Raw genomic sequence first — 71,559 nt, 5'->3', positions numbered from 1 at the left:
CTCGACCGCACCCACCCCTCACCAGACACCCTCATCGGCAACAGTTTGCCTTTCTCCCAGTCTCCGGTATTTCGTCTATGCATCCCGTTTCCCAGCCTAGAAGAAGTGTGCTAGGGACAGCACAAGTCCATTCATCGAGGCATGTCAAGTTGCCTACGCTTGGTCAACGTTGTCCTAGCAATCAATTCTTTGACTGACTTTGGTCAAGCAACCGAAACATTTCTTGAATGGCAACTCCAGTTTTCTTTTTCTTTTTTTTTCCTTTTTTTTACCAAAGGAAAATCCCCTCATGGAAACCGTATCCATCCAATTCACAAAAAGGAGGCCGAGAACATGTTCCAGGACTAAATAATGTTTAGATTGCAACTTCGGCTCACAAGCACTACGGGAAACAGTAATTTTGCCGAGTGTTAAAGCCAAAACACTCGGAAAAGCACCTCTTTGCCAAGTGTTACACTCGGCAAAGTTGACAGTGTTGGAGGTATGCCCTAGAGGCAATCATAGAGATGATGATATTTCATTTATATCCATGATTTGTATGTTGTGTTCATTGAATATCTATTGAAGGCTACTTGAATTGATTTGCAATTATGTGAATTGTATGTGAAACTCTTTACTTGTATGGTTATTCTAAAGTTGTCCCTAGTTGGAGTTCATGTGAGGACACACATGAATATTAGACTAGCACATGTATTAGTTGATGACTATGTTTCACAAGTCATGGACATGGAGATGTTGAACTAATAATGTGGACACATGTGGAGACATGTGCTAGGACTGACCCAACACGAGAAGTAGTTCTCTCTTTAAACAACATATACGCTTTGTCCTTAGACCTGAGATTGTCGCATGTATTCTAGATGTGGATCGACCTACTTAGGGGCTATCAAACGCTACGCCGTAACAGGGTAGTTATAAAGGTAGTTTTCGGGTTTGTCAAGAAGCATGCTATGAGACATGGTCAATCAAGATGGGATTTGCCCCTCTCTGATTGAGAGTGATATCTCTGGGTCCCTCGAGTGATCGGATCCGAAAATGCATGGCCATGCTACGTACGGTTAAGAGTTAACCTACAAAGGGATTCCGAATCACAGGATCGAGAAAGAGCGGTCAGCTTGAAGCTAGACCAAATATCGTGAGGCAAAGGGAATAGCATGTATATTATGTTGTGATGGTTCGTCTGATATGATCTTCGTGTGCGTATAGGAGTTGGCACGTCTTGCTAGAGGCCGCTACCGACTATTGGGCCGAGTAGGAGTACTCGGGCCATGTCTATACGTATCTGAACCCATAGGGTCACACACTTAAGGGGCTGGAAGCCCAATTCGGATCTGATCTGAGTTGGATTAGGTTTAGAAGTACTAATGGGCCTCGGATCCAGAGGCCCGTCAGGAACCTCTATAAATAGAGGGGTGGGGGCGCCCTAGGGTTTACACCTTTTTGGCGAAACATACCTGCCGCACCTCCCACGCCCTCGCCTGTTGCAACTCGCGGATCTAGCAGTCCGGCTTGCGACGCTTCCTCCCTGCACATGTGGATACCTTGGAGGTGTTGCGCCTACAGAACTTGGACGAGCCGCCGATGAGCCGCCGACGAGCCATGACGAGCCGACGACGAGCCTCCGTACCGGAGGCGATCTTGCTGCACGTGGACGAGCTGCTGACGAGCTGCTGGACGTGATCGACTACGTACGACTACGTTGATCGACTACGTACGACTACGTGATCGTCTTCACTGCATCGACGCATATCTACATCTTCCGCACCAGTAGTGCGTCGAGTGGTAATCCCGTGATCCTTATACGGCAGTTCTTCCTGGTTATACGCGGTAGAATTTTTGAATTGCGCTAGTGTAGCCTACCTCGTATCCCAACAGTGGTATCAAGAGCCGTAGCTGCTTAGTTTTGGATTCGGGATGTGTGCATATGGAGATATGCGAGTTTTCCATTTGATCTATGTCCTGGTTTCGTGCCCTTGCTGCAATGGTAGTGTAACGACATACTCCTACCGGTCGGTTTCCGCCATTGGAGTTAAGTGATACACGTAAATCCAGTTGCAGTGAGCGAAGATCAATATGATTGGTCGAATCGAAATCCAGGGTCATACGCCAGGCGCATTAGATGTGCAACAGGAGATGAGATCTACTGCCGGGGTCGGGATTTTTGTCGTTTGCGTATGCTTCAGAAAATCAGCCGTAACTTTTCGGTACGATCTCGGATTGGGGCGAATTTTATATGAAAATTGATCTACAGAAAAAGTTACACATGAAATTCAACCGCTTTGCCGTTTTCGGCGAAATTAGATTTCCCAAATTCGGCTTGGAAGATGGAGTTTCGGGCATCCGAAGTTTGGAACGTTAGGACGCCTAACTCTGTTTTGCAGGATGTATGTTTGTTTCTTGTGATCAGTATGGCCCCCTTGTGTATGTGATGCATGTGTGTAACTCATTCGTGACCTGCGTGTCGCGCGTACGGCAACACGGCAGGAGCCATATGTGTTGTCACTTTATTGTATTTAATGGTCTGCGTACCAATCTGTGATGATCCAAGCAACTATGTAATCTTCATTACTAGATTCTTTACTAGCTATTAGGTGTAATAGCATGTTCTAGTTCTTGGAGGACTCATCACCAGGAGGATGGCGCACATGGAACATGGAGATGGAGATCACCAAGGTGAACAGGTTCTATGGAGATGGAGATCACCATATGAAAACGGGTCATACTGTGTCACAACTGTGTGAATGCTATTCTTTTTATGTTTTACTTTCTGCATGTTGTGATGTTAGAAGTAGAACGATCCCTCACAAAGTTTAAGTTAGTATGCCCTCCCAACTAAAACTTGCACCGTCCCATGTCTTGTACAATTAGTGGTGGGTCTATGAAATTAGGGTACCACTAGTTTGCCTTGACTAGACGGGTTTGTGTCGGACACTTACACGCATAAGGGTTGGTTTGCTTAACAAGGTTATCTTAACAGTTAAGGACCTTGGGGCATAAAGGTTGGGCGCCGAGACATAGAGATGTCACCCAACAACAGGAGTCATATGTGATATGATTAGCAAAAGTTGCTTACCGATCTACCTCGTTTGCTAGCGGTGATGCTAAAGCTCACTAGTAGACTTGTTAGTTGTGGATCCTGAATCACTAAGTTTCAATAGAGGGATATTGATTTTAGTGGGAGTAGATTCTGTTAAAATAGTTTAATGTAATTTGCTCTATCATGGATACGTTTGTCTTAGTGTATTTTGCATTACTTTTGTTGTAGATTAAATGGCACCTAGCAACACCACCACATCGTTTGCTTTGCGTTCGGTCCTTTAGAAGGACAAGTTGAATGGAACAAACTACTCGGATTGGATCCGTAACCTGAGAATTGTTCTCAGGGCTGATAAAAAGGAAGATGTTCTAGACACCCCACTACCACCAGTACCTGCTGATGATGCATCTGCTGCCGTTAAGGCTGCTTACAAGAAGGCATTTGATGCTAATCTTGAGGTAAGCTGCCTTATGCTTGCTTGCATGGAACCCGAGCTGCAGATGCAGTTCGAAACAAATCATGAGGCACACGATATGATCGTGGCGCTCAAGGACATGTTCCAGACACAGGCTAGGACCGAAAGGTTCAATGTGTCCAAAGCCTTTCTGGAGTGCAAGTTAGCAGAAGGCGCAGCAGTAGGACCACATGTAATCAAGATGGTTGGTTACACTCAGCGATTGGAGAAGCTGGACTTCCCAATGGGCAAAGAGTTGGCCACTGACTTCATTCTTTCATCTCTTCCGCCTAGCTATGGGAACTTCATCTCAAACTACCATATGCATGGGACGGAGAAGGGTTTGAATGAACTGTGTGGTATGCTCAAGACAGCAGAGGTAGACATAAGGAAAAGCGCTAGTACCAGCCATGTGATGGCTATACAGAACAAGCCTAGCTTTAAGAAGAAGGGCAATTCTTGGAAGAAGAAGGGCAAGGCTGGAACGTCCAAGCCAAACCCACCGCCCAAGGTTAAAGCTGGACCTGGACCTGCTCCAGACAAAGAGTGCTTTTACTGTCATGAACTTGGTCACTGGAAGAGAAACTGCAAGCAGTACCTAGCTTCGTTGAAGAATGGCGGAAGTAAGAGTACTTCTACCTCAGGTACGCTTGTTGTTAATGTTATAGACAACATATTTCTCGCTGATACAATTATTAATTCTTGGGTATTTGATATCGGATCGGTTGCTCATATTTGCAATTCGATGCAGGGAATGATAAGAAGTAGAAGCGTGGAAAGAGGAGAAGTTGATTTCCGCGTGGGCAATAATGCAAGAGTTGCTGCGTTGACCGTCGGGACGATGCAACTCCACCTCCCGTCAGGATTTATTATGGAGTTGAATAATTGTTATTTTGTTCCTAGTTTAAGTCGAAACATTTTGTCTCCTTCATGTTTGATGAAGGATGGTTATTCATTTGCGAGTGAAAACAATGGTTGTGTGATCTCTAAGAATAATATGTTTATGGCTTTTGCACCCATTGTGAATGGATTATTTGTTTTAAATCTTGATGGTTCACCTATCTGTAATGTAAGTGCTAAAAGGCCTCGGCCTAATGATTTGAGTCCTACCTACTTGTGGCATTGTCGTTTGGGTCATATAAGTGAAAAGCGCATGAAGAAGCTCCATTCTGATGGACTTCTAACTTCGTTTAATTTTGAATCATACGAGACATGCGAGACTTGCTTACTAAGCAAGATGACCAAGACGCCTTTCACAGGATTTCTTGAGAGAGCAGTAGACTTGTTGGAACTCGTACATAGTGATGTATGCGGACCAATGAGCACAACGGCTAGAGGAGGATTCCAATACTTCATAACTTTCACTGATGATTTTAGTAGATATGGCTATGTCTACTTGATGAGGCACAAGTCTGAAACCTTTGAAAAGTTCAAGGAATTTCAGAATGAAGTTGAAAATCAGCGTGGCAAGAAAATTAAGGCCTTACGATCTGATCGTGGAGGCGAGTATTTGAGCCACGAGTTTAGCAATCATCTAAAGAGTTGCGGAATTGTTCCACAACTTACGCCACCTGGAACACCTCAGAGAAACGGTGTGTCCGAGCGACGTAATCGAACTTTGTTAGACATGGTTCGATCAATGATGAGCCAGTCGGACCTACCGTTGTCATTTTGGGGATACGCTCTAGAAACAGCAGCTTTCACACTTAATAGGGTACCATCTAAATCCGTAGTTAAGACACCATATGAGATATGGACTGGAAAGGTTCCCAGTTTGTCTTTTCTAAAGATTTGGGGATGTGAAGTGTTTGTTAAGCGACTTCAGTCGGACAAGATCACACCCAAGTCGGATAAGTGCATTTTCGTGGGATATCCAAAGGAAACCTTGGGATATTATTTCTACAACCGATCAGAAGGCAAAGTGTTTGTCGCTCGGAACGGGGTTTTCCTAGAGAAAGATTTTCTCAAAGGAGAAAAGAGTGGAAAGATAGTGCATCTTGAAGAAGTTCAAGATGAGCCGATCGGGTAAGAATCAATAAGTGATGCTAACGTAGCAGAACAAGTTGAGATACCCATGGCAAGAGAAGCACCACCACAACCACGAAGGTCGGCAAGGCTCCGCGAAATGTGGGAAATATTATTGTTAGACAATGATGAGCCTGCGACATATGCAGAAGCAATGATGGACCCAGACTTCGAAAAATGGCAGAGTGCCATGCAATCCGAAATAGAGTCCATGGGAGACAATCAAGTTTGGAACTTGGTTGACCCGCCTGATGGTGTTAAAGCCATAGAGTGCAAGTGGATCTATAAGAAGAAAAAGGACATGGATGGAAATGTTCACATCTATAAAGCACGACTTGTCGCAAAAGGTTTTCGACAAGTTCAAGGAGTTGACTACGACGAGACCTTCTCGCCCGTAGTGATGCTTAAGTCCATTCGGATTATTCTAGCTATAGCTGCATATTTCGATTATGAGATATGGCAGATGGATGTCAAGACAGCTTTCCTGAATGGAAACCTAACTAAGGACGTGTATATGATACAGCCCGAGGGTTTTGTCGATCCGAAAAATGCTGGAAAGGTATGCAAGCTTCAGAGATCCATTTATGGATTGAAACAAGCATCTAGGAGTTGGAACATTCGTTTTGATGAAGTGGTCAAAGGGTTTGACTTCACCAAGAACGAAGAAGAGTCTTGTGTTTACAAGAAGGTTAGTAGGAGCTCTGTAGTATTTCTAATCTTATATGTGGATGACATATTACTGATTGGAAATAACATTCCTATGCTTGAGTCCATAAAGACTTCACTGAAAAATAGTTTTTCGATGAAGGACTTAGGAGAAGCGGCATATATTCTGGGCATTAAGATCTATAGAGATAGATCGAGAAGGCTTATAGGTTTAAGCCAATATACTTACATTGACAAAGTGTTGAAGCGGTTCAGCATGGAAGAGGCAAAGAAAGGGTTCTTGCCTATGCCACATGGCATACATCTCAGCAAGACTCAGTGTCCTTCGACTGCTGATGAGCGGGATCGCATGAGTAGAGTGCCATATGCCTCGGCTATTGGATCTATCATGTATGCAATGATAAGTACTCGCACAGATGTTTCATATGCGCTAAGTATGACAAGCAGACACCAATCTGATCCAGGTGAGAGTCACTGGACAGCGGTGAAAAACATTCTTAAGTACTTGAGAAGGACTAAAGATATGTTCCTCGTCTATGGAGGTGAGGAGGAGCTCGTTGTAACAGGTTACACCGATGCTAGTTTCCAAATCGACAGAGATGATTCAAAGTCACAATCAGGATTTGTGTTCACGCTAAATGGTGGTGCTGTTAGTTGGAAGAGTTCCAAGCAGGAGACGGTGGCCGATTCTACGACAGAAGCCGAGTACATCGCGGCTTCGGAAGCCGCGAAGGAAGGTGTTTGGATAAGGAATTTCCTCATTGAGCTTGGTGTGTTCTCGAATGCGTCCAGCCCATTGAATCTCTACTGTGATAACAATGGGGCAATTGCGCAAGCAAAGGAGCCAAGGAACCACAAGAAGAACAAACACGTAATGCGGCGATTTCATCTCATTCGAGACTTCGTTAACCGGGGTGAGATCAAGATATGCAAAATACACATGGATCTGAACATTTCTGATCCGTTGACAAAACCACTCCCGCAGGCTAAGCATGATGCGCATGCAAGAGCTATGGGTATTAGGTACCTTCTAGATTGACTCTAGTGCAAGTGGGAGACTGTTGGAGGTATGCCCTAGAGGCAATCATAGAGATGATGATATTCCATTTGTATCCATGATTTGTATGTTGTGTTCATTGAATATCCATTGAAGGCTACTTGAATTGATTTGCAATTATGTGAATTGTATGTGAAACTCTTTACTTGTATGGTTATTCTAAAGTTGTCCCTAGTCGGAGTTCATGTGAGGACACACATGAATATTAGACTAGCGCATGTATTAGTTGATGACTATGTTTCACAAGTCATGGACATGGAGATGTTGAACTAATAATGTGGACACATGTGGAGACATGTGCTAGGACTGACCCAACACGAGAAGTAGTTCTCTCTTTAAACAACATATACGCTTTGTCCTTAGACCTGAGATTGTCGCATGTATTCTAGATGTGGATCGACCTACTTAGGGGCTATCAAACGCTACGCCGTAACAGGGTAGTTATATATAGGTAGTTTTCGGGTTTGTCAAGAAGCATGCTATGAGACATGGTCAATCAAGATGGGATTTGCCCCTCTCTGATTGAGAGTGATATCTCTGGGTCCCTCGAGTGATCGGATCCGAAAATGCATGGCCATGCTACGTACGGTTAAGAGTTAACCTACAAAGGGATTCCGAATCACAGGATTGAGAAAGAGCGGTCGGCTTGAAGCTAGACCAAATATCGTGAGGCAAAGGGAATAGCATGTATATTATGTTGTGATGGTTCGTCTGATATGATCTTCGTGTGCGTATAGGAGTTGGCACGTCTTGCTAGAGGCCGCTACCGACTATTGGGCCGAGTAGGAGTACTCGGGCCATGTCTATACGTATCCGAACCCATAGGGTCACACACTTAAGGGGCTGGAAGTCCAATTCGGATCTGATCCGAGTTGGATTAGGTTTAGAAGTACCAATGGGCCTCGGATCCAGAGGCCCGTCAGGAACCTCTATAAATAGAGGGGTGGGAGCGCCCTAGGGTTTACACCTTTTTGGCGAAACATACCTGCCGCGCCTCCCACGCCCTCACCTGTTGCAACTCGCGGATCTAGCAGTCCGGCTTGCGACGCTTCCTCCCTGCACGTGTGGATACCTTGGAGGTGTTGCGCCTGCAGCACTTGGACGAGCCGCCGACGAGCCGCCGACGAGCCACGACGAGCCGACGACGAGCCGCGGTACCGGAGGCGATCTTGCTGCACGTGGACGAGCTGCTGACGAGCTGCTGGACGTGATCGACTACGTACGACTACGTTGATCGACTACGACTACGTGATCGTCTTCACTGCATCGACGCATATCTACATCTTCCGCACCAGTAGTGCGTCGAGTGGTAATCCCATGATCCTTATACGGCAGCTCTTCCTGGTTATACGCGGTAGAATTTTTGAATTGCGCTAGTGTAGCCTACCTCGTATCCCAACAGACAGTGCACCCCTTTTTACCTATTCTACCACGTAATGATCGACTACGTACGACTACGTGATCGTCTTCACTGCATCGACGCATATCTACATCTTCCGCACCAGTAGTGCGTCGAGTGGTAATCCCATGATCCTTATACGGCAGTTCTTCCTGGTTATACGCGGTAGAATTTTTGAATTGCGCTAGTGTAGCCTACCTCGTATCCCAACAGACAGTGCCCCCCTTTTTACCTATTCTACCACGTAAAACGGACCCTCTCAATTCACAACACACATCATCACATACATTTATAATAAACAATCACAGGCATAATTCACAACCACCATTACAAACATTATTCATAAACATCACAAACATAATCCAAAGTAAGCATGAAACAAGCTATAAATCCAAGTTGAACTCACAACTAAGTTTCATCCAAGTTCAAGTAACAAATGCAAAGTCTAAAACCGCGGAGGTCAAGGAGACCACTGCGACAAATCTTGGTCTTCATTATTCGAAGCCGCCGATTGATTCTGCACATAGGATAGGACATTCTAAGCTAACATCTAAAGTTGTCAAAATTAAAGTATTCAACCTTAAGCACAATGTGTCAAGTGACTCACAGGAGTAGTTGTGGGTGGCTGAGGTGGAGGGAACAGCATCGATGGCTGTGGCAAAGATTGATCCATGCTTGAAGCAAAATTCTACATGTACTGGAACATCTGGTCCATCCTCATCCGATTTTCCTCCTCCATCAAGAGAGGTGTAGGATGCCTCACCTTGCTATCTTGCAAAGTGACGAGTCATGGAGGGTAACATAGCCTTTCCTGCAAGAAAAGAAATATAGAACTGTCAAGTTGTAATTTTGGCAGCACCTCCCCTGCACGGGGACGTTTGTAAAACCTGCATCAAATCAAACGGCACGATGGCCGATAACCACATCCACTTCAATTTAACAGCATGATGGCCGACAACCACACACAGCTTAAAAGGTTTTAAATAATTCATACATCATTCATCCTCTTCTATTTTCCAAAAAAAGTCCTATCATTTTATAATTTCTATTCTATAAGTCGTTTTCTAATTCATCCTATCATTTTTATTTTCTAATTTATTTTCTAATTAATTTGAACAGCAAATATTGAAGAATTACCGGTTGAGAGCGGCGAGGGGGCAGGCGGGGCACGTCGGGGACCGGGGGCGCGCCGCTGGGGGCCGGGGCGCCGCCGGTGGGGCGGGCGGAGCACGCTGGGGGCCGGGGGCACACGAGGCACGCCAGGGCCGGGGGCGCACCGCTGGCAGCCGGGGCGCCACCGGTGGGGTGGGCGGAGCGCACCGGGGGCCGGTGGCCGGGGGCGGCGCGGGGCGGGGGGCTTGCGGCCGGGGGCAGCGCGGGGCGGGCGGCCAGGGGCCGGGGGAGCGCGGGGATGGCGGCATGCGTGAGGCATGTGGGTGTGTGCATGTGTGCGTGAGTTAGGGTGGGTGGTGGGCTAGGGATTAATTTCCAGGATTTGCCGAGTGCTAGATCGCCGGCACTCGGCAAAGGCCTTTTTTATTTTTCTCGGAGTTTCAAACGGTACCTTCACCTGGGGAGTGGGCCCGCAGAAATGTTTGCCGAGTGTTGAATTCAGCTTTGCCGAGTGTTTTGATCTGACACTCGGCAAACAGCTACTTTGCCGAGTGTTTCGATATGACATCGACAAAGTACATTTATATCTCATGTGTAAAATTTCAATAACGTGTTTTACTAATTTTTTCCCCATAAACTTTGAAAAAACCTAGTCAAAATTACTCAACAATGCATACTTCATTTTTCTACTAATATTATTCCATTATTTCATGGAGTTATAGCTCAAATTGAATTTATATCTATTAACTTTACATAATTGCAGTTAATAAATAAAAATTATCGAACAGGTCCGAAAATTTTCCAAAATTTGACATGAACCAATCTATGTTGTCTATGCCAGTACAAAAAGTTTTGAAGTCAAACCCAAATTTAAGTGTCAATTGGACTTAAAATCTTACCGGATCCTTCCAACTTCTACGAATCCTCTCCGGAGATGTTTCGATTTGTGAGCATCATACGTCAAAAATCATGGTATCTTGACAAATCTCCTGATTTTCAGCCTTCGTTTGATTTTTTGAGAATTTAAAAATCATTCGGCCACACGTTCGTGATCGTGTTTTCTGAACAAAATGTTCAAAATTTCTTTTCATTTCCCAGATAAGACCTCAATTCAGACTCATTAACATGAATATGATTTTTCCACTCATTTTATTCCATTATTCCAATCAATTGCAGTTCAAATTTAACTTGAATGAACAAATTACTCTAAATGAAATTAATTCATTAAATATAGCAAACAGACCAAGAAATAGACCACCTTCTAACATGCAGTTCCAAATGTCATACGTGGGGAGTAGAAAAAGTGTGAGGGTGGAGGAGGGAAAAATAGTTTTGGTTTTGCCGAGTGCCAGTGGAAAACACTCGGCAAACCCTTGGCTTTGCCGAGTGTCGAGAAAAGCACTCGACGAAATTGGAACTTTGCCGAGTGTCTGTGACGGACACTCGGCAAAGGACTAACATTCAGCACGCCCCTCTAACAGCCGTCGCACGTGCCAGTCACGTGATCATGATTTGCCGAGTGTCATTTGTTTGCCGAGTGTCGGTTGTGACTTTGCCGACTGTTTTTAATTTGACACTCGGTAAAGAGAATTTATGCCGAGTGTACAATGTTTGCCGAGTATTTTCACGGAGACACTCGGCAATCAGCGCCTTTGCCGAGTGCCCGAAATAAAGCCCTCGGCAATTAAAAAACACTCGGCATTTTAACTATTTCCCGTAGTGAAGGATGCAAAATGACCCAATTACTGAAAAGTTCTTAACAAAAGTAGCTACACACTCGAAAGTCACATAGAAAGTAAGAACAAGTGATGATCCTACACTTATAAGTCTACGCTTACAAATGCACTGCATTCTGATCTCCCATATAATTGAGTAATTCCCAGCGTGTACTCAACTGGTGAGAACCAAACAGCATACATACAAGACACACAAATTGAAACCAAGAACAAGTGATGTGCTACAGTTGCATAGGTTCCTAATGTAGATCATAGCACTTCTAGATCCCAGAGCTGTTGTGGTTTTGTTTTTCTTTAACCTTTTCATCTTTAATTAATGAAATGATTTAGAATTTCAGGTATAACTGTGGTGCTGCTATCAAAAGTTTTTTTTCTTTCCGAATCTAATTCCTGAGCGACCTTTGCAATCGGACAAGCACATGTGTAAACCATGAGTCAATCCAGTGACAGAGACGTATCCGACCCCTAATGAGCTCCTCACCATCTCCTTGAAACAGCTTTCTTTTCCTAGCTCCCCCAAAAGTGCTCCGTCTTCTCATGTTGATCTCCATGCGCTCATGCATGGCTTCTCAACCTGAATAAGTGCAAAGCCATGTTTAGACTTCCAAAGCATTTGGTTAACCATTGCTTCGGCATTCTGGCAGAAGTAATCTATTGCCTTTGGCAGCATAATGTCTTCCAGCTGTTCCAGGGTAATGTCTGTATGCAAGAAATGTTGCTCCTTGCGGACTATCGCTGCTATCTCAGAACACCTATTCGCTGGCAGCATGTCCTCTAAAGAGCCATGGGGCGAAAAGGCGATCCCAGCTTTCAGATACGGATAATCTTATATAGAAATTAGGTCTTCAGATAGTGAGGTCTTCTATTTTCTGTACATAGGTAGTGAGACGTGGCAATGCAAACTAAATGTAAATACTGGTTCTAGCAAACCATCTGATAATCCTGCCATGTCCATGTTGCTAAAACGTCGAACCTCATGCCGTCCATGCTCCTTGCAACAAAATGGGTTTGGCCGAGTGAACTCAGAGAACAAGCTATTGAATTTGTTCCAATTTTCTTTATGGTCCGAGTAAAAAGGGGGCCCCCATGAGAAGTCTTCATTGGGCAGTTGAGTAAGTTCATTTCTAATATTTTCAAATTTACACTTAAAATGAGGGGCAAATAACTGGAGGCACTTAACTGCGATCCCAACTATGTCTATACTCTCCGAGAGCTGTACAGCCAAACTAAAGCAGATATTACCCTCTGGTGTAGCATCATACTGGGTAAATGTTAGGCTAACATCTATTCCATTCACTGGATTACGGATGGGAGTCAACCACAATTGAAACAAAGGATACTCATTTCCCTGAACAATTTTATGATGTAGTTCCTTGCATGCAAAAAGGTTTTTGACAAGCTCTATGAATCTCAGAAACTCACTAGCACCATTTGCATACCACTCAAATCTTTGAGCAATGGATCTTCTCAAGTCATTGTCGTTGCGTTTAAATATGGAGAGAGCGAATGACTTGGTAGCATGCACAATACGGTTAGGGAGGGAGGAATTTCTTTACCTCCTGTTCCATTTGTTCCTCTTCTAGGATTCTCTGCTTGCATTTGTGCAGTGTGTCATCACACTCTTAAGCAGCACGCTTCAGCTTCCTATGCCAACGCAATAAGGATGCATCAGTGATCTGCCACTTATTAGATGTCTCAAGAGCAGCCTCCAGCCTGATGTGTGCCATCTCTATTTTTTAACCAGACCAGATAGGATTTGGCCAACTGTCTCCTAGACAATCACAGCACTGACTAATTCTGCCATTAGAGTTCAAGCATCGTCCCCTGGTCAGAAAAAGTAAGATATAACAGTATGCATGAGAGTTAGATGATGAACTTTGGATCATGAGCTAAGATTTAGCTTAGCGGTTGTAAGAACATAACGTCAACCGGATTGGGTGAAAATTATGGACAGCTAACCTGTGTGTAGAGAGATACTATTATGGGTGTTAAAATTGAACGAGAATGTGGCCCAAGAGGCAAAGACGTTGAAAGAGAAAAGAGGTTGATGGGCCATTATTATAGATAGGTCTGATGGTGAGTGGTGGAGCAGTTGGTCTCTACAATGGAAAAATGCTGACAAGGAAGGACTGTTTTTTATTTTAAGTTTTGCCTAAAAGAACTGTTTCTTTGACTTGACCGAAACATGCGAGTCTGTTACGTTGGCCAGAAGAATTGCCCAACAGGCATATATAGTAGTGAACAACCGTGGTAAAAACGAAATGGTGGGTGGTTGTGGTGATACACTAACATTTGACCAAGAAAGCTAAGGACAACAAAGCAAATACAACTTGAACACCCACAAACAAGGAATTCAGCAAAGCCTTAGACTATGAAACACTAGTAGAGAATTGACTTTCCATGCGCCCCCTTTTGTCCCGGTTTAAACTTGGCCCAGGACAAAAGGTTCACCAACCGGGACTAAAACTCGGTCACTGGTGGGGGGCTCACCAACTGGGACCTTTTATCCCGGTTGCAAAGGCTAGTGGGAAAAAAAGACTCTGAGAGGCCTTTTATCCCGGTTTGTAATACCAACCTGGATAAAAGGGGGTCTTTTATCCCGGTTGGTGTTTCCATCCGGGATAAAAGGGTCCCCCACAAGTTAATACAAAAGGATAGCATCCCCTACATACTCAGATGTGGTGTGTAGGTGGGATGGCAAAGAAGCTACGCGCGAGACTGGAGGTTGTGGGTTCGAATCCCACGAACCGCGCACGCGCATATTTTGCGTGAAAAATCGCGTGACTTGTGACCCGTGGGGGCCTCCTGGGAGCTCGGGATTTTTTTTTTTTTGCAGCGGGGGGTTTTTTGTCCCGGTTGAGTGACCCGGGATAAAAGACCCCCCCTTTTGTCCCGGTTGGTTTATCCCGGATGGATTTTCGGGATATTTGCACCCTACCAACCGGGACTAAAGCCCAATTCTCTACTAGTGAAAGTCAACTGCTTGTGGATGAAGCAAACAGATATTCCACATTTGTAACATGCATGAACATTTTGTATGCCATGCTTGTTTTGACGGATCACATGGACAGTTGTAGTTCCTCTGTTTAATTTGTTGCTGCGCCAAGTGCCATCCTTCTAGGTTCTAGCCATTTTTGCATCTGTCATCTGTGTTACTGTTACCCTAACTATCGCACTACATCCGCTGTATATGACAAATTGCAAATACACTGCTAGGTTGTACTGCCATTAAAAAAAAAGAAATGATTGATCTCACATCTACAAGAGTAAGATTGTAGCGTTATACTGGCAACCATTTCTGCTAGATTCAAGCGTCCTAGTATAAATCCATCGCAGATTCTCCTGTGAATCATCTCTCTCAGCGCAGAAACATGGAAGCCGGATGTAATGGGGACTAGGGAGTGCCATGTTAGGTGGGGAAGCAAATCGATCATACCTCGACTCCACCTGCGTGTTGCTGGAATAGGCGGTGCCTCGGACCCCGTCTCCGGCCGCTCGTCATCCTCCGCCGTGCCTTTCCCTCTCCTCCCATGAGCCCCCGGCCCCATCATCGCCGTACTCTGCACCACCCCCGGCAGCGGAGGATGGCGGGCCATGTGGGCTCGGAGTCACCTTGCCAGGCAGTGTGACGATGGGCCGGGTCCAGTGGCAGACTTAGGATTTTACCACGGGGTATGCCGAAAAAAAAATCTTATGCAATTCGATAAAACCATTTACAATTTGGTAAAACCATATTCTAATTCGGTAAACCACATGCACTAAATAACATGATAAGTCTTAAGTTCAAAGATTAAGCTAGAAACAATAACAAATTACAATATAAATAGTTCAAATGAAATACAAATAGTTTGAAATATAGCATAAAAGAAACTTACAATATCACTTGTCTGCTTTGTTTACCCGCCACTTTTTGAATGATATGAATGTCTTGATTATATCTTCATCATTCACTTGGAAGAAAATATCCTGCTCAATGAATGTGACTAGACAATCATCCAAAACACTATCACCTAGCTTATTCCTTAACTTTGTTTTCACTTTAACCATTGCAGAAAATACCCTTTCAACACTCGCTGTTGCTACTGGTAAATGCAATATCAATTTGAGAAGAGAGTGAACCATATCATACACTTTGTGCCTCCATGTTTGAACAAGCTTAACTGAGAGATCAACAATGTTATCTAGACCCTGGAGGCTATCATCTCATCGTATGTCAGCAATATAATTATCAAGTTGCAATTCAAGTTTTAGCAAATCATTGTTGGAGAAGTCCTTAGGATAAAATTCAGCCGATCTATGTACCTTCTGTGCATCAAACGGAACAAATGAATTGGAAGGACTGAATGCTAGCATACAAGAAAGTAGCTCCATATTGATCTCATCAAACCGATTATCAAGCTCTTGACTAATTTGATCAATGATACCGATATATACTTCTCTTCTAAAATGGTCATCATTTGTTTGGTTTCAGGCATGGTTATACCTTGCTAATTTTCCATACGGCACATAATCACCATCCATAGCAAGAACTTCAACATCATGTTTAATGCAAAAAGAAGTGACCCTCTCAAGGAAGTGGTCCTAACCATCAGACCTCAATTGTTGCATTTTGTTATTTGCCACATTAACAAGGAAGATTGCATTAAGAATATCTTGATCCCTTCTCTGCAAACACTCGGATAACTCTTTTGTGTATCCAAGAATAACATACATTAAGTGCACAAAAAAAATGAACTCAAAGGTTTCAAATGCTCCAAGCACAAAATGTATCTTTGTCCAATCATCCTTATATGAAATATCATCACCAAGATCAATGAGCACATCATGGATTGAGGAATACATAGTAATGATGTTGCATATAGTTTTGTAATAAGAGCCCCATCAAGTTTCGCCAAGCCTAGGCAAACTCATCTCTTGATTTAATCCACTCCCTGATTCAAGCTCACCACACTCAAGTGCTTTCTTGATATTCTCAACCCTAGCATTTCAAAGCATACCATGACACTTGCAAGAAACTCCAATAATATTCAATAAGATAGATACTTGATCAAAAAAGCTCTTGAAATCAGTATTTTTCTTGGCAACAACAACAAGAACTAGTTGGAGTTCATGTGCAAAGCAATGAATATAATACACAGAAGGTGATTCTTGCATGATCAATGTTTTTAGCCCTTTAATATCTCCTTTCATATTGTTGGCCCCATCATAACCTTGACCTCTAATTTGAGTCATAGTTAATCCATGACTAACAAGTAAACCCTCAATAGCTTCCTTAAGTGACAAAGAGATAGTATCATCTACATGAACAACTTCAATAAAGTGTTCACAAGGCCTTCCATTTTTATCAACATAACGCAAGCAAAGAGCTAATTGTTCTTTATGTGATATGTCACTGGACTCATCAGCTAAAATTGCATAGGGCTTATCACCAAGTTCTTCAATTATCTTCTTTCTAGTTTCAATGGCACAACAATGAATAATTTGCTTTTGTATCTTTGGGCTAGTTAAGGTGCAATTAACTAGAGCATTATTCAAGACATAATTGTTCACTAACTTCAAAAGTTCAATGAAATTTTCTCTGTTGCTAGACTCTTCATTTTCATCATGTCCACAAAATGCGAATCCTTGATGCAAAAGAAACTTGATACATCTAAGTGAATATGTCCACCTTTTGTTATAAAGATGAAGATCCTCATTAGTCCACTTCTCAATGTGATAATCAATTGCTACATTGGGATTCATAAAACCAATGTATCTCTCATGAGCTGCATTGTGTGCCATAGAACCACTATGTTTGAGAAATGCTTTGTTTCCTATATTCCAATTATTCCATCCACCAACAATAAATGTATTTGACCTAGTACCCTTCTTGAACAAGTAGCATATAAAGCAAAACGCAGAATCCTTCTTAATACTATATTCAAGCCACTCATGATTATACATCCATACAAAATTGAATTGGTGATCCCTAACTCCAATTTTTCTTGACGGAAAATCATGGTTAAAAGGTTTGAATGGGCCTTTAATAATATATGCTCTTCGAATTGCATCTTGATCATTAACATGATAACTTTCAATGGGCTACCTTTCACCTGGATCATGTGGAAGGCGATTGATATCATAAACCGGCAGCTGTGATGCGGGTGGTTGCAGTGGTAGAGGCGAGGGCACATGATCCGTGATTTCTTCAATTACCACTCCATCCTGCTCTTGATTTTGTTCTTCCACAAAAGTTTCAACTGGAGATGGGATAGTGTTTGAAGCAGTAGCAATTGCTGCCTTCTTTGTTGTGTGTTTCTGAAAATCTCTGCCTCTCTTCATAATCCAACCGCTCTAACAAAACAATATCTATGTAATGTAAGTACGACAACTAACTAAACACTATAGCAAAATAAAAATGTAATGATAGAATCATGTTTTAAACTTTCGGGTAGAAAACTTACAAATCACAGCCTCAGAAGATAATTTTTTAAGAATGTTGATGGATTGATGGTCTGTTCAATAAACTCACGAACTGAAATAAAAAAACACTCATACATAAATAAATAAAAATATTTAAGAACATAAGTTTTTTCAAATAAGAAAAAAATAGAAGATAGATTAATCTTAAACCTCCTTGTGGATGATCAGAAGTTCTCGCACAAAGTCCTGCGACAGGCAGGCGGTGGCGGAGCTCCAGCGTGAGCTTCTAGTCCCCGTAGAAGAAGACTCCCACGTGCAGACGCGCTGGCCCTGGTGCGGCGGCGGAGGAGTCGTGGCGCTGTGGCGGGCGGAGGAGTCGTGATGGTGGAGGTATCGTCGACTAAATCGGGCCGAATTGTATACGACCACACTCTGGCTGAATCGGCGAATCGTATACCAACCACTTGGGCGTATAGCTGGGCGCCTGGGCGCCGCGGTGGAGGACGAGAGGACTCATGGGCTCGTGGGCGTCGCGGACTGGCAGCTCGGTTTCCGCGTTGAGGTCGGGCGTGAGGCGTAGCTGAATTGTCACGTCGGGGTCAGCGTCGATGTAGCTGAAGCTGAATCGTCGGGGTGACGTACCAGGTAAACAACTAGGCCCCAGGGTATGCGCGGCCCCGGCATACCCTGTGGGTTCGCCACTGCCCGGGCAGGGCTGAATTGAATTAACTTCCGTACAATAAGGCCCAACCTGGCTGACACTCCCTCCGTCGACATCCAGCGACCGCGGCGGCCATGTCTGTGCTTCAACCATTGCGAGTACCTGTTTAGCTCAAGCACAAAATTGCATGTAGTCCAACCATTTCATATGTTACTCTGTCATTACGGGTTGGTATCTGTTGGCACTAAAATCAGATCAACACACGAACGTACTCAAACGTGCAACAGGCAGGGGTGCACCTTGCAGCACCTCTGCACAAGTCGGTCACACCGGTTTGATAGACCGGTCATACTGGTTCGCCGGGGCAGCTGCAGGAACCTTCCTTTGATTGAATAATGGTAAATCATATTGCAAGCCAAGATATAGTGATGTCGAAGTTAGACAACTTCGGTAGTTAGAGGTTGTATGGATTTTGTCACTTCAAGGGAGTTCTTTTAATCAGGAAGTCTGATTTAAGTCGAGCTAGGCTTGAATAAACTAGGCCAACATGCATTACATGGAAGAAAGTGGAAGAGGTGCGTAAGATCGCGTGAAAGTTGGGTTAGTTTGATAACTAACAGCGACAGGCGGTTAGGGAACCAAAGTGAAAGCTTGAAACACAATTCAAAAATATTTATCTACTGTTTCATTTTTCTTTTTGCTGTCATGTAATTCGGTCCAACGGACTACCGTCAATGAAATGGACCATGCTTGATGAATGAAGCTGCAATCTGGAACAAAAAAGGACTATATCTGTATATGATGGATTATATTCACTGACAAGATCATAATGTCACCCAACTTATAGATGGATTTAATCCCACATCTACAGATTGTAGCGCCACATAACGAGATAATTTTTTTTTCTTTAATTCTCCTCACAGGCTAGCTCGATCACAGATCCATCCTACTGTCGTAATCACAACAACTGATAGGTTAACCACCTACTCTGTTTCTAGTTGGATTACTTCCAAGACCCGGTGAACAAAGCATAATGCGACATATCTAATCTGCATGCCACTGAACAAGGAATTCAACATTGTCTTCTTCTTTGAAAGGTTCTAGATGAATGAACTGCCACTTGTCAACAACAGAAAATATTCGAACATTCCTAGTTTGCAGGAATAATTTTCATGCTGTGCTTAAGATGCCAACTTAATGTTGCGAGGAAAGATGAAACTTAAGAAGGAGAAGTGATGCCCAAGATTAGAGAGGAAAAAGAAGAAGACGAGTCACTAATAGAAGAGTGAGGCATAGGGAGGAAAAAACAGAACATTGAACACCTCGTTCGACGAGTGGTACAAATGAGGGGATGTGTAGGGTGCCTCCAAGTTTCCACCCCTGCTCCTTCAACCCGCCGCAGCCACGCCCTTGCTGCCGACGGCCGACCTCATCGTCGGTGGCCTCCTCTCCCTCTGCCTCGGCGGCGCCGCCATGTGAAAGCCGCGAGTAGATGATGCGGGGGCCTCCTATCTATCTTGTGGAAGATACATAGGAGTTGAAACTTCTAGCCCACCAAGACCCATCTCAATCCTATCTTCTTCTTCCTCACCTTCTTCCTCAACCCTCCCATTTGATGATGGTCCACTGAAAAAATATTGTCCAACATTTTTTTAAAAAGTTGGACAACATTTTTTTTAAAAAAGTTAAACCAACATTTCTTCGATAAAGTTGAGCCAACATTTATTCGAAAAAAGTTGAGCCAACATGGAATACAACATTTTTTGAAAAAAAATTGCACCAACATTTTTTTCAAAAAAGTTGAATCCAACCTTCTTCTCCGGCTCCGGCGGTGGCGGCGGCAGGGGAGGGGCGGCGGCGGCCGGGAACTTTTTTTTTTCAATTTGCTCCTGCTGCGGCTGCTGAGCTGAGAGCCTGAGACAAGGCTTCTGCAACGTCTCCGATGCATCTCGGGCTCGAAGCCGCCATAGCAGCAGTATCCGACTGATCAGCCACGAACGCAAATGAAAGAGGAAACGAACGAACTGAGATTCGTTCAGGAAGGTGAGCTGATAGTGATAGAAGAACAGAATGCATCCAATTCGTCATTGGAGCAGAATCAATTGAGATTTCGCGGCTCGGACCGAACCAACACCGCCGCGTGCGCAACGCAGTGCTCGGGAATCAGGAGCTCGCCAGACGCCGGCCGGCCGGCAAGGCAGCGCCGCGGGATCACGCCTTGACGAGAGGAGCTCCGTTAGCTTCGGTAGAGTCCGCATCGGGTGCATCCTGGCCATCGGTTGCGGATTGCACGGCCCGCAGCTGCCTAGGGGGTGGACGGTATTTCATTTACCGTCCACCCCTGGTCAGCGTGTCCGACGGCAAGGGCACCCGTCGGTGAGCCGAGAGCCAGCAAGCGAGGCAATGAGGAGGAAAATGCTCCGGAGTAAACGCTAAGAGCGCCGGCGAGCCACCCGCCGCCGCCTGCTTCGGTACCAAGCACCGCGGCGTCTGCCTGCCCCGTTGTGCACGAACAGTGCCGCCTGCAGGTGGCCGCGCCGCCGTGGTGTCCCGTCCCACGGTGCGTGTGCTCCGAGTAGCGCGCCGCGTGCAGGAACGCGGCGGCGTCCACGCTGGACATGCTGCAGGCGGTTGAGCGGCAAGTCAGCGGCGCGGCGCGGCGCTCGACGACAGGCGGGCCGTCGACGGTGGCTGCCGGCCTGCTGGTGTCTGTGTTTCTTCAAAGGAGGGGTGTGACGAGGTGTGACGTGATGCGCCGGTGGGGCGCCGGAACTTCAGGGTGAGTGGGGAGGCATGGCGGTTTCTGGCTCTCCTCTGCTTCAGTTCAGGGTGAAGTGATCCATTATTGCCACTTGTGGACTTCGATTCGGCATTATAAGCATGAGCATTTGGATGCATAGGCGATCTCGAGAAGCTACTCCATGAAATGTAGCACCGGAATTAAATCTTAATGTCACTAAGATATACCCCCTCCATCCCAAATTATCATTCTTTTTATTTTCTAGGTACAGGCTTATAGACGTATCATACATCTATGAGCCCAGCAGAAGCTATGTATCTACAAAAGCCAAAACAAATAGTGATTAATATCATACATCCATGAGCATAGCAGAAGCTATGTATCTAGAAAAGCCAAAACAAATAGTAATTTGGAACGGAGGGAGTAGCATTTTTGAGGTTTTGTTTTTTAACAAATGAACAATCAGCCAGTTATAACATTTTTTGAATCCAACATTGGTAGCTGTAAGCTTTCTGAAAATCTAAAAGATAATGTGCAGTAAGGGAGGCACAGCTTCAACTACAAGGAATATTGCCATATTGGTGGAGATGGGTTTTGCTAGATCCAAGAATCTGCAACCTAGAGCTGTCGGTACATCAAGAAAAAAATGTGTTTAAGTGGGTGATCTTGCTTTAATCTAGGACCGAATCTCTACATATCGGTTAAGAAGCTAGAATTAAATTTGTAGAAGGAAATTACAGTGCTAGCTGCTAAGTTAAAATGTTAAATCCAGACTGCAGAGTAATCTGAGTTTAATCAGTGGTGTGCAAAAACATATCGGCACAGACGGAAGGCCTCAAGCATTTCATTTTGAAATCACTCATGCTTTTGGGATGGGACGCCGTGGTCACCGTTACCATGTAGTATTGCTGAAGCACAAAACAGAACTGCAGCCGTATTATGCCAGTCACCGTATCATGCCATATAACAACGCGACTTCCAGAGCACAAGGCTAACCTTCAAAGAGAGTGAAAAAAAAATACAAAAGCAGCGCAATTTGTGAGACAACCATGCCTGTGTCGTTAACTGTGTTCCTCCTGCAGTTGGGATGATTCATTATTCAGTTCGGTTTTCAAAAAGGAGATGATTCAGTAACCCACACACATAGGGCAAGCAGATTAGATCAGTATAATTCAGTATTCAGTAATACCAAGGGTGGAAAAATGTTATCTCTACTACATCTGACAAGTCATGAGGTAGAGCCTGCGATACAGCGAAAAATTCACCAGCTCCATATTCCATTGAGCATGAAACAGGAAGAACAAATTCAGCATTGATTACAAGGGATAAAATGAACACCAAATGTTGGATGACCGAAACGCCTATATCTCAAATGCTGTTCTCTCTTGCATGCATTCAAGGAAGAAGTGAGGTGCGAAGCCAGCTCCCAGCTTTTATTTGTGCGAGCTCCGTCAGCTGCTGTGCTATGCAATTTGCTGCACTCAGAGGCCGAAGCAAAGCATTCAACATGTACCAGGATGACCTGCTCCGGGAATCTGCAAGATAGTTCCGACGGTATGTTGTGTCCATCACACCCATTTCATTTGCAACATATTGCATCCGGACGCCAAAGCGTAGGAACACAATTCTTGTGTAGTGAAACAAGGAGCATCTTGCGAATGCGAAATGTCTTGAGAAGGCAGTCAGGCAAGTTCTCCGAATACAGCGCTTCAGCCACAGGCTTAATGAAGAGGTGAATGACCGCAAGCACCTTATAGCAGTCCCAACAATATCCGTGCTCTCCGACAGTCGTAGCATCAACCCGAGTGCAAAACTTTTAGTTGGTGTCCTGTGGTCTTCGTACAAAAATTGCTAACCTCACTGCAAGGGAAGATTACAACTTAAAGAGAAGATAATGATGGCCAATACTTTGAGGGGGGAAACTTTAGACAACTTCAATAGTGAGGCATTGTTTGGATTTGGTCTCTCCAAGAGAAATCATGCATGCATTTAGTCAAGAAGTCGTACTTATATTAGGTCAGCGACGAGAATTTCTACTTCATTACAGGCTTGATGAATATATTAGTCCAACATACATTACATAGACGAAGAGGTTTGTCAAGTCACGTCAAAATGGATAACTTGGTGTGTTGGTGTGATAACTATCAAAATGTTGTCTTTGCGAAACCCAGTCAAATAGGAGGACACGGATAATTGTTCGAACTCTATGACGTCCATTGTTTGCTGCTTGATGCACCTGTGTAGCAGATCTCCAGTCTTTGAAGGCACGCTCCAACAGCTTCCTGTGCCGTAGAAGGGACACGTCTGTGATTGGCATCCTTGCAGATCTCTCAAGTGCAAGCTCTAGATCGGTGTGCGCCATCTCAAGCCTCTCAATGTGATGCCCTGTGGATGCCGTCCTTTTTTCATGGTCACACTTGCTGAACAGGTAGGAGGTGATTCTGCTCACAGTCTCTTGCACAACAGCTGAACCGACCATGCCCACCATGAGTGTTGCTTAGGAGAGGTCCCTGTTCAGAAAGCAAAGAGCGATCATGAGATGCAGAGGCCAGAGGTGATTAAATCATAGAGAAAAACTGAAGGATTATGGATCATGTCAAATTAGTTGATTTATCCCTCACTGACTTGCCAACTGAATGAGAGATTACAGCGATCAAGGAGGAATGCACGGCTGTTGCTGTACATACCACGGTCGAATCACCTATATATGTTGAAGATGAGAGGACTGATTAAGGGGGTGTTTGGCAGCACTCCACTCCAAATTTTTGAGCTCCACTCCACCAACTCTACCACATTGCAGCTCCACTCCACCAACTCTACCACATTGCAGCTCCACTCCACCAACTAAAAAAAATACCAGAGTTGTCCACATGTTTGGCAGAATGCACAAATCCAGCTCCGGAAATAGAAGGTCTTGCTGTGTAAAGTCCATTGTACCCATGTGAATGGGTCCCACTTGTCAGTCTCCTTTAGTTCTCCCTTTCTTCTCCTTTGCTGGTAGGAAAACAAAGGCCACGAGCAGGGGCGGCGCGGCGAGCAGGGGCGGGCCGCGCGGCGGGAGGGGGCTGGCGGCAAGCAGGGGTGGCACGGCACGCGGCGGGCGGGCGGGCGGCAGGCAGGGGCGGCGCGGTGCAGCGGGTGGGTAGCGCGGCAGGCAGGGGCAGCGCGGCGCGCGGTGGGCAGGGGCGGTGCGGCAGGCAGGGGCGGCGCGGCGAGCCGGGGCGGTGCGGCAGGCAGGGGCGGGCAGCGCGATAGGCACAACAAGGGCGGCACGGCGGGCAGGGTGGGAGGGGGCGACGGGAGGATTGTTTTTGTTTCGCAAACCGGTAAGTTGTGTAACGAGTGGCAATGGTGGGTAAATACCCACCAACTCCACGAGGAGGTATGTAAAGGGGATTTTTGGAGTACCTCTTGAGGTACTCCACAAAAAATATGGATCTACCCCTCCGCTCCACCTTTTTCCTGAAGCCGGAGTTGCTGGAGCTAGACGTGTTTGGCTGCGAAATTTTCGGAGTTGGTGGAGTGGAGCAATTTTTCGTGGAGTGGAGTGCTCCCAAATACCCCCTAAGAAGGATATAGGTATAACTCGAAGACTTTGAGAGGTTGGAGGAGTACTAGTGAAGTAACTAGCAGGATTTTGATGATGAGGGGTCGGGAGAAACTGGTCCCTATAATGGAAAATTTTCGGCGAAATTTCACAAATTTTGCACTTTTCCAAAGGGGAGTTAAATAATTTCGATCAAAGAATTTTGGAAATTTTGAATTAAAGTGAAATTATTTAGAAAGGATAGGGTCTAATAACCACCTAGCACCTTTGAAGGCTCGAAGCGAAAAAGTCTTGGTCACTTGTCACTGGCAATTTCTATTGGAATCAGTTCAATATACGAGTTTTCATAAATTTATTTTCATAGCACGCTAGTCTGACCAATATTTCATACTGACTCACTATCATTTTTCGTGTGTCCCATTTTCTCGATGAAGTTGGTTCACAGACTGGCATTCTCTGTAATTAGGATTCAAGCATCTGTAGCATCCTCTTCACTGCTCAGAAAAAGTACTAACCTATAACAGTATGAATGAGAAGATGGAGTTTGGATCATGAGTAAAGATTAGCGGTTGTAAGAATGCACCCTTGATCGAATACGGTGAAAACTGTGGATAGCTAATAACCTGTGTAGAGAGATATTATGGATGTTATAAAATTGAACGAGAATGTGGCCCAAGACATTGAGCGAAACCATTGAGTGCTAAACCTATGATGATTGTCCCAGTGTTTTATATGCCACAAATCAACATATGGTACCCATTTTGAATAATTGAATAGGTAGTTGAGTAAGTTCTTTCCTAATAATTTCAACTGTAGACTTGAAATGAAGTGGAATCAACTGCAAGCACTTAATTGCGATCCCAACTATGTCCGTACTCTCTGAAAGCTGTAGTATTATACCAAAGAAGAAGTTACCCTCTGGTGCATTACTATCTTTGTGGATAAATATCAAACTAACCTCTATTCCGTGCTCTGCAGTCCTGAAGGGCACCAACCACAATACAAAAGATGGATACTCTTTTCCACGAACAATTTTATGATGTAGTTCCTTGCTTGAAAAAAGGTGCTTGACAATGGAGGGAAGGTCACATGACGGTGTGGTGTGCCACCAACCTCTACGAATTTCAGAAACTCAGTAGCACCATCCGCAAACCATTCAAATCTTTGAACAATGGATCTGCTCAATTTTCCATGGTCGCGGTTAAATATGGAGAGAGCAAATAATGACTTGGTAGCATGCACAATCCGGTTCGGAAGGGTGGAATTCCTCACCTCCTGTTCTATCTGTTCCTTTTCTAGGATTCTATGCTTGCATTCGTGCGGTGTGTCATCACACTCCTGAGCAGCACGCTTCAGCTTCCCGCAACAAGGATCCATCGGTGATCTTCCACTTTTCTGATGTCTCAAGAGCAGCCTCCAGCCTAATGTGTGCCATCTCTAGCCTCTCCAAGTTTCTTCTCGCATTTGATTCCTCTTTCTCCTCATATTTTTGAACCAGACCAGATAGGATTTTGCTAACTGTCTCCTGGACAACTGCAGTACTGACAATCTCTGCCATTAGGGTTCAAGCACATGTAGTATTCCTTCCCTGTTGAGGAAATATAACAATATAAATGAGAGATTAGATATATGAACTATGGATAACAAGCAAGTTTTAGCTTAGCAGTTGCAATAACCTACCCTTGATTGAGTAGCATGGAGGTGGTCCTGTGTCTAGAGGGTAAAACTTACTGCAAGGAAAGATGGTAACTTAAGGAGAATGTTAGACAACTTCTATAGTGAAGAGCTGTTTGGACTTGTCTCTCCAAGGGACCTGGAAAAGTCTTGGCCACTTGTCACTGGCATTTTCTAATGGAATGAAGCCAATATACTAGTCATTGTCAATTTATTTCCATGACATAATAATAGTCTGACTGATGTCAAATTGATTCACTACATTTTTCCATGTCGTGTAATTTGGTTCGATGGGCTACTTTCTGTGAAATGGACCATGCTTGACTGTATCTGTATACGATGGATTATGAATGCACCGACAAGAACATAGATGGTGTTTGGTTTGCACACAGGTAACGATAACGGTATTGAAAATCAATTACAGGGGTTTTGGTGGTGGGATCATCGTTTACATGCTTTGTTTGGTAGCACAAAGGTGAGGGTAACGAAATGAAGCAAGCAAGAAAGGGGACTACGGAGGGGAGAAAACAGTTTTGAATAACCCGGTATCTGGTATCCAATTACGAGGGAAGTTGAACCAAACTGCTGTAACGTGATCTCATAACCCTCGGTGATCTATTTACGTTACATTCACTGAACCAAAACACTATCATAATGTCATCCAACTAAAACAAGGATTTGATCATTTAATCCCATATCTACAGTACAAAGTTTTTTTTTGCTTTACTGTCCTCACAGGCTAACTACATCACAGATCCATCCTACAGCCGTAATCACAACAACTGATGAGAGGTTACCCTACTCTAGTTGGAGATACTGTCAATGTAGAGCAGCAGGCAGAGGAGATGCAGAATACAACAGGCTGTGCCTGCGAATGCGCCATCGTAATTACCCCTTCCTCGAGATGGAGAATAGATCGACTGGAGCGTACCTCGATTAGGTGAATGCGCCTTCGTCTACACTATCGTAATTACCATTTCCTCGAGATGGAGAATAGATCGACTGGAGCGTACCTCGAGTAGCGGCTCAGACAGAGGCTGCGGTGGTCGGAGCCCGCGGCGTCGGGGTGCCACGCCAGGGGCCTATGGCTATCGACTTTATTGACTCGTGGAGACCGGACCACACCACGCACCGGAGAGCATCGACGATTCGACGAAGCTTCATCGTCCTCCTCCAACCACCACTGACGGCTTTTGCAACTTCTTCAGTTCATCTCTGGCTCCAACTCGCCATGGCGGCAAAGAGGAAACCAACTGAGTTGAGTTCATAAGGGTCTGCTGATAGAGGAACAAAACGCATCCAATTTGCCATGCGAGAAGAAGCAATCGAGATTCTCCGGTCGGATCGAAACCAACACCGGAGCTCGCCGGACGCCGGCGAAGCAGCGCCGCGGGAGGGATCACGGCTTGACGAGAGAGGAGCTCTGTTCGCTTGGCTAGAGCCCGTATCGGGTGTATTCATGAGTTGTGACCGTGGGATGCGGTGACGTTCCACGCGCTGATGGCTGATGCGGTGAGACGCGATGCAGGAAGCGCGGCGAAGGTGAGGCGCCGGAACTTGAGGTTGGGCGTAACTTGTTGCTCTCCTCTGCTTCAGAGGGTGAAGTGAGCCATTACAAATGCCTAACTGAGTCAGAGTCTGCAGACAGTGGATCAACCAGTTGGATGTTCTCTGGTCTTTAACAATGAACAATCAATGAATTAAAACATTTACCACTCCAACATTAGTACTTGTAAAAGTCTAAATGAATGATGTGCAGTAAGTCTCAATTTATCTGAAAGTCTCCCATTATCTTAAAGTATAACAGTGTATATATATAGTAATACCCATCATATAATCAACTGGTGAGAGAACCAACGCCGTATCAAATACACATTGAATACCCTCAAAACAGTTAGTGTTGCACTAACATGAATTCCTAATGTACAACAGACTTGTTAATTAAGACCAACATGAAACAAATATTCGGCATGTAACTCTACAACCATGATGCTGTATCTTTGCTCTGATTGCCCCTGTATTTGAACCCTTGGACACGTATTTGTGCTCTGGTAGCACCTCTACTATGATGCTTTTGCGGTGCTCATATCAATTATGAATATGAACTCCAATATTTTCTTCTGTTCCTTCCTTGTTTCTCTTATTGATCTATGTTACATGATTTAGAGTTTCAGGTGTAGCTGTGGTGCTATAACTTTCCCATTCTTTCTTCGTTCTGCAGCCAGTTCTTGAACGCACTTATTAGGTGAATGGGCACGTGTGCACGCCATAAGTCGAACAAGTGAGAGATCATACATTTTCGACTCATAGCTCCTCATCATGTCCTTGCAACAGCTTTCTTTTCTTCCTAGTTCCCCCAAAAGTTTTCTGTGTGCTCATGCTTTCCCTCTCAACCTGAATAAGTGCAGAGCTATGTTTAGATTTCCAAATCATTTTGTAAATTGTTGCTTCAGTATTCTGGCGGAAATAATCAATTGACGTTGGCAGCGTCATCTCCAGTTGTTCCAAGGTGACATCTGCTTGCAAGCAATGTTGATCCTCACCGACTATCGCCACTATTTCAGAGAATCTATTTCCAGGTAGCATGCCTTCTGAAGAGCGATGGGGTGTAAAGTAAATTCCAGCTTTCAGATAGCTAGAATCCTGCAGAGAAATTCTACCTTCAATCGGCAAATTCCTCTGCTTGTTGTACAGAGACAATGAGACCTGACACTGCAAATTCACTTCAGTTACTGGCTCCAAGAAATCATCTATAGGTCCTACCATGTCTGGATTGCAAATACGTCGAAGCTCATGCCGATTATGCTTCTTGCAACATAATGGTTTTGGGCGAATCCATTGAGATGCATGGTTTTGAAGACGAAACCGATCTTTCTGGTTGGAATGAACAGATGGCATCCATGTCAAGCATTGAGTTGGTAGTTGAGAAAGCTCTTTCATAATATTTTCAACTGTACACTTGAAAGGAGGAGCAAACAACTGCAAGCATTGAATTGCGGTACCAACTATGTCTGTACTCTCTGAAATCTGTAATAGTATACTAAAGTAGATATTGCCCACTGACAGAGAATCATCTGTCTGGATAAAAATCAGGTGAGCCTCTGTTCCGTGCTCTGCGGAACCAAAGGGTTCCAACCATAGTTGAGAGGAAGGGTGCTGGTTTCCCCCAACGATTTTGTGTTGTAGTTCCTTGCCTGCAAAAAGGTTATTGACAAGGGAGTAGAATGATATGTGCCTGCGTGGTGTGCCACCAAGATCTACAAATCTCAGAAACTCGGTAGCACCATCTGCAAACCACTCAAACCTTTGAACAGCGGATCTCATCAGCTTGTTGTTGTCACAGCTAATGATGGAGGAGACAAATGATTTGGTAGCATGCGCAATCCGGCTTGGAAAGGAGGAATTCCTTACCCGTTGTTCCATCTGCTCGTCTTCTAGGATCCTCTGCTTGCATTTGTGGAGCATGTCATCGCATTCTTGAGCAGCATGCTTCAGCTTCCTACGCCAACGCAGCAAGGATGCGTCAGTGATCTGCCACTTACCAGATATCTCAAGAGCAACCTCAAGCCTGGTGTGTGCCATCTCTAGCCTCTCCAAGTTTCTGTTGGCATCTGATTCGTCTATCTCCTCGTATTTTTTAACCAGACCAGATAGAACTTGGTTAACTGTCTCCTGGACAACAGCAGAACTGACAATATCCTCCATTAGGACTCAAGCTTCTTTATCTCTTCCCTGTTCAGGAAATAAACATATAAAAACATAGTACATGAGAGGTTAGATATATGTACTTTGAATAACAAGCAAAGATTTAGCTTAGCAGCTGTAAGAACCTATCTTGGATTGAATGGTACGGATCTGGTTGGCAGCTATCGAGTATTTCTTGGACGGTAGAAGAAGATAGGTTGAAGACTTTGGCTGCCAAAACAAGAACATAACTAAGATGAGAACTTAAGAAGAAGATAGTTGGGTCAAAGACTTTGGTACAGAAATTGTCAAAAGGGAGGACTCCCATCGAGTGGGGTGTGAACAATCCAAATTGGTCATCACAATGTGAAAATGTTGATTTCAGAAGGATATTGTTTGGCTTAAAAAGCAACAGTGTTAGTGTCGACTTCTCTGTGTATTCGAATATGATAGTGTAGAGAATAAGATGGGGAAACACCACACACCATAATGAGGGGGATTGACCTCTATATATATGGCCAATATGGCTTGGAGTACAAGGAATACATCAAGTGTACATAGAAAGAATAAATACTTCCTATTATACACAAATACTTCCTAATACCCGCCCGCAGTCGCAGCGGGAGGATCACGGATGCAAAGACTGGACCTAAACTCAGTAAACAAAGGAGTCGGCAGGCCCTTCATCATGATGTCCGCGAACTGGTGAGAGGACGGCACATGGAGGACCCGGACCTCACCTAATGCCACCTTCTCACGGATGAAGTGAATATCAATCTTGATGTACTTCGTGCACTGATGATGCACCGGGTTGGCTATCATATAGACATCACTCACATTGTCACAATAGACAACAGTGGCCGAAGCAAGCGGGACATGAAGCTCCTGAAGAAGTTTGTGAAGCCAACAACACTCTACCACAGCATGGGCCACAGCCCAGTACTCCGTCTCAACACTGGAGCGAGACACCGTGGTCTGGCGCTTGGAGGACCAAAACACCAGATTGTCGCCGAGGTAGACGCAGAAGCCGGAGGTGGAGCGTCGATAGTCCGAACAGCCAGCCCAGCCGGCGTCGGAGTAGGGAGTCAGAGACTGAACTAGGCCGGTGCCGATGTGAAGCCCGGAGGAGAGCGAGCCCTTCACATAGCGCAGGATGCGCTTGATCAGGGCTAGGTGGGGCTCACGTAGGTCATGCATGAATAGGCATACCTGTTGAACCGCGTTCACCAAGTCAGGTTGAGTAAGGATGAGGTACCGAAGAGCCCCAGCGAGACTCCGATACTCAGAGCCATCCTGGAGCTTGGCACCATCATGTGCTGAGAGCTTGGCATGAGTGTCAATGGGAGTCACTGTAAAGTGACACTCAGCCATGCCAGCATGCTGAAGAAGATCCAAGGCATACTGTCACTAGGACAGTAACAGACCCTGGGAGGAACGCATGACGAAGATGCCGAGGAAGTGGTGCAGGTCGCCAAGATCCATCATGGTGAACTTGGAATGAAGACACCCCATGATATGCCGGAGGAGAGTCGAGGACAAGGTGGTGAGCACGATGTCGTCGACGTAGAGCAGTAGGTAGGTGATGCTCGGCCCCTCTTTGTCTGTCGAAGGTGGAGGCGACGAAGTCGAGCTGTCGAAGGAAGGAGGCGAACCGCTGGTACCATGCCCTCGGGGTCCGCTTTAGTCCATATAAGGACTTCTGCAGGAGACAAACATGATCTGGGGCAGCAGCGTCGATGAAGCCTCGAGGTTGCTGGTAGTAGACAGTCTCCGTGAGGTGGTCGTGAAGAAATGTATTCTTCACGTCCAGCTGGTGGATCGGCCAAGTGCGAGAAGAGGCGATGATGAGGACGGTCTGTATGGTTGCCGGTTTGACAACCGGACTAAAGGTCTCGTCGTAGTCGATGCTGTGCTGCTGGGAGAAGCCACGAACCACCCAACGCGCCTTGTGCTGGGTGAGGGACCCATTGGCGTGGAACTTATGCTGGAAGATCCACTTGCCTAGCACGACATTGGCATCGGGCGGCCGCGGGACGAGGCGCCAGGTGTCGTTGTCGAGGAGGGCCTGAAAGTCGTCGACCATGGCAGCACGCTAGTTGGCGTCAGCCAACGAGCAGCCGGAATCAGAGAGGGTGAAGGAGCCATGGCCGTCAAGCCCCGGTAGTGCACTCGCTAGATCTCCCCAGTCACAGACCAAGTGGCAGGGCATGGTGGAGCAGGAGGTGGTGATGAGTTAGGCGCAAGCGGTGCCAGAGCTGCAGGCGCTAGGGGCCTGGTGCTAGGGTCGCGGGCGTCGGGGGTGCAGGCGACGCAGGAAGCGCCGGGGCGGGCGCTGGGGCCGCGGACACAGCGGGCGCCGGGGGTGCCAAAGGCGTAGGGGGCCGCAGGTTGTAGTGATGAGGCAGGGGTGCCACCAGTAGGCCGGGGGGAGCCAGGCAAGAGGGAGCTAGCTTGGGCCCCCGAGGAAGGAAGCAGCGGCGGCGCTCGAGGGGGCCGCACCTGCGGACCTGCTAGTGGGTCCGACGGGCAAGGAAGTGGGTGGCGTCCCACCTGCCGAAGGAGCCTGGTACACGGCCGGTCTGCGTACCAGTATGGCAGGGTCGTCTTTAGTGATCTCCTACAAAACAAGTGGTGAGGACCACGGCTGCTCAACGTTCGAGGATGGAGCGACCGAGGTGGGAGCAGGAGCAACGGAGGGACTCGACAAAAGGAAGTCGAGTTGTGACGGGGGGTAGGGTGGGGTGGGAGGAGAAGGGAAAAACACTCTCGTCAAAGACAACATGGCGAGATATAATGACTCGACGGGTGGACAAGTCAAGGCAACAGTACCCCTTGTGAGATGAGGGATAAGCAAGGAAGACACAGGCTGTGGAACGAGGAGCAAGTTTATGGCGTGCCGTTGCTAAAAGGTTAGAATAGCAAAGACAACCGAATACACGCAACTAAGAGTACTCGGGAGGTTAGGAATAGAGGAGGTAGTAGGGAATATCATTCTGGACGGCAGAGCAGGGACGCCTGTTCAGAAGATAGGTGGCGGTGACGAGCGCCTCGACCCGGTATGTTGCAGCCATGGAGGAGTTAATGAGCAAGGTGCGAGTCACGTTGTTAAGGGTGCGGGGGGAGATGTATATGGACACGAGAGGCGCAGGTGGATACCCTGAGAAGTCAAAAAATATGTAAGAGTCTTATTGACAAACTCGATCCTGTTGTCAGTTTGGATGCTTCGAACAGGAAGACTAAACTGTGTGTGAGCATAGGCGCAAAAATCAGTGATGTGCGAGGCAACTTCAGACTTGTGAGCTAGAGGAAACATCCAACAAAAATGCGAGAAATCGTCCAAAATGACTAGGTAGTAGCGATAACCAGAAACGCTAGCTACAGGAGAAGTCCAAACATCACAATGAACTATCTCAAAAGGAGCAGAACTGCGAGAGCTAGAATGTGAGAAAGGTAGCTGCACATATTTCCCTAATTGACATGAATGACATAGAGTATGACTATCTTCATTACAAGCAATAGATGATTTCTGTCTAAGTGTGGCGATGGTGGCAGGAGCAAGATGACCAAGACGGAGATGCCACAAACTGGAGGAGATGGCGAGGTCGACGTGGGGCGCTGCAAAGTTGGCTGCTGGAGGCATGGTGTAAAGATCACCAGCGCTATTGCAGCGAAGAATCACGCGTCTGGGCGGAAAATCCTTAACAGAAAAACCAAAGGCGTCAAACTCTATGGTGAAGTTATGGTCCTTAGTAAACTGACGAACATAAATCAAATTAAGAATTAGAGAAAGAACAACATGGACATTGTCAAGATGAAAGTGGGAGGTCGAGGTGGAGTTGCCACGTCATGTGACGGGAAGGGTTTGACCGTTATTGACAGTAATGGAGGAGTGAGAGGGAGGGATACGGGAAAAAAGAATACCATCTGAGGATGACATGTGGCCGGAGGCACCGGAGTTGACCACCTAGCCGCCGTTCTGCAGCGCCATCTGGTTCAATGCAGCAACCGGACCCGCCTGGTCCCAGGTTGGTGCTGGGGGGGTGCCTGAACAGGAGCATAGGTGGGGTGGGCCTACGGGGGAGGGTTGAGGAGGCTGGGGGCGCCAGCCCCCACCGCCCGACAGGTACTGACCGCCGGCGTGCTGGTGGCCCGGAGCGCCGTAGGAGCCGGCCCCTGGACTGAAATAGAACCACGGGTTGGTGGGCTGTGGGGGCCTGCCGCCATAAGGGCCGCCACCAGGGGGCGCCTGGAAGCTGCCGCCGCCCTTCTTCTACCACTTCTTGCCATCATTATCACCGCCGCCGCTGCCATGGCCACTGCCAGTCTGGACAGAGCCAGACGGCGGGTGACACCCGCCCGTGTAGCCGGAGGATGAAGACGATGAGGAGGTCTCGGCGAGGAGGGTGGTGGAGTTGGAGATCTTCTCCTCAGTGGCGAGGCGAAGCTCCTTCAAGGCAAGCATGTCACGCTCCTGGGCGAAGGATGGGAAGCCGGCGGTGGAGTTGGCGATGTCATCGGCAGTGTTGGAGAAGTGCGGGTTGAGGCCACGGAGGAGATTCAGGACAAGCTGGGAGTCTTGAACGGGATGGCTGACATCGCAGAGAACGTCGGTGAGGGTCTTCATGTGCTAGTAGTACTCAGTGATGGAGGAGTCGCCCTACATCATGGAGTGGAAGTCATGGCTGAGGAAGATCGCCCGGGACTGCTTGTTGGCGCGGAAGAGTCCCTCGATGGCGAGCCAAAGATCTCGAGCAGTCTGGTTGTTGTCAGTCATAGAGAGGTCGAGGATGGAGTCATCAATGAATCCGAAGAACCTAGAGCGGACCTAGCAATCCGCTTGATCCCAATCGGGATCCTGGGGACGAGGTGCCACCGTGCCGTCGATGTGCGACTTGAGGCCAAACTTGCCGCACATAGACTTGAAGAAGGACGCCCACTTGGAGTAGGCGGAGGACTTCATTGTCAACATCATGGGGATGTGAGACTTGACGGAGACGGTGGTGTAGGGGTGGTCGGCGGGCGGCGGCATCGGGTACAGGATGAAGCTGCCGCCGCCGTTTTCGAGCACGCCACCAGGAGGGGAACCACCACCGGCACTAGGAGGCAGCACAGGGGCGCCACCGCCGGCAGCAGGGGGCGGGCCAAGAGGCGGCAAAAGGACGCCAGAGCTGGCAGTGGGGGCAGTGGCATCGCCAGCAGGAGGAGGATCACCGCCGGACAGGGAGGAGTCAGCGGAGGAGCGGGTGGCCATGGCGCGCGGCAGGAGGTGGGCGCGCACAGCAGTAGATGCAGCGGAGAGGGTGGCGGTGGCGCGGTAGAAAGAGCGCTGCCAGCAGGGTTGCGCGAGGAGGCACGAGGGAAGGAGAGAGAGGTCCATGATCTAATCTCGTGATACCATGTAGAGAATAAGATGAGGAAACACCACACACCCTAATGAGGGGGTCACCTCTATATATATGGTCAATATGGCTTGGAGTACAAGGAATACATCAAGTGTATATGGAAAGAATAAATACTTCCTATTATACACAAATACTTCCTAATAGATAGGCCAACAGGTATATTGTGGAGAAGAGTCAAAGCGAGGTGTGTCCAAGTCACGTGATAATTCAAATGGAGATTGTTGTGATATACTCCTCCGTTTTGAACTATAGGTCGTTTTGACTTTTCTAAATTCATACTATTTACTATGTATCTAGACATAAGCATATATGTAGGTGCATAGCTAAAACTATGTACCTAGAAAAGTCAAGAAACCTATAAATTGGGACAGATGGAGTAGCTAGCAATGACAGGAAGGAAAGTGAAACACAGCTTAAATATCTCAGCTACGCTGCAATGGGACAAGGAACTTGGAAAAATCTTGGCGAATTTCTAGTAGAACGAAGCCAATATAAATGAGAACATTAGGAGATGATAGTGATGTCCAATACTTTTGAGGTGGGAAACAAGGTAGACAAGTCCTATAGTGAGGGGTGTGCTGGAAGTTAGTTAAGAAGGTTTGCATAAGTCAACGATGAGAGTCTCCCTTTTGTGGAGAAAATTGGAAGAGGTGCACTCAAGTCGTGTGAAAATGTAGAATGGTGTGATAGCTGACAACGACAAAGAAAGAAGTGTTTCAAAAAAATTACAGCCACTCGGGCAAGTCCTCCTTCTCCATGACCCCACGCTTACTTCCTCCGTTCTGTAAAGAGTATCGTTTGTCCTAAGTCAAATTATTTTAAGTTTGACCAATTTGACAATAAATAGTATTAATATTTATAACACTAAATAGTATGCTATGAAAATATATTTTATAACAAATCTAATGAAGCTTGTTAAACAGCCTCCAACTTGATGTGTGCCATCTCTAGCCTCTGCAAGTTTTCGTTTGCATTTAGTTTATCTTTCCCATTGTACCTCTGAACCAGACTGGATAGAACTTAACAAACTGTCTCCTGGATAACTGCAGAACTGACTGCCTCTGCCATTAGGATGGTTCAAGCACTTGTAGCATCCCTTCCCTGCTCAGGAAATGAAATATATACCAGTATACATGGGATACCGGATACATGTATGAATTTGTTGCAGTACTACTGTATAAAAATTATCGCAGGACAGTGAATTGAATAGTAAAAAGAAATTGTAAATCAAAATCATATATAGGTGCTTACCGGCTGTAAGAAACTACCCTTGATCGAATCTCATGGAAGTGTTTACCAGCTATCTTTGGAGGGTAATGTTGTGAAGTAATTAAGATGGAAACTAAGAAGAAAGTGATATGAAGTTTGCAGAGAAGAAGGTAGTAGGCAATTAATCAATAGCAGGGTGATTTCAAGAGCAAGATAAGAAAATGATACTGAGGGTGGGGATAAATTGGCATATACATGGGGAATTTTTTTGACTAAATGAGTATTATATTTTGACTTGACTTTGTTTCCAAAATGTGTATTGACTTCAGAGCAAAGTGACAATCTGCAATTCAGTACGTGTTTGCACATAATTGGCCAGTATGTATAAAGCTGTCATCATTTGAGGGTGGTTGGATAACTTCCAAGACCCGGTGAACAAAGCATAATGCGACATATCTAATTTGCACGCCACTGAACAAGAAATTCAACAATGTCTTCTTCTTTGAAAGCAGGTTCCAGATGAATGAACTGCCACTTGTCAATAACAGAAAATATTCCAACATTCCTAGTTTGCAGGAATAATTTTCATCCCATGTTTATGATGCCAACTTAATGTTGCGAGGAAAGATGAAAACTTAAGAAGGAGAAGTGATGCCCAAGATTAGAGAGGAAAAAGAAGAAAACAAGGTCACTAATAGAAGAGTGAGGCATAGGGAGGAAAAACAGAACATTGATTATAGAAGGATTGCTTTTTTACTTCCAGTTGCCTCAAATCAGGAGGCGGGTGAGCAAGGAAATCAGCAACAACTCTAGGGTGAAACAAATATCTCAGTAATCGGCATGGACAAATTTCATGGCATCCTTGTGTAGTCAATGGTTTACAGTTCCCCTGTTCCAATTGTCCCTATTTTCACATATGTCTGATAGTATTTGTGTATGCTAGACTAAAAGCACAACTCTAGATCAGTTATCCCAACTAAAGCAAGGATTGATCGGTCCCACAAGCTCCCTGTTCCACTCAACTGGAGAAGCAAAAATATAAAACTCTTCTTCTTCTTCTTCTTCTTCTTCAAAAAATGTGCAAAGCACATGCGTCAAAATTCAGCTTCATTATAAATGAGAAAATAAAATTACAGTTGTTACATGACCAAAACCCCTGATACCAAACACAAAAAAGAAGATTTGTTTCAGTGGTAGTTAATGAAGTTACATATCAAAGAGGAAAATGCTACTTGCTCAGTACATGATTGAACCTAAACACCATCTTATACATAGGCTAAGCATGAGTTCCTGCACTTTCATGCCTCTAACTTCGACCGCCTTCTCTTTGCAGCTCGCTGGGTCTCAAATCCAGAGTCGACTTTTGATGCACTTGCTATTTCAGTTCCTGATTTTTGCACGATGAATAGGCAGCGCCGTGTCCTGGATTCCAACCCATTCTATAATCCATCAGATCAGGTTGACAAATGTAACGGTTGATTGCATTTCTTCGTACCATCTTATCCATTTGCTGTAGGCTATCATTTATATGTTCTGCCTTCCCTCCGATTATCTCAACTGAAGTTCTCCCTTGCATGCATTCTTGGAACAGGTGAGGCGCGAAGCCCACTTCCAGCTTCAGAGGCGGCCAGTGACCCACGAGGTTTCTTGCAGTTGCATTAGCTGTGTTATGCAGGCTGCTGCACTCAAAGGCTGAAACGTAGCATTTGATGTGTATCAGAATAACCTGCTCCGGGAATTTGCATGATAATTCTGATGGGATGTAGCTGGTAGGACACCCGTCTGGCTTGCAACATAGTGGATCCGGGCGCCAAAAGTGGGTGTCGTAGGAACACAAATCTTTTATGATGAAATATGAAGCAGCATGTGAGTGGGAAATGTCTTGCTGAGGCAGTTGGGTGAGTTCTCTCATTACTGCTTCAGCCACATCCTTCATCGAAGACGTAAATGACTGCAAGCATCTTATAGCAGTTCCGATAATGTCCGTGCTCTCTGACAATCGTAGCATCAGCATGAGAGAAAAACTTGTCATCGGTGTCTTCCGGTCTTCATAGCAAAATTCCAGCGTCGCCTCCACACCACGCCCTTCCACACACATGCTTTGTATGTGCAGACACCGGAGTATACTTCCTTGCACCATCTTGTACTCTAGAGTTTTGCCCTCTAGAAGTTGCCAGACAAGAGGGTTAGAGAACACACACCGCAGAGGTGAGCATCCTGACTCCACATCTCTGAGGAAACGGTTGGCGCACTCCGCAAACCACTCGTTTCTTCGAACATCTGAGTAGCTTATGTTGTCTTTGCAAAACCCAGTAAAATAGGAGGACACAGATGATTGTTCGAACTCTATCAAGTCCATTGTTTGCTGCTTGATGCACCTGTGTAGCAGATCTCCGCAGTCTTTGAAGGCACGCTCCAACAGCTTCCTGCGCCGTAGAAGGGACACGTCTGTGATTGGCATCCTTGCAGATCTCTCAAGTGCAAGCTCTAATTCGGTGTGCGCCATCTCAAGCCTCTCAATGTGATGCCCTGTGGATGCCGTCCTTTTGTCATGGTCACACTTGCTGAACAGGTAGGAGGTAATTCTGCTCACGGTCTCTTGCACAACAGCTGAACCCACCATGCCAGCCATGAGTGTTGCTTAGGAGAGGTCCCCTGTTCAGAAAACAAAGAGCGATCATGAGATGCAACATGTCAAATTAATTGATTGATCCCTCACCGACTTGCCAACTGAATGAGAGATGACAGCGATCAAGGAGGAGTGCACGGCAGTTGCTGCACATACCACGGTCATATCACCTATGGTGAAGATTTAGCTTAGCAGCTGTAAGAACCTATGTATCTAGACATAAGCGTATATAGAAAAGTCAAACAAAACCTATAAATTGGGACAGATGGAGTAGCTAGCAACGACAGGAAAGAAAGTGAAACACAACTTGAAAATATAGAAGAGAACATTAGGAGATGATAGTGATGCCCAAGACTTTTGAGGTGGGAAACGAGGTAGACAAGTCCTATAGTGAGGGGTGTGCTGGAAGTTAGTTAAGAAGGTTTACATAAGTCAACGATAAGAGTCTCCCCTTTGTGGAGAAAATTGGAAGAGGTGCACTCAAGTCGTGTGAAAATGTAGAATGGTGTGATAGGTGACAACAACAAAGAAAGAAATGTTTCAAAAAAATTACAATGTTTCAAAAAACGACAAAGGAAGAAAGTGAACACAGCTTGAAAATACTTCCTTCGTTGTACTACTATAGCATGTGTTTGGTTTTGGGACCAAGTGGAATGGGTTGGCTCTGTCCCAGTTTTCATGGTTGGGTCCGACCCATTTCATGTTTGGTTGATGGGTTGGGTTCGACCCAGTTTTTTGTTTGGTTGAAGGTGTTGGGAGGGATACCGTGGATGGCATTTTAACACCGTTTGCAACCATCCTCCTACCACCAGCACCATCTCCATCACGGTGCCTCCTCCAGCCACGCACGGGCCAAGCACCGTGGTGAGAAGGAACTGCCACCGAGTCCAATCGCCATCGTCATGCCACGCCGCCGCTGAGACTATGCGCCAGGTCCAATCCTCTCCTCTCCCTCTTCTTCCCGCTCGCACCTGCCGGCGCCACTGCTCTCACACGCCGGCCCACCACCGGCCAGTCTTCCTCCTCCTCCTTCATCCTCTCTCCCTCCTCCGGCCGCCCCCAACTCCCTCCCCCGCCACCCTCAACTTGCCCCGGTGGAGCTCGCCCGCCCGATGCTGGTCAGCGGACCCCAACGTTAGGCCGGCAAAGCTGCCTGCGTGGCGGCGCCCACCTGTCCGGGGCTGGGCTGCGGACTCATCCGCTGCCCCTGGCCCTTGGGAAGGAGGGGGGAGGTGACGAGCGAGGACTGCTGGCGCTCCATCGAGCTCCTCCAGTGATCGATTCGATGAGACATCGTCCCTCGAGCTTATCCGGTGGCCCCTGTTCAGAAAACAAAGAGGGATCATGAGATGCAGAGGTGATTAAATCATTTGAGAAAAAAATGAAGAATTCTGCATTATGTTAAATTAATTGATTGATCTCTCACCGACTTGCCAACTAAATAAGAGATGATGGTGATCAAAGAGGAATGCACGATCCATTGCTGTACATACCGCGGTCGAATCACAGATGGTGAAGATGAAAAGATTAATTGATTAAGAAGGTGATAGGTATAACTCGAAGACTTTGAGAGGTTGGAGGAGCACTAGTCAAGTAACCAACAGGGTTTTGATGGTGAGGGGTCGGGAGAAACTGGTCCCTATAACGGAAAATTTTCGGTGAAATTTCACAAATTTTGCACTTTTCCAAAGGGGAGTGAAAAAAATTCGATCAAAGAATTTTGGAAATTTTGAATTAAAGTGAAAGTATTTAGAAAGGATAAGGTCTAATAACACCTAGCAGCTTGAAGGCTTGAAGCGAAAAAGTCTTGGTCACTTGTCACTGGCAATTTCTAATGGAATCAGTCCAATATACGAGTTTTCATAAATTTATTTTCATAGCACACTAGTCTGACCGATATTTTGGACTCACTCACTATCATTTTTCTTGTGTCCCATTTTCTCGATGAAGTTGGTTCACGGACTGGCATTATCCGTACTTAGGATTCAAGCATCTGTAGCATCCTCTTCACTGCTCAGAAAAAGTACTAACCTATAACAGTATGAATGAGAAAAAGTACTAACCTATAACAGTATGAAGAGGAATTTCTTACCCGTTGTTCCATCTGCTCGTCTTCTAGAATCCTCTGCTTGCATTTGTGGAGCGTGTCATCGCATTCTTGAGCAGCATGCTTCAGCTTCCTACGCCAACGCAGTAAGGATGCGTCAATGATCTGCCACTTTCAGATGTCTCAAGAGCAGCCTCTAGCCTGATGTGTGCCATCTCTAGCCTCTCCAAGTTTCTGTTGGCATCTGATTCATCTATCTCCTCGTATTTTTTAACCAGACCAGATAGAACTTGGCTAACTGTCTCCTGGACAACAGCAGAACTGACAATATCCTCCATTAGGATTCAAGCTTCTTTATCTCTTCCCTGTCCAGGAAATAAACATATAACAATATAGTACATGACAGGGTTTTTTTTTTTGAACGAATGAGCACGAGATTGTGCCTATTTCATTGATAGAGAAGGTTTGTACATCCGGCTAGCCGGAAGGGGTACCCGTAACAAAAATGCAATTACTCGCGAGAAATGAAAAGTGCTAAATCTTTTGCTTCTGCTACTACCCATGCCCTGACTTCTTCCTTGATTTTTGCAAAAAGTGCAAGGGCCGACATTTCCTCTCAATTGAAGACCCGCCTGCTTCTTTCCTTCCAAACCTCCCACATAATGAGCAGGATAATGGAACCTTTCCTGAGAGGTTGTGTTTTGGTGGTCATGTTTGTCCACCAGTCTAGCACGTTGTCGCTTGGGCGCCAGGCTATGGGATGTGAGCTTGGTTGTGCTGTCCAATCCGCCACCAGTCCCCAAATCCTTTTGGTGAATCGGCATGCCCCAATGAGGTGATACACTGTCTCCATTTCACATTTGCACAGGGCGCTAGAAGGGGAATGTGGCCATCCCCTGTGCACTAGGCGATCAGCCATCCACACTCGATTTTGTAGTATTAGCCATGCGAAGAATTTGCATTTTGGCGGCACCTAGGATCGCCAAACTGCTTTGCTATGCGGTGCCTTTGTGGAGCCAAGGAATTGTGATTTATATGCCGAAGCCGTAGAGTACTTGCCGCTCGCAGTAAGTTTCCATCGTATTATGTCTTCCTGTTGTGGTTGCAGCTGCACCGCTGATATTAGCCTCCATAGTGTCGCAAATTCCTATAGATGCCATCCCGTGATGCCATCACGTATGTTAAGATCCGTGATCCAAGTGTTTCCCTGCAAGGCCTTTGTGACGCTTCTTTTTTTCTTCCTGGATATGGCAAAGACGTTAGGTGCGATATCCCTCGGTCTACAATCTTGCAACCAGCTCGATTGCCATTCCCCACCGTGATGGTCGTGCAGGCCGCGAATAAAAGTCTGTCATTGTGATCGCACGGCGTTTCCATTCCAACCCACACTTTCAGCGGCGATTCCCATTTATGCCATAGCCACCATAGTTTGAGCGCCCTTGCGAACTTTTGAAGATTTAATACCCCTAATCCTCCATTTTGTTTTGGCAGGCAGGTTCTTATCCAGTTTACCCTGCATTTTCCTCCAGTCGATTCTTTGTCGCTTGCCCACAGGAATCTTTTCCTTATTTTGTCTATGTCCTCAATTACTTGTTGCAGGACCTTGAGGACCTTCATTAGGTATAGCGGTTGCGCCATCAGAACCGCTTTGGTAAGGCAGGTTTGTCCCACTTGGTTGAGATTGCGCCCGTTCCATCCCGAGAGTTTACCTGTTGCCTTGTCAATTAAGAGTTGGAAATCGATCTTCTTTAGTCTTCGTATTGTAAGGGGTAGGCCTAGGTATCTTATCAGCAATCCTGTTTGAATTATTGGTAGCTCTGATAGAATTTGATCCATGTTGATGCAGTCACAGCTGGTAGGCACGACGCTTGTTTTTTGTAGATTTGTCCTCAAACCAGTTGCTTCGCCGAATAGACTTAAAAGTTGCATCCTGTTTTCCATGTCTGTAGTTGTCGGTTTTATGAAGACCACTGTGTTGTTAGCGTACATAGAGATTTGTGCGCGCGTGGCTCGCCCCCCTAGTTTGCTGAGTAGGCCCATGTTGGTCACTTTGCGTATTAGATGGTAAAGTGAGTCTATCACTAGAATGAAGAGGAGGGGGGAGAGTGGATCCCCTTGTCTTAGTCCACGACCGTGCATGATCGTATCCGATGGGGTGCCATTGAGCAGAATTTTTGAAGAGGAAGTCGTTACCATAACCGCGATCCAGTCACACCACCTGGGTGGAAAGCCTCTGTGTTGCAGCAGTGATAGTAGGTAATCTCACCGCATTGAATCAAAAACCTTTGAGATGTCCAGTTTCATTAGTAAGGCTGGTGTTCTATTTCTGCGGAATCGCCTAGCCATATTTCTAACGTACAGGAAGTTGTCATGGATACTTCTTCCTTTGATGAAAGCACTCTGGCACGATGAGATTAATGCGTCCATAAATGGTGCTATACGTAACACAAGGATTTTGCTTATAATCTTGGCGATGGCGTGTATCAGACTGATTGGCCTGTAATCTTAGATTGTTTCAGCGCCCTCCTTCTTGGGGATTAGTACTACATTAGCTATGTTGACGAGCTTCAAGTCCCTACAACGGATGTTGTGGAAGGAGTTGACTGCCGCTATGATGTCCCCTTTGATTATATGCTAGTAGGATTTGAAGAAGAGACCCATGAAACCGTCTGGTCCTGGCGCTTTGCTCTTTGGGAGTTCAACAATGGCGTGTGGTATTTCCTCTTCTGAGAAGGGGTTATCCAGCGCTTGTAGATCAACTGTTGGGAAGTCTATGATCTCCCAGTTGAGGTCTTTGGAGCGTCGCTGAGGCGGTTGCATCATGTTGTCGAAGTGATCTTGGATCACCATCTTTTTATCTTCGTGTGTTAGTGCCCAGCCCTGTTCCTTCTTTAGCCTCCGGATAAATTTTCTTCTTCTTCTGGCGTTTCCTTTTAAATGGAAGAACTTTGTGTTTGCGTCGCCCTCTCACAGGTAAGTGATTCTAGAACACTGTTTTTCCTTGCCTTTTCTATGGCCGCCCATCCTAATAGTCTCCTCTTTAACTTATGGCACAGGGAGTATTCTGTGTCGGATAGTTGTCTCATCTCTTCAGCATGTCTAGACGCAGGATAACTTCTTGGGCCATATGCAGCTTAAGTTTGCCGTTTGAGATGAGTGACTTGCTCCATGTTCGAAGTGTGTGAGCGGTGATATGCAGCTTGTGCCCTAGTATGTGGAAAGGCTCCGTGTGGCTTGTAAACTTTGACCACTCACATGTGACTACGTCATGAAAACCTGGAAGGCGTGTCCAGAAGATGTCGAATTTGAAAGGCATTGGGCGTCGAGGTCCGGATTGCTGCGCCAATAGTAGCGGACAGTGGTCGGAGTGTGAAGAGGAGAGCGCGTGCAGTACGTGGTCGTTGAAGTATAAATCCCAACTTTCGGTGCAAAACACCCAGTCCAGATGTATTAATGTCGGCTGGCGTCTAGAGTTACTCTAGTGAATTTTCTGTTCTGCAGGTGTATTTCTTTCAGGCCCTAGTAGTGCAGTGATGATCAAAAACTCCTCATCAAATGGTGATTAAGGTTTCTGTTATTTTTATCACTCAGCCTGTAGATGAGATTGAAATCCCCCAAGACAAGCCATCGCGTGTCATTGGCCGGTTTTATAGCACGTAGGTGTAGTAGGAAGGCGGGTTTACTATTTTGCTGTGACAGGCCATAAACTGTCGTTAATCTGAAGGTTGAAACACTGTGCTTGACCACCGTTGTGGCTGAGATGGAGAAGCTACCAATGTGGACATTCTGTATGTCGATTACATTATCGTCCTAGAGAATGAGGATCCCTCCCTTTGTGCCCATCGCAGGTTTGTAGACAAAATTGTTGAGGCGGTGTCTTCCCAAGAAGGTAGCTAGTGTTGCGTCTATATTTTGTAGCTTTGTTTCCTGTAGTTAGGCTATGTGACACGTTGTTGTCGCTAGTGTTTCGCGCACCGTCAGGCATCTAGCAGGGGCGTTTAGACTTCGCACATTCCAGCACATAATTTTGAAGTTACCTATCATCGCGATTCATTTTATTCGCTGATGGTGTTACGACATGCAGGTGGTGTATAGCAGTATACTGCTGTAGTCGTAGTCATTTTTGTCGCATGCAGTTCTTGCCATAATGGTTAGTGACGGTTTGACGAGCGGGTCGCCCAAAGGTCATGGCCAGCAGGGCACAGTTTACTTTGCAGGTTTCCCCGAAGGTCAATGCTAGCAGGGCTAGTGTGTCGTCCTCCCCCAAGGTTGCAGCCAGCAGGGTGAGGTAGTGGCGAGACAATACAGTTTTGTCGCTAAACAGGTGATGCCAGCAGTGTGAGGTAGTGGCGAGACATTACAGTTTTGTCGCTAAACAGGTGATACATCGCATGTAGGTGACACGCAGAAGTAGCTTGTGTAGTGGGTATCATCATGGCACATTGTTGTGCTCCTGCTGTAGGTCATCCACGGCATCGCCCACCATGCGTAGCACCGCGTCATTCATCTGTTCCGCCGCAGCAGCATCGAGGTCAAACAGAGCAGTCATGGCGCCTATAATGAACTCCAGGAGGGCTCCTTGGAACATGCTGATGAAGTCCTGCAGAATGCGCTTGATGGGAGTGATATCATAATCACCGATGCCAAGCTTCCTCCATAAGTTTCTCTGCGCTTGTTCGATTGCCGGCATCACCGGTTTCCTTGCCAAGCAAGCGCTTCGGCGAACCTCGTTCATGTCAAAAGTATGGTGCTGCCTCGCACATCGAGCTGGTTGTAGTTGCAGCGCCGGTGCTTCTATGTTGGTGAAGAGGTCGTTGACGGAGGGAGCTGGAGAGGAGTCACATTGCGGCGGGGCCGGCGTGCTGTCTGGAGGCGACTCGATGGCCTCCTCTGGCGCAGCAATGTTCACATCCCCTGGAGCTGGAGCCGCTGGAGAGCTGGGCCGTTCTGGAGCTGGAGCACAGTCCGGTGGAGAACTGGGCCAGCTAACAGGCCCAGTCGTGACGGTGGCCATTTCCCCTGGTGCATTGTTTAGGCCCAGGTAGTGGTGGCCCACTGGTGCTTGCGCACCTTCCCCCTGGGCCGCCTATCCCTGCTTGCTGACTGGCCTAGTTGGATCTTCTGCCTGGGCCGCCTGCTCCTGTTCACCGCTTGTGAGCCCAGGGGCCAGCACCAGAGGCCCCTCTGGCGCAGGAGTCAGGACGTGCGCCTGCTGAGACCGTCTGTTGCGCCTGGAGAGCCGGTCCAGAGGCCACCGCCGTAGACCCCGGGCACGCAGGATGAGCGCGTGGCAGTGCCTCCTGCCCCCGCTGCTCGTGGTGGCCTGTTGCGCGCGCCACATTGACGCATGCTCAAGCATTGTGGCAGGAGGCATCGGAAGCAGAGACAATTCCTCCGCGTCCAGATCCGTGGCCGCGGCCTCCGTCACAGAGAAGCTCAGATGTTCCAGGGCACGTTCCACCTCTGCTGCTGTTGGTGCCGTCACCGTGTTAATCCTGTCAAACACTCGGTTAATAGGGATTAGGAACTCACATGGTGCGCTTGGCACGGACTAGGCTACATTCCCGGGGAGATGTTCCCAGTTCGCTGGAACAGCGGAGCTGTTGATGCCAAGCCGGTCCGCGAGATGGTGCGCTTTGTCGATGTAGTCCGTGGCTCCCTGGAACAACATCTCCTTACCTGGCTGTCGACCATTGCCTGGAAGCTGTTCTTGAGCGCCGTAGCTTGGGTGTTGAAGAGGGCTTGCACTTGTGCACTCACTATGTTCGCGAAGGCAGCCAGGCTTGCCTTGAGAGGTGTTAGCTTTGGCCTAGTGGAGGGGGGGTGTTGCGGCCGGTGGTGCAGTGCTCCTCCGCTGGGCCCCCCTGAACTCGGCCTGCCAGCGCCTTGGCGAGCGCGTGCGCTCGCAGCGCACCGCGTCCTGGGCTCAATGGCCATGGAGCTTGACATTTCTTTCGCGTCCTCTTCCCGGGTGGTCGTAGCCATCGTCGTCGTCGTTGTGGCACGGCCAGCGGAAGGGTCTGTCATCACACGAGCCCTCCCCCCCGCCCCCCCCTCCCACCTGACTTCGTGCTTTCACCGGTCTTCGTCGTTCTCGCGCTTGCCATTCCTGTCATGTTTGCTGTCGCCGCGCTCCCGTGGCTCCTGCTCTAGCTGTGGCCGAGGAAGCCTTGTGGGGAACTTTGCACGAGTGTCCGAGGGAGCGCCGTTCGGCACCCTATAACGCCAGACGTAGCCCCGACGCACATGGTTGAAGTTGGTGGGGTTGTTCACAGCACTGACAAGGTCGCAAGCCGCCGTGGTGTAGTCCTCCATCACGCCCAGGTGCAAGAAGACCTTGTAGCGCACACCCTAATGCCAGAGGTCCGGCTGCGACGTGGAGATGGTGATCGATGAAGACTTGTCAAAAGGCCGGTGCATGAAAATGAGCCACACTCATTTGGGCATTTCGCTTGGGTTTGCCGTCCAAGCCCATAGGTCGATGTGCCTGTTGTCGGTGGGCTGAATGAGGTCGAAGTTGATGTACTGGAGGGCGCAGCGCGTGCTGATGATGCGCTCGACAATGTCCGGTGTGCACGTGTGTATCGGAATGCCGTCGAGGTAGAGCCGCACCAGGAAGAAGATGCACAAGCCTAGCACGTGGCTTAGGCTGCCCCAAGGCCTCAAGCATATGTCGATGCCTCAACCTTGGAAGTGTCCATGATTGCGCGCTTCAGCACAGTGGGCACTATTGATGAAGCGGATGAGGAATGGCTCCGGTTGATTCATGGTGACGATGACTTCACCCCTCTGGGGGCGCAGCTTGTCCAGAAGGAGGTCTTCAATGTCATTGGCACCGGCGCCGCGAGGGAAATGCAGGGCCCATGGGACCAGAGCTGTCCCCTCCTAGTCCCTGGCATCTCGCTCAAGGTCAAAGGAGTTGGGGACGATGATGGTCTCCTCGTCGGGGCGGGTGTTTGGGTCTCTAATCGCCATCCGTGGTGGTGGCAGGGGTAGCCTCAGAGGTGGTGATGGCAGTAGCGGTGGTGGACAAGAACGTGTAGTGGTTGGTACGTCATTGGTGGATGGGGATGGGTGGAGGTTGGGGGTGGGTGGCGTTGGTGGCGTGGCGGAAGGGGGCGAGCTGCGGCCGGTGGTGGGTTGCGCGGTGGCGGCGGCGGTGGCAGTAGGGAGCACTGTGGCAGTGCTTGAGCTATGTTACCTGTGGCAGATGGTGGTTGGGGATGAACGACGGCAGAGGAAGCAACGCACAGGGTCCCTGCAGGTGGCCGCGCGGTGGTCTTTGGCCAAACAGACGAAACACCGTTCGACAGTGGCTTAGGGGTGTTTGGGAGGAGGGGGCTAAATTCCCTAGGCTAAATCGCCAGACGAATCTATTAAGCCTAATTAGTCCATGATTTGACAATGTGGTGCTACAATAACCATTCACTAATGATTGATTAATTAGGCTTAATAGATTCATCTCGTGATTTAGCCTAGGGGTTCTGCAATTAGTTTTGTAATTAGTTTATGTTTAGTCCTCCTAATTAGTACCCGAACATCGGATGTGACAGGGCTAAAGTTTAGCCCCCTCCTCCCAAACACCCCCTTAGTTGAAGGCTTCAAGCGCAGCAGTTGTTGTGCGTTTTGACTGCTCACTGTATTGCCAGTCGCGTCTGCCGTCTCAACGGGCCTGGCGGAGCGGCATGGTGAGCTTTGAATGCCTTATGCGCCTCGTAGCTATCCTCCATTATTGGGTGGAGATGGGACGGCTTGGCTGGGGGGCCTAACGAGGAGCACTGGCGTGGTGCGGCCATGACTCCTTCTCCCCGAAGTCAGTGCGCCACGGCCTTGTCACCTCATCATCTTGAATGCGGCGTCCTTGGGGGCAAGAGAAGCGCTGGCTTTCGAACCGTTGGGCAGCATTCATTCCCCCAAGCTTTACTGCCTCCGCATAGGACATCCATCGATTCGCCATGACAGGGGGTGGATCTTGAGCCTCTGGTGCCGGATCCTCCACACGCACCACCGGATCCATCATCGGCGCCAGTAGATCTGGCGTCTCCGGCATGGAAACATCCTCCTCGCGGTGGGGATGTCCATGGCGCGGCGGCGGGAGGGGGGAGGGGGGGGGGGGACTCGCAGAAAAGCTACTCCCAGGTTGAGTTTGTGCTGTGTGGGGGAGGGGAGAGGTGGAGGTGGCGCGGCGGTGGTGGAGGACAGGGGTCGGGGTCAGGGCACATGGTGCTCTTGGTGCACATGACAGGTTTCAACATACTCCTCTTGGTGCTCTCATTCAAAAGTGGCTTCGCCCGAGCTGGAGTCGGAGCCCGAACCCGAGGAGGCGACGTGCAGCTGCGGGAGCAGGAGAGCATCTCCGCCGTGGGTCGTCGGTTTTCAGTAACCCACCTCCATTCCTTCCCCTATACTCGCACCTTCATTCCTACCCATGGGTTGCCCACGCAAGGTGTTCAACGCATTGCCAGTGTGTCCGTCCCCAGATGGGAGGGCAACAAGAAAGGCGATAGGACCACGCCGCTAGATCTCGTCAATGGCGACTGACGCTCGCGCCGAGACCTTCATCTCCAGTGCGGCGTGCTGGGATACATAGAGTATGGGCTTCTTTTGCAGAGTCCGAAGGGAATGAGGAGGCAACGGAAGCTATGGGGTTTGGGTCAGTAGAGGAGCAAGTTAAGAGCCTATCACCGGACCCGCTGCTAGGGCTATGGAAGGTAGGGACTGGTTCCCGGTTCTGGCCATTAGGAGATGTGGAGAGCTCCGGTGATGTGGAGGAATTTGAAAGCTCAGCTGAGTCTGCAGATGTGGAAGCTCCAGAGGTTGATGTGCGGCGAGGTGCATCCCTAGTGGATAGTGCAGCACATTCGAGCAGTGAAGGAGTGAATCAAGGAAGCAAACCATTAGCATCACAAAGATCCAACCCAGGGGTCAGTGGTAAAACATTGGTTACTAGGAAGAAGATAAAACCATGGAAAGGACCTTTGCCAAGGAGAACCTCCACCGAAATTATCACTAGGTGACATATGGGCGAGAGATGTCCGGGCAGCTGGTTTGCCGCAAGGGAGTATGCGCCTGGAGTCGTTTTTGGCCAGGGACGGTAAACTAGAAACCAAAGGCTGCTGCTAAATGTTAAATCATTTGAGAAAAAATGAAGAATTGTGCATCATGTTAAATTAATTGATTGACCTCTCACCAACTTGCCAACTGATTGAGAGATGATGGTGATCAAAGAGGAATTCACGGTCAGTTGCTGTACATACCGCGGTCAAATCACCGATGGTGAAGATGAAAAGATTGATTAAGAAGGAGATAGGTATAGCTCGAAGACTTTGAGAGTTTGGAGGAGCACTAGTCAAGTAAGCAGCAGGGTTTTGATGGTGAGGGGTTGGGAGAAACTGATCCCTATAACGGAAAATTTTCGGTGAAATTTCACAAATTTTGCACTTTTCCAAAGGGGAGTGAAAAAAATAATTTCTATCAAATAATTTTGAATATTTTGAATTAAAGTGAAATTATTTAGAAAGGAAAAGGTCCCATAACCACCTAGCACCTTGAAGGCTTGAAGCGAAAAAGTCTTAAGTGTTGCTTAGGAGAGGTCCCCTGTTCAGAAAACAAAGAACGATCATGAGATGCAGAGGTGATTAAATCATTTGAGAAAAAATGAATAATTGTGCATCATGTCAAATTAATTGATTGATCCCTCGCCGACCTACCAACTGAATGAGAGATGACAGCGATCAAGGAGGAATGCACGGCAGTTGCTGTACATACCACGGTCGTATCACCGATGGTGAGGATGAAAAGATTGATTCAGAAGGATATAGGTATAACTCGAAGACTTTAAGAGGTTGGAGGAGCACTAATGAAGTAACCAGCAGGCAGGTTTTGATGGTGAGGAGCACTAGTGAAGTAACCAGCAGGGTTTTGAGGGGTTGGTGAGGAGCACTAGTGAAGATTGATTAAAAAGTCATGGTCACTTGTCACTGGCAATTTCTAGTGGAATCAGTCCAATATACAGTTTCATAAATTTATTTTAATACCACGCTAGTCTGACCGATATTTCGTACTGACTCACTATGATTTTTCGTGTGTCCCATTTTCTCGATGAAGTTGGTTCACGGACTGGCATTCTCCGTAATTAGGATTCCAGCATCTGTAGCATCCTCTTCACTGCTCAGAAAAAGTACTAACCTATAACAGTATGAATGAGAAGATGGACTTTGGATCATGAGCAAAGATTAGCGGTCGTAAGAATGCACCCTTGATCGAATACGGTGAAAACTATGGATAGCTAATAACCTGTGTGGAGAGATATTATGGATTTTATAAAATTGTACGAGAATGTGGCCCAAGACATTGAGATAGCCATTAACATGGATGGGTCTGATGGTGAGGGATGCGAAGCAGTTGGTCTCTGCAATGGAAAAATGTTTGTCCAATGGAAATTTCTCGAAAGCCTTGGTCTTCGAAAGCAATTGTTTCTAGATTATTGTACCTGCTCTTACAAATTCATGCAGTAGAGAACGAGAGATGTGGAGAGTGATATGTGAAAGAGCGAATTAATGGGACAGTCACATTGTCATCTCAGATTCTGAGTTTATTTCACAAGCCTTTAATGGGCATGCAACTTCTAATCCAGGGGCAGGCGGGCAGCTAGGATAGAAAATTCAAACAATTCAACTCTATACAAAATTTTGAAATTATTAGCATAACAATAATGTATATATACTATAACAACTGAGGTTATCACTACGTTACCCTATCAACATTAGGCTCCTCCCTACTTCCGGTCACCATCTGTTTGATTATGACACCCAAACTGTAAATATCTGACATGAATGACATTCTCCCATTGAGTTTGTATTCTAGAGCACAATATTGTCTGCATAAAAGTAATATTATGCAACATGACAATGGAAATGTAAGTAACTAAATATTTGGTAAGGACAAATAATAATGTGTTGTCTTGATGCATTACTTACGGTGAATACATACGAACTTCACTCATAGTTTCTGATGTTTCCCCAGATCTTGATATGCCAAAATCTGTTATTTTTGGCACCCAATCATCATTTAATAGTATGTTGGCAGGTTTGAGATCCATATAAATAATACTCTTTTCCTTATGAAGATGATGCAAACCCTGACAAATCCCCTTAATAATTTGAAAACGAATATGCCATTCAAGTCCCCTTAATTCATCTACAGACGCAATCAAAGAAATAAGATTACAACCTAACTTTTTAAATCTCTAACTCAAATCTTTAAAGTTGATCAGTAACACGAATGTAATCAAAATCTATTTGCCAAGAGAGCTGGTATTTTTTTTCTTGGCGTGGTTGAGGTTTTGCAACAATATAATAAAAGTCTTTTCATACCGGTTACATGGTCCTCAAGACTTCCCTTGCTGATATACTCAAAACAGAGCAGCCTTTCCCGTTCATCGGCAAGAACATATTTTCTTGTCATTTGCACCGCTTCTTGTTCTGTATGAGAGCAGTACCCTATAAACCCAACTATATTTTGGTGCTTAACACTCATCATGGTTTTGACCTCCTGCTGAAACATCGTCTCATCCATCGCTTGGCTTTTGAAAAGCTTCTTCACAGCAACCATCTTGCCACTTGGGAGGATGCCCTGTTTAAAATATGTCGTGAGTGCAGCCATTAGTACTTGGATCAACATTAGATCTGCTGTGAGGAAATAAGGAGTGATGGATTTCAAATATATTTTACCTTGTAGACATGGCCACAGCCACCTTCGCCGATTTTTCGATTATCGGAGAAATTATCTGTGACGTGACTTAAAACTGGCAACTTCAATCTACCTGGCCTCTTGCTCCCATCTAGTACACGACCCAGGCTCTCAAGTCCACGAGCTAAATCACCCATTCTAAGTAAAAAAATGCAGTTTAAAATTAGAGGAAGGAAAGATTAATTTTCTCCCTGAACAGAGAACAATTGCTTTAACACAGATTCATAAAAGTAAGCTCAGGAGAAGAATGGAAGAGACTGTGATTTAAACTAGTAGGATATATATATTTGGAAATATATGAAGACGAGAATCCATGAACGCACCTGCAAGTTTAGAAGCTCAGATCAACTGAAAAACAACAAGATTCTCAAGCTGGGATAGACGGCCGGAGGGGGCACAGGGAAGCAGAAGCACTCTGTTTCGCATCGCCGGCACCGACGCGTCGACGTCGCCTTGCACTGGCAGTGCGCCAGGCGCGGCTGCAGGTGGCCGGCCGCCATGGCGTTCCGTCGCACGGTGCGTGTGCTCCGAGCAGCGCGCCGCACGCGGGAACGCGGCCGCCTCCACGTCGGACCTGGCACGGTGGTGAAGCGAGAAGTCGCCCGCGCGGTGGCTGCCTGCCTGCGACGAGGTGCGACGCGTTGCGGAGGAAGCTGACGTTGGAGCGCGGGGGCTTCAGGGTCGGACGGCATGGCGCTTTCTGGCTCTCCTCTGGTTCAGGGTGAATCATGTGAGGCTACTCCGGCATGGTGGCGTATCTGACCGATCAGCCATGGACACAGAGACGGGCTGAGAAATGAAGAGCCCCTTCAGGTTCAGGAGCTCCATGCTGCATGTTTCTTCTTCGGAGGGGCCTGGTGAGTTGGGCCATCGTCGCCGGGCGTGCCCATGCTGCGACGAGGTGCGACGCGATGCCCGGAGCGTGGCGACGTTGGGGGCACCGCCGCGAATGGCATGGTAGGTACCAAAAGTAACAGCTTGTTGAATTTCAGTTTTTTCCGGTGAGGTTGTGCTATGCTAAATCGAAATTTTGAACGGGGAGAAAAACAAAGACGCTTAATTACACAAGGATCTATCAAACGTGGCTTCACCATCATCCAGGATGGAAAAATAATCATGTGGGTGTCGAAACTTGCGAATGATCTTTCAGATTTCTTCCTAGCATATAATGATATGATTATTCTATCTAACTTGGAATATCTGATAGAAATTAAATCTCCACTAATATTATTATTGGTCAGAGAGAAGTCCATGAAGCAACTGAAAAAAGCATGAGATAATCTATAATTATTTTATCCTCTTTAATTTTAACCCGCTTATGTTACAAAATACTTATAGAAGTTTTGTCACAAGCCCTGACTCAATATACACTTGTGGTGAAGAGAAACCATGTTAGAAAAATGAGGTGCCAAGTACCACGGTTTAGAAAAATGAGGTCCCAACTGGAGTTTCTAAAACCCCAAAAAACCATGTTAGTTTATGCAATTTGTTGTATTTGAAGCAAATGTCCAAGTCTTTGTAAACTTATGGCACATGTGCCCGTCAGTCGATCAAGGACCTTTTTATTGCCTCTCCTCCTATGGTTTTCAGACACTGATTGCTTAATGTCGTGCAATTTGGCCCCACATGTTGTTGTTAGCTAGGAAAAAGGTCTGATGCGTCCGCTAAACTAAAATTTCAACGAAAAAAAAAAGATGATCATCAATTACACATGGATCATTCATATGAGATGCAACTCTGAACATTTCCCCTAGGACATTCAGAGAAAGAATACCCTACTGTATAGTGTATACCACACCTTGTTTCTTTCCATAGCACCTCCTATTTTTATGTCAGTAAGATATAACGTTGATAAATGATGCATGGTAGCTCCAGCTTGATGTATGATGGGTGACTGGCCGGGGCTTGAACCCCCAGCGGCGCGGTGGTGCCGTGCTGATGCACGAGCAGATGCAAGCAAGGGAACATGCGAAAAGTGCAAGGAGCAACAGTTTGTTGATCTTGCTTAATCCCATCCGATGACTGCTTCCTCCATGCGAAAAGTGCAAGGAACATCTGAATTATTCAGAGAACTACTTCCTCCATGTCCAGCAGTTGAGGTCAGATGACTGCTTTTTTGCTGATAATTAGACAGTGAGACATGGCACTGCAGGAGCATTACTATAACCTCCTCTGGGAACATACTTGACACCAGCCTTGTTGTGTTGCAGGTGCTAGATGAAGAGGTGGTTAAATTATGCTTGTGCTCATTATTGCAACAGAGAGGGTTTGGACGATACCATTGAGTCAGAATGCTGTGGATGTTTTCCCAGTACTTATTTTTGCTATAAAGAGAATATGGCAACCAGGAAAAATCTTGGGTAGGCAGCTGAATAAGTCCTCGACACCTTCAGATGCAAACTTGCAGTGCGGTGTGACTGACTCCATGCACTTGATTATGACACCAAACATGTCGGTACTTTCAGAGAGTCGCAGCATAAACCCAAGACAGAAACCCTTTGTAGGCTCCTTGAAATCTTGAAAAACAAATGCTACCATTGCCTCTACTCCACGGTCTGCAAAGCTCATGGGTCGTATGCCTAAGTAGTACAGCTTGCTTCCTTGAACTCCTCGATACCTCATAGACTTCCCTGAAAGAAGATGGCCAATGAGAGGGTTGAAGAACATGTACTTCCGTGGGGTTCCTCCAAACTCGATGAACTTTAGGAACTCATTTGCGCCATCTGCAAGCCACTCGAATCTCCGAATTACATCACCAGAGCCACTGCTTGACTCATCACTATCCGAGCCAATGACAGATGAGATGAATGACTTGGTAGCATGAGCAATCCGTTTGGGAAACCAAGACTGGCTCGTCTCTTCCTCTTCCAGGGCACGCTTCTTGCACCTTCGCAGTGCTTCATCACACTCCAGAGTAGCACGCTTCAGCTTGTTCTGCCACCTTAATTAGCAGTGTCACGTCAGTGATGTTCCATTTGTCAGCCATGTGGAGCACAGACTCCATCTTGATGTGTGCCATCTCCAGCCTTTCTATGTGTTTCTGTTGCATTATGCTTGTCTTCATCCTTGGTATAATCTTATTCACTGCTTCGCCAATAACAACAGAACTCAGCATCTCCGCCATGATGGTTCAACAATCTGCAGAAAATAGTCTGCACGATGAATATAAGATTGACATGATTACAGTGCATTGGTGAAAGGGAGAATATGCATACATGTATATAACTAGAAAGATCAGGTAAGTAACTAAGTACCCTCACACTGTAATTACCTTTGTTAGCAGTGCACAGGCGCAACTTTAGTTGGAGTGCGGGATTGTGATCGCTGGCAAAGAGTTTGCAATATAAAGAGGATGCTTAAAGTTATGAGAGGCATATATATATGTAAGTTCAATGTATATATAAACGAAGTAAGACATTCAATATTGATTAGAGAATAGAAGTTGGACTCTGAATTTTTTGAATCACTGATGGAACAACAAAATGAGCAAGGATTATTGGAGTCAATCAGTTCCTTTGAATATTTGATGGACTGGATTGGTCATTGCAGGATTCTAACAAAACAAGAGGCCACTCCCAACTTCCCAGGAACCATCAAGCTTTGTTCTTTCATATTAATATTTAGCGGCTGCTACATTCGGAAGACCATAATAGTTTTATCTTGGCGGCTGCCAGGAACCATCAAGCTTGTAATATAGATAGTATTGACCATAAATGCTTCTTCCAATTATTGATCAGTTCGTCAATACTATGTCCTATCAGCCCAGTTGCACCATGCTTCTTCTAATGTATGTACTATCACATTACATGGGCCGTCCGTTGGTTCCTCTCTATAATGCAGTTTCTTTTTTCACTGGTTGAATCTAGGTCGATACTCAATATGTGCTCCTGATCCATAATCTGGAATAGCAATGCAGCACTCCGCCGCCGCCACCGCCGCGTGAGCCGTCCAAGCGCAAGATGCGTTCCCCCGATATGATGGTACCACAGATCCAAGAGGCGGAGCAATTCTTCCGCGCCGACCGTACCCAGGATGACGAGAGGGTATGGCTGGCGACCTTCTACATGGAAAGCGGGGCATTCCAGGTTCCCACGATTGGACCGGTCCTGCGGAAAGCGGGGCTTGAACGTCCTTGGCCTTACGAGCGCATCACGGTAGGAGACCCAGTGATTGCTTTGATCACCAGAGAGGGAATCCAGCGAGAAGCTACTGTTGCCGTGTTGTTCTTGTCTTCCTTGTCGAGAGAATCTTGTCGTCCTTCTTCGAAGTCGTCCCAGTCTTGCGCCTGGGGCTTCTTCAGAGCTCGGTTGCTTGCACGCCTAGGGCAAGGGCTGTCCTCGTTGGCTCGTTGGTGTCAGAGACGTAAAGGAGGTCGAGCTCCTCAAGCTTCTCTTCAGCTTCCGTTGCAAATGCTTTGGCATGGCGGATGGAAGGGGGACTCGCCGGCGTTGAAGGGGATGAAGCAGGGAGTGGGTAGGTGTAGGTGTTAGCTAGTGGCACGGGAACGACTTGTGGTGGAGAGAGGGAGGAGGGAGTGGCGGTGATGGCCGCCGGCGAGGAGCCGGGCGGCGCCGAGGGTGGGGTGTACGCAGGCATCATTCCCTCTTCCGCACTCTGGTTTCGCCCGGATATCCGGGGCTTGAACCCCCAACGGCGCGGTGGTGCCGTGCTGACGCACGAGCAGGAGCAGATGCAAGCAAGGGAACGAGTGAAAGGTGCAAGGAGAGCAACAGTTTGTTGATCTTTAATCCCATCCGATACAATTGTCTGGCTATTTATAGCCGAATCACAAACTGCATGTGCCCCTAGAACAAATATCTATGCACCTAGAAAAATCAAAACGACTTATAATTTGGAACTTATAATTTGGGATGGAGGGAGTAGTAAATATCCTATCGACTCAAACGAACTAAAGCTGATAACTTGGATCTCCGGAACAGCTGCCGCCTCGCCCTGTCGTGCACGTCTAGCCACGTTGCCGCTTGCCGCGCCTGTACCACGTAATCCCGATCATAACAGCTTGCGTTTCCGACAGGGCTTAAACACAAAGCTATCCCTTGGACAACCGCTTAACGTTGCCCCATCTAAAATGTCCACTATTTGTATTGTTTCGGAGGTTGCAATCACGAGCCTGCATAATTTAAAATGACATGAATTAGAAGTTTGAGATCTGTATAGACGATTATTATACCATTTCAACATATATAGAGCACAGGGACTATCGTCCTGTACTGAGGATTCCACATAGTTTATTAAATTACACACAAATACCATTATGAAAATTAAGAATCTATAACGGCTCATAAATCCTCATTATTAACATATAAAAAAACTAAGTAAGAGTGTGTGCACGCGCATGGGCATGCGAAGCCACATATAATCGCATTTTGGGAGTGATGAGCATATGAATATTCATGGTTTAGTAATCATAACTTCATGACTTGTTTCTTTAATAAGTCTTGAGTAAAAAACAATCAATATTAAATTGTAATAATACAAGTGTCCAACGAGCGAAAAAATATTTCTTGTATGTTAGGACACTGTTTAGACAATAAAACAAGTGTCCCATTGAAGAAAACGTTTATTTTAGTGCCAAATAGACAAACTAAAAGAAATGTATAGTGTGGCATAAACAAATGTGTTTTGACTAAATTAATATAGCATATCAACATTCATAGTTTAATTTTAAGGCACTCCAAGGACTTTAGAAAGATATACAAATATACTCATACCTCTTTGATATAGCAAATTAAACATTTCGGGCATTGTGGTGCATGCTGAAACATTTGTTTATGCAATTGGATAATTAACAGTGCAATGTATGACCTAGAGTGCATATTTTTAACAAATTCAAAAGGAGGATCTGGAAGAAAATGGACAAGTGTTTGTGGTTTAAAGGTGATAAAAAAACATTTCTTACCATTTGTAGCAAGAAAGATAGAAATTGGAAAGCCAAAATATCATTCATGAACGCAGGACAAGTGGGCTACAACAAGAGCTAACATAACCCAAAATGATGGTTTAGTGTGACACATGTCAAACATATATGCTCCGAGGTGCGATGCAAGAAGAGAGATGGAAAAGTATATGTAATAATTGCTAACCAGAAGTCTAGCACAATTAACCTAATATAGATTATAATAGGATCCATATGGTATTGTTAGGAATAAACAAACTAAAACAAACATAAACCATTTTGATTAACTATGGGCCTCAAATTTCACGAACTGCTCATACTTGTACCTCTTTTAAAATGCTCTTATTTCTAAAAAAAATTGACAGCACATGCCACAACACAGGTTGATAGAAAATAGTAGAGTGTAGACAGGTTAAGGACAGCACATATAATAAGCCTAGCGTTCCAAATGTAGCACCTTCTGCTAACAACTCTGAAACATATCAAAGATTTCATAGAACAAAGCAACAATTTTTTAGTCTTATTCAACAATTTATGAAACAAATCAATGAAGTCTGAAACCTAGTCCAACTATATGTTTAACTTGTTCACCCACAAATGGAAGTTAGAAAAGGAACTAAAATGTTCACTAGACAAGGATCTTATTATGAACGCTCTAGTGTTAGCATTCCATCGTTATACAACATAAAAATACATTTACTGCAGGGAAACAATGCTCTAAGAGAGTAAATGTATCAAGAAAAAGATGTTACCTTTGGAAGCCCTCGATGTCAATGAATCCGAGACCCATGACCGGGTCACCACAATTAAATGTATAGACTCTCTTAAGCCTGTCAAATAAGAAATATTATGTCATTGAGTTATTCTTTGACCTACAATCATTAGTGAAAAACTACATATTAGGTGGTTGTTCGTCATGGAAAATTTTAGAACAGTTGGAATTAGTCAGTTTATCTCATGGTCATTTACCATCGGCTATGGCTAATTTACATGTCACATTTAACGTAAATACTATTGAAAAATCGGCGCCCAAACCTTAACACCGACTGCCTAGAAGTGGGACCAAAGTGGTGTGACACCACTTCTTTAGTAGACCTTATACCCACACTACTCTGAGGAGACCTTCACACGAACACTAACATGGCAGACCAACTATCTACAAGGGAACTCAGATCTTTTATTCACCTACTCATAACTTGATACAACACTCACTCTTACACTCTTTATATGGCTACCCTACCATGACACCGCTAGCAACCTTGCCATCTCTTCACCTATGGTTCACATGCCACTCTATGCCATGGTATGGCTAGGAGGGAGGGGAGCACCTCTATTTATAGGTACTCATGATCATTGTGGTGTTGCCATGTGGCAACTTCCACACTCTTCCATACAAAATATCCTAACTCTAGAACTCTCCTCATCCCTATCTAGTTTCTTATATTTCTACCATGCTAAATTATCTAGTTCTAGAGTATTCTACACTTCACCATGAAGCATGGCAACTATGGCTCATGCATTCTCTCTAATTTTATAGAACTTTCTTACCTTGCCATGATCTTATCCTTATACATGACAAAATTAGTCATTTTAATATTCCAAGTATCCATTGAATATTTCAACAGATACAAATAAATCCTTTCATGCCACAGTTCTGTTATGAAACTGTGAGAGATATAGGAAGAATGGGCCTTAATGCATTGTCCTATTCAATCCCTTCAATTTCTGGCACAGTCGTTGTGTCTTAACACATGGTTTTAATATACGACCTAAGAAAATTAAAAGTCTCTGTTCCTCTGCCCACTTTTCAACTATTTCCTCCCGTCTGTGACAACTAATAGGCAACTGTTAGAAGGATATTTGTGTTCCTGTTCGGTAGGCCCTCTGGACCATGTAGGCTTGCTACACCAAACTTTGTGGCCGTGCACACCTTGGGTATTATGTAGATCATGTACACCCATAATCAATTCTCGAGCCAGATCATACCTTTGCTTTTAGCCTAAACCCTAGTTCTCGAGCCATCGTACCTTTGTTTTCAGCAGTGGCAAGTAAAACCTCAATACACATTCCACTTTGTCGTCGCCTCACTTCTTTTGTCCCCAACGCTGATCTATCAATGGGTCTGCTACTGCTGCTGCCACCGGCATGGCTGCTTTGAGGGTACCCTTACCTGTTCCCGAAATCCACAATTGGTGGTATGGGTAAAAATCTCTATATCCATTAGGGCACATCCAGTGGTATATATAGATAGTCATCTCTCTATAGCACACTCCATGTCAGCAATAGACAATACAAAAAACAATCCGTCCAACAAGCCTGCTTTAATTTTAGCCTAATCTTTAATAAAAAAGAATTAATAGTTCAAGTTCTCCTCTTTCTTCAATCTCCCCTCGTGGCTCCATTAACATGTGCGTGATGCCATGCTTGAGTTGTGAAGCTCCTTCCCTATACTTCTAAACACATCTCATACACATCCAAAATGCTAGAATATGAACCGTGAAACACAAGCACTTGTTCTCTCTCAGTCATTTCCTTCTCTTTCCTTTATCATGTTCCAATTTGCATCTCACCGATGGCGGATGGTTGCATGCAGCTCAGCGGAGCGGGTGCTGCTGGCAACGGACGCCTGTGCGCGTGGCTCAGTAGAGCGGAAGCTTATGGTGGTGGAAGTGATGGCATCGAGTCCCAGGGCCACCTGTCATGTTTACATAAAGAGAAGGGAGGAGGGTTGGACATTGTTTGCTGTGATGTCGTAAGCTGTGGGCCTCACAAGTCATGGAGGGAGGATCAGGAATTCAAGAGCGAAGGTGCACACAACACCTCTGATGGTGCCGTCATCGTTCTCCATTAGCACCACCATGGGCTGGCACCGGAATTTCATTGAAAGGTGCTTTCGGCTGCAACCAGCTGTGCAGCTTACATCCATTGAGAGGGCGACCCATTTTGAGGTCGGCATGGAATGATGATGAATGGATGGGATCTGGCAATGGGAACGGGAGATTAAGGTCTAGTGTTTTGTTTTTTTGGCTTAGATGTGGAGGATTTGGAGAGGAGGGAAGGGTGGAAGTAGGAGAGGTGGCTGACCTAGACCTCGTAGTCAAGGCCGAGCTCCAATTCATTGGGCTAGAATTTAGGAAAAGATTTCAAGTTTGAATACTTTAAAGATCTTTGGTATTTGTGGGAAGGTTTGGAGTTTAGTTTAAACTCAAATTTAATTAAAATTCAAAAAGGATTAGGCATGAAATATTTATGCCAGGTTTGAGTTAGAAAAATGGCTTTAAATATTTGCTAGCCAAGAAAATAAGGAAAATATATCAAGTTTGTAGAGAAATTTAAAAAGGCTCAAGTTTAATTTTGAGCGAAAATAAAATTCTTTAAAAAGATGGTGTTACATTTAGTAAAATGAGCCATAAGTGGTTTATTTGGATCCTATGTTTTGCTAATAACTTTAAGTGTTTGTTTTAAGCTATTATATTGCTTTAGCCTCTAGAACTAATGTCTATGTTTGAAGGATACCATCATGGTATGAAAATCTTTGGTGACACACTGACTCGCTTCAAGTCAATTAACTTATATGGAAGCCTTCAAAACAAGGACTATATAACTGAGCATCAAATTTGTTTTATTCAATAGTAATATTTTTGTCACTCGGTACTCTATCTTTTCCAATAATGAGTTGGCCTTGTGATTGAAGCTAACCTATCTAGACCCATAAGCATAAAAGTTAAAATGGTCAGCTTTGACCACAAGACCCACATGTGCCATGGGAATAAGACATTAGACTGAGACTAATTGGTCAGTTTCGACCACAAGACCCCATAACCTTTTGTGACGCCAATGATCAGTAATACCAAGCTAGTTTCATACAACTTTCATACATAAGTTTACCGTCATAGTGTGTTGACAAGGGTGTGATCCAAGTTCTTCCGCACTTTATGTGCACTATTGTCAAACACCACCTTGACAATGAACTATTTTTTAATTAAAGCCGATAGTGATACATTAACATACCTAACGGGTCAACATTAGCATTAGTATGGATACGCTAATATCATTAATGAATTTGGTTAAAAGCCAACTGATATCTGTGTCGAATCACAACAATTACTGGTAAAGATACAAATGATTATCGGTTCCAGCGTGAATAATGGCATCTCATCCATCTTACCCCCATAGTGCTGGTTCCATAATCGGCACGGATGAGTATTAGGAGCTGGCAAGGATGAGGTTCTCTTTGGTAGTGAGTAGGGCTGGACAAAAAGCTCGATGCTTGTTATTGGCTCGGCTCGTTGCATTTTCCTAACAAAACGAGCTGGTGTTTTAGCTTGTTGTGATAAAGACCGAGCTCGCGAGCTGCTCGCAAGCTTAACAAGCCATGAAGAAAAGTAGGCCAGCAGTGCGGTGCTCAGCAAAGCAACAAGCGGCCCAAAAAGCCCAATCGGTTGACTAGTCACTCACCTAACCTAGATCCCATCCCCTATCACCCACAGTACGTCGAACTGAACCCTCGCTCCTCACCCACTCATCTCCCATTTCGCTGCCCATCTCATGCCACCACGTGCTCAAGACACAGGCGAAGCCGTGGTCCACGGAGGTGGCAGGCTGTAGCGGCAACGTCGTGACTCCCTCTCGAAGCCCATCTCTGCTCGCTTCCTCTCCCATCAGTCAGTCAACACCGGTGCTATAGGCGGAGGAAAAAAGAGCAGATGAGCACAAGCAGGAGGAAAAAGATGACGAGCCATGCGCAGTAGCATCTTTGTGGTCCACTTGGTGATTCCATGTTCTTCTCTAGCTTGTTTTCTCTTATCTTGCTTTTTCTAGTCTATAGATTTTGAGGATTTTTTGTTTGTGTGTTTCATGATGTAAGATCGATTTTCATTCCAATCCCATTGGATTTGTCTCAAATTAAAAGCGCATTGATGCTTACTTCAAACTTTTTATCTGCGATATGATGCTGATTTTTATTCTGTTGTCATGTTATGCACCGGCTCACGAGCCAAATGAGCATGCTCGAGCTGCTGTCGAGCCAAGTTGAGCTGCCTCTTATGCTCGTTTAGATAATGAGCTGAGCTAGCTCACTATCTTAACGAGCTAGAGTGAGCCGAGTAGTAGTGAGATTACTCCATGTAGTTCCTCGAAGGAAGATGGCCTTTTTAGGAATTTATGTTAGTAAACAGACAGGTTGCTTTCTATCTGCCTGCATTATTTAGGTTCTTTTTGGCAAAGCTTAACTTTAAGAAATCCGTAGATTTATTGGAGTTGAGTACCCATAGATCCAAGAAATCTTGGATCTGGATCGAGCAGGTGTTGAGAGCATTCCAGTAAAAATTTAAACTACACTAATTTGGTCTAGAAACTTTTGATCCATCCATGATATAAAAAGCCGGAGCTCTAGCAAAGGTTTAGTATAGCTGGTCGTTCTTCTATATATATGCAGTGGGAGGATATTACCAACCTATAGACACCAATGCATAAGAAACTATCCCTCTTCTTTTTTGACAGTGTATTGACCATCTTTTTAGACACCACTGGACATGAAAGCTGAAACCAACAAGGTAAAATTGCATAAACACCCCTATAAGTCACTTGAAGTTTGACATTCCCCTATCCCCCAAGTCATTTTGTTGCGAATACTCACCCACATACTCTGTTCTGTTGCGAAAACACCCCATTACACACATGCTTAACCGAATTAATATTTTTTTCACTGATGTAGAGCTATACCATAGTCCAAGAGCAAAGTCCAGCCTAGCCAGTTGCTTAGATTAGATTTATTAACCGTGTCGGATTGTTTCTTTTTTTTGCAACTAGCAAAATTTGGTGTGACAATGCCTAAGCTCCTATCATCAATCTATTTGTGGAATTTCTGAAAAAATGTCGATACCACATTGAAGGATTAAAAAATTAAGAAAGCACTTTGAATCGCTTCAGATTGTGCACACTAGGGTGGTTTTACCAAAAGAATGAGTATAGGGTGGGCATTTCCTACAAGATGACTTATTATGAGGGGAATGTCAAACTTCGGTTGACTGTGGGGGTGTTTCTCTTTTGCAAATTTAACCTAAAGCAAATACAAGCAACGAAGCGAGCATCAAAGAAACCATTACCCGTAACTAGTGTAGTTCCACAGGGCACCTGTTGTAGCTAATAAAGGAAGCGTAGGGTGACAGGCAATAAAGCTCTCGTATCCCTCATTTTGCGTCGCGGCTTCAAGTGTTTGAACATGTGTAGTGTTTGAGCGCAAGTCCAATATCTGATTCAAAGCAACCAAAACAAAATGATTAACAACCGCACCGTTCAATAATACACTACATAGCTAGCTAGCATTTTCAATATACGGAGTAGTATATATGTAATCTCTCTGTTCCAAATTATAGGTTATTTTAGCTTTTCGAGGTTCATAGATATCATTATGCATCTTGACATACACTACATCTAAATGCATAACAAAAATTATGCACCTAAAAAGCTAAAATGATCTAAAAAAGCTAAAACTATGTATTACTCCCTCCGTTCCAAATTGTAGGTCGTTTGGCTTTTCTAGATTCATAGATATTATTATGCATATAGGTTCATAATAATATTATGAACCTAGAAAAGTCAAAACAGCCTACAATTTGAAACGGAGGTAGTAGAAGAGAATGACCGCATACCTCTATCTTCCCTGTGTGGCCGACCGCAGCCAGCATACGCTGCATGTTAGGACCTGTGTTGCAATAAGCAATAGCAGCAGTATCCCCACGGAAGCTGGTGATCGGTCTTTCATAATATATGTTCCCCTCATAGGATGTGTCGCCTAATTGATCCCCTCGGTCAAGCCATCCAAACAACACCTCCTGTCCCGGATCAACCACGAGGATCCCATACTGGCGATCACAACAGCCTCTGGAGGAGCGTCCCCACTCCACCATAGGCTTGGGGGCTACTGTTGGGGGGAAATATTAACGATCTCCCCAAGCCCATCGAAACAACAAAACGTAAAGGCCCAGGCCCACTTAAGGTAACAAGACTGCCGTCGGCCCAATACGGGAGGGAGAGGCCACGCTCCGCCTCGCCCGACCCGGTGTCCCGGGGTCGGACATTCCCGACCCCTTGAAGACTAAACTCCGCCTCGCCCGACCTAGAGGACCGGGGTCGGGAGCGCCCGACCCCCGCCGCAAAACTCCGCCTCGCCCGACCCTGGGCGCGGGGGTCGGACTCGTTCGGGCCCACAAGACAAATATCTGCCTCGGGCGCAGATTGGAGGATCAGGGCGCGGATCTCGTGGGCCCCCCTATCGACCTCACCATAAATGCGCCGCGGCCCTAGCATGCAAAAAGGAGCTGGCGCTCCCAACACGACCTGTCACAAGTACCCATGCGCGACTGTGCGGTGCGAGCTGCAGTGGCCGCAGCTCCCTCTGATTCGCCACAAGGTACTCATGGCCCGCGCCGTCCAGCACAGAAGGACGGTCCGTTCGTTCTCACGTCCCGCGCTCCCGATGATAGGGACACGACATCCGCATCTCACGGGTGATCAGCAAGATAACAGAATCGGCCATCCCCCCCGGCAGGCACAGACGCCAAGACTGAACATCATCATCATGCCCGGCAGCAACGGCCACCGGAGAGATCATCGACAGGATCTGGAGGCAGCCTGTAACGCCCGTAAAAATACACCCAGTTAAATCACTCGTTAAAAATGCATTCCAAAATTTTTCCGACCGCTGAGCTCCGTCAAACCTTTTCCCTTCCGTCAGACCCACCGTTCCGGCCCCGGCTCGTCAACCCTCTTTTTCCGCTCCCCGTAATTTTCGCCGCGTGCCCGTCCAATCCATCACGCGAGCTGTCTAAATCCCGCAACTTTCGCTGAGCTGCCCCTCTCCTTTTTCCTCCCCTTTCCCTTCCTTTTTCCTTTTCTTCCTTTTCTCCTTCTTCCTTCTTCTCTTCTTCTCCCTCTCCCTCCTTCCCTTCTTTCTCCTTCTTTTCCTTCTAGCGCAACTCCTCCTGGCGCCATCCGCCTGGCGCTACGCGCCTGGCTCTTCCCGGCCCAGCTCCTGCCGTGCGCCAGCCCCACCGGGCCGCCCGCGCCTGGCCGCGCCGGCCGCGCCGCACGCGCTGTCCTGCTCCGCTCCGCCCGAGCCATCCCGTCGCCGCCCCTGTGCACCGCGCCATCCGTCGGCCACCACGCCACCTCCCCGGCGTGCTTTCCCACGAGGTCGCCGCCCCCTGTGCACCCTCAACGACCACGCCGCCACGCCATCCACGAGCAAGCCCGCCCGAGCACGCCACCGGCCGGAAAGTCCCAGCCACCATCATTGCCACCGGCGCCCCTCCCTTGCCGGCCTATAAAAAGGGCCACGCCCGGCCCTCCGCACCACCACCGCCGCCGCTAGCTCGCCGCCGCCCCTCCCTTGCCTCCCCGTGCGCTCGACCGCCGGCGCCCCTTCCCCCACCGTTGCCGGCCAAGGTGAGGGACGGGTCCCCCACACCACCCTCTCCCTCCCCCACCACTCGGCCGCACCGCCGGCAAGCAAGGCCGGCCGGTCCGCCGCCGGTCAACACCCCCCCCACTCCCTGTTATGGCCCAAGGAGGAAGAAGAGGATAAAATCCCTCCTCTCCCGATCTAACCCTCAAGTTTTCCCTATTCGCGAACAAGTCCTCCCACCATTCCAAAAATAATTACAGATAGGCCCCTGCTCTCGCGGTTTAGTCCTAAACCTCATTTTAAAGCCCCTAATACTCCTTTAACCTGTCATTTCATGCGCCAAACTTCCTCCAATCAATCCCAAATTCGACCACGGCCTCCTCTCATATATTTCCGCCGAGACATATCAAAATTCCATGAAAATACCCTTCCTACCTATTTTCCGTTCATATTTCCTGTTCGGAGCTCAACGGGTAAAACCTTTTTTCTTTTTATTTATTGTGTGCTCGTTTGTGTGTGCCGTAGATCGCGGAGTACCCGAGGAGGAGCGCGAGGAGGAGTTCGACCGTGAGCCCGAGCCCGAGGACCAGTACCGCGAGCAGGAGTTCCCGGAAGGCTTTGAGAACGGCAAGTCCAATCTCACCCTTTGATGCATATTTAATACCCAGTTTTTCAGACACAACCTATTGGCCTGTTTTATAAAATGCATATTGTTTTATCCCAAGACACGGTTGGATAGCCACCCCTTGTTTGTTAAGATTATTCTTTGTTGTCCCATGTTTATCTCTAAATATGAGTTGCTCTGTTTAGACGATAAATACTGCTAGAATGCTTAGGAACTCATTATCCAAATTCAATCATGACTACATCTGTTTATTCGGAAAATAAGTGTGTGAGTATGTTCAACTGAGGAGTTGGGTTTTCGGGTGTAAAGAGAGGTGGTGGATGAGATGGATGGGTGTTTCTTGTGTGGAATATCGGGTTGTTGGGCTCGTACCTTAGTGGTGGAGCAGAGTGGGAGTTATCCATCTTATCATGGTTAAGGACCGAGTTGAAGTGTCATCCTGCCTAATTCCATCATCGTACAACCACTCGACCGTTGTATGGGCAACGGCTTAGCATAAACCCCACTAGCTAAACTGCTAGGCTTCAGGTGTGCTGGTGAGCAACGAGAGCCCTTGGAAAAGGACTAAGCTCTTGGTGACTTAGGTCCCGGTTTCGGCCCCGTGGATGGGTTGCTAACCCCTTGGGTGCTTCTGTGTTGACTAGTCAGTGTTAGCTAAGGTGGGTAATGGCTTTGTTAGGATCCGTACCGTCACTAAGGTGATCGCGTTACGGTACCCTACTTGTGGGAAAAGTGTACAACCTCTGCAGAGTTAAAATCTATCCGGGTAGCCGTGTCCACGGCATTGGACGAGTTACGGCTCGGTCACACAACTAGCTTTTGGGGATGACTGGTATTTTATTGTGTGTGTGGGTGTGTAGAATTTTGGAAGTGTCCGGCAGTTGTGCCGTGCGCTACGGCGGACGGGGAGTCCGGTAGCGATAAAACTGGGATCCTTTGTGTAGGATCAACCCCACTTGATACATCGTTTACTAAAATGTTTTCATGAAACTTCTTTGAAATGAAACCCTGCATATGTCTAAAATTCAGCTTTACTGCAAATAAACCATAGCTTTATCCTTGATTATTCATGTGCATATTCTTGTTGTATCCCCCTCCGTGGATGGGGTTGGACTTGCTGAGTACTTTGTACTCACCCTTGTGTTGTTACTCCAGAGGAGGATCCGGACTTCGTCGCCGAGGACTTCGAGTAGAGGTTGCGTCTGCGCCCAACGCTGCCTGCGGTGTTGGCCCTTTTGCAGGATGCTTCCGCTGACGCATAGTTCCGATTGCAGCCCGGAGTCCGACTGGACTGCAAGTTGGATTTGTATTGTCATCGCTTTAGTCTTGCTTTGGGTGTGGCTTGCCCGCCCGCTCCTTCGGGAGTTGTACGGTTTCTGAACTATCTGTTGAATAAATGTGTTATCAGCCTCCTGGGACTGGTAATTGGATCACATTTAGTCTCTACTTGTGGGGACGCTTCACAGCCGCCCTCTCCCAACAGACGCGCTGACAGGAGCCGGAGGCCGGAGCAAGGGGCGACGGTCCTGGAACTTGGTCCCTCTCCTTATGTTGTATTTTACTTAGCTTTGTTTGTCTCTCTTACTCCCCCTGACACCCGATCTCACCTGTAACCCCGGTGGCTCCCTTGCGCTATAAAAGGAGAACCGGGGGGCCTGAGACAAGGAGACTCTCAAGCGAATAGAACACACTCACACCCACTTAGAGCATCAGTGCACACCCAAGAGACCTGGGATCAGCTCCCTCTCTCGCACTCCTGTAACCCCTACTACAGAACCCCGCGTGGGCAACACGAGCAGCTCTTGATACTGGACGTAAGGCGTTCCTTTGCCCGAACCAGTCTAAACCCCGTGTCTGTCAAGCCACCATCCGAAACCTTACGCGCATAAAAGAAATTTACTAGTCTAAGTCTTGACCGGCTAATCTTGACAACGACACATAACAAAAATTATGCACCTAAAAAGCTAAAACGATCTAAAAAAGCTAAAACTATGTATTACTCCTTCCGTTTCAAATTGTATGCCGTTTTGACTTTTCTATGTTCATAGATATTATTATGAACCTAGATGCATAATAATATCTATGAATCTAGAAAAGCCAAACAACCTACAATTTGAAACGGATGTAGTAGAAGAGAATGACCGCGTACCTCTATCTTCCCTGTGTGGCCGACCGCAGCCAGCATACGCTGCATGTTAGGACCTGTGTTGCAATAAGCAATAGCAGCAGTATCCCCACGGAAGCTGGTGATCGGTCTTTTATAATATATGTTCCAGAGCTACAAATTATAATTAATAATCATTCGGTCTCACAACGTGGTGGTCATCAGTAATAAAGAATATAATAAGGGAAATTAAAGGATCGGAGAGAGCGGCAAACATTTATTTCTCCACTGTAGTTAAGACTGGCAAAGGAGTAGGCATCCTTGGGGTCAAAGGTCATTGGCAAACTGATGCCGCCTTTTCCTATATGTGAACATTTGAATTGTCGAATACAAATCCATCCCTTGTCCCAGTCCCATAGCTGGATGAAATTGTCGAATACAAATCCATCCCTTGTCAAGGAAGAAAGCAGATATGGGAGAGTTGGATGGACTGCCAAAGATGTTAGCGTGCCTAATTGATAGCCAGCTTGAAACCTCTTGATTTCTTTTAGTCTATTACCAGCATATGTGAACACCGTGATCCTTGCGCTGCTCCCTGCGCACACCACCCATTGCATTCGTGCAATGAACTTGACTGAACTCATCTCAAAAATGTTGTCCGATATCATCCTCTCCTCACACGCACCTGTCTGCATGCCCATAATAATAAAATAGAAAATTTCATCAGTTAGTAGTACCATGATGTCAACGAGCATAGTATGTACAGAGAAGAGAAACCAATGCGACCGTACACATCCAGCTACATAGTAGGGAGTAACTAGCTAGAACACGTACTGTTAATTACCTCGGGGTCTATCTTCCAAATGCAAAGAACCCTGTTGCTATGACCGGTGACAATCCTGCACAAGTGTGCGATAACAAAACAAATTAATATATATAAATCGACAATTAATCACCTGTACGTATAGCACAAGAGAAACGGTACGGTGCACTCACCATGGCTCTGTTGGATGCACGTCCATGCACTCCAGGGATCCGAGACGAATCCCAGCGTCCATGCTTTGTATCACCTGAACAACAAATGAGGCACTCATCAGGATGGATGGTGAACTTATTATATGATCGATGAAGGGAAAATTTGACCTGAAGCAATAACTGATCGATGAAATTAAACATGTATACACTACAAGTATGTACTAGCCTACCTGGTGCTGCTTACAATCTGGGTGAGGCGAGGTGCGTACGACACACGCCAACAGCGCCTCGTGCGCCT

The 71,559-nt window shown here is 46.2% G+C and overlaps 4 protein-coding genes and 1 long non-coding RNA gene across 6 annotated transcripts in view; all 5 read right to left on the bottom strand.

Annotated features, from left to right (window-relative positions):
- Nucleotides 1-28,280: 28,280 nt before the first annotated feature.
- LOC101764678 lies at nucleotides 28,281-30,568 on the bottom strand. Its single transcript, XM_012843523.2, has one exon. The coding sequence runs from the start codon at nucleotides 30,214-30,216 to the stop codon at nucleotides 28,816-28,818; it is 1,401 nt and encodes a 466-aa protein (XP_012698977.1). The 5' UTR covers nucleotides 30,217-30,568; the 3' UTR covers nucleotides 28,281-28,815.
- A 7,328-nt stretch (nucleotides 30,569-37,896) lies between these two features.
- Nucleotides 37,897-40,431, bottom strand: LOC105913852. 2 transcript variants are annotated; one of them, XM_022824115.1, is made up of 2 exons: nucleotides 39,526-40,431; nucleotides 37,897-39,461 (listed from the first exon to the last, which is right to left on the bottom strand). In XM_022824115.1, exon 2 carries the CDS (start codon nucleotides 39,436-39,438, stop codon nucleotides 38,182-38,184), a length of 1,257 nt encoding a protein of 418 aa, XP_022679850.1. In that variant the 5' UTR covers nucleotides 39,439-39,461; nucleotides 39,526-40,431; the 3' UTR covers nucleotides 37,897-38,181. The 2 variants fall into 2 exon arrangements, with proteins under 2 accessions (XP_022679850.1, XP_012699373.1); XM_012843919.2 differs by having other exon boundaries at nucleotides 39,592-40,431.
- Nucleotides 40,432-52,232: 11,801 nt separating this feature from the next.
- LOC111256496 (cysteine-rich receptor-like protein kinase 40) lies at nucleotides 52,233-54,087 on the bottom strand. The gene is made up of 4 exons (XM_022824712.1): nucleotides 53,557-54,087; nucleotides 53,215-53,371; nucleotides 52,858-53,116; nucleotides 52,233-52,681 (listed from the first exon to the last, which is right to left on the bottom strand). The coding sequence occupies exons 2-4, from the start codon at nucleotides 53,368-53,370 to the stop codon at nucleotides 52,458-52,460; spliced, it is 639 nt and encodes a 212-aa protein (XP_022680447.1). The 5' UTR covers nucleotide 53,371; nucleotides 53,557-54,087; the 3' UTR covers nucleotides 52,233-52,457.
- A 16,873-nt stretch (nucleotides 54,088-70,960) lies between these two features.
- LOC105913876 lies at nucleotides 70,961-71,328 on the bottom strand. The gene is made up of 3 exons (XR_001163372.2): nucleotides 71,283-71,328; nucleotides 71,131-71,185; nucleotides 70,961-70,975 (listed from the first exon to the last, which is right to left on the bottom strand). It is a non-coding gene; the product is annotated as an uncharacterized LOC105913876 (long non-coding RNA).
- A 154-nt stretch (nucleotides 71,329-71,482) lies between these two features.
- LOC101764271 (vesicle-associated protein 1-4-like) overlaps nucleotides 71,483-71,559 on the bottom strand; it is a 3,153-nt gene continuing 3,076 nt past the window's right edge. Inside the window, exon 5 of the mRNA XM_022823949.1 lies at nucleotides 71,483-71,559. This exon is cut by the window's right edge and continues 373 nt beyond it. Within this exon, the coding sequence (XP_022679684.1) occupies nucleotides 71,483-71,559 (77 nt within the window).

This window comes from Setaria italica, chromosome II, assembly GCF_000263155.2.
Source record: "Setaria italica strain Yugu1 chromosome II, Setaria_italica_v2.0, whole genome shotgun sequence".
Lineage (NCBI taxonomy): Eukaryota > Viridiplantae > Streptophyta > Magnoliopsida > Poales > Poaceae > Setaria > Setaria italica.
Note: the sequence above shows the minus strand (reverse complement) of the source record. Positions and strands in the feature narration are given on the sequence as shown.

Excerpts from the sequence above, each read along its gene's own strand:
- LOC101764678 (XM_012843523.2), bottom strand. The coding sequence starts at position 30,216 with ATGGAGGATATTGTCAGTTCTGCTGTTGTCCAGGAGACAGTTAACCAA.
- LOC105913852 (XM_022824115.1), bottom strand. The coding sequence starts at position 39,438 with ATGGCTGGCATGGTGGGTTCAGCTGTTGTGCAAGAGACCGTGAGCAGA.
- LOC111256496 (XM_022824712.1), bottom strand. The coding sequence starts at position 53,370 with ATGGGTGATTTAGCTCGTGGACTTGAGAGCCTGGGTCGTGTACTAGAT. Across the intron at positions 53,117-53,214 it reads GCTGTGGCCATGTCTACAAG|GGCATCCTCCCAAGTGGCAA; the intron begins GTAAAATATATT and ends TATTTTAAACAG. Across the intron at positions 52,682-52,857 it reads TCTTGAGGACCATGTAACCG|ATGAATTAAGGGGACTTGAA; the intron begins GTATGAAAAGAC and ends TTGCGTCTGTAG.